The 61,784-nt window shown below is 40.7% G+C and overlaps 5 protein-coding genes across 9 annotated transcripts; 1 reads left to right on the forward strand and 4 right to left on the reverse strand.

Annotated features, from left to right (window-relative positions):
- Window positions 1–1,833: 1,833 nt before the first annotated feature.
- On the reverse strand, window positions 1,834–24,389 carry LOC125901732 (schwannomin-interacting protein 1-like). Of its 4 annotated transcripts, XM_049597609.1 has the most exons (8): window positions 17,511–17,908; window positions 16,594–17,017; window positions 12,724–12,833; window positions 5,204–5,321; window positions 4,849–5,055; window positions 4,238–4,361; window positions 3,253–3,346; window positions 1,834–3,102 (listed from the first exon to the last, which is right to left on the reverse strand). In XM_049597609.1, the coding sequence occupies exons 2-8, from the start codon at window positions 16,825–16,827 to the stop codon at window positions 3,051–3,053; spliced, it is 939 nt and encodes a 312-aa protein (XP_049453566.1). In that variant the 5' UTR covers window positions 16,828–17,017; window positions 17,511–17,908; the 3' UTR covers window positions 1,834–3,050. The 4 variants fall into 4 exon arrangements, with proteins under 4 accessions (XP_049453566.1, XP_049453567.1, XP_049453565.1 ...); XM_049597610.1 differs by lacking the exons at window positions 16,594–17,017; window positions 17,511–17,908 and adding an exon at window positions 15,419–15,572 and having other exon boundaries at window positions 1,838–3,102; XM_049597607.1 differs by lacking the exons at window positions 1,834–3,102; window positions 3,253–3,346; window positions 4,238–4,361; ... (3 more) ...; window positions 16,594–17,017; window positions 17,511–17,908 and adding exons at window positions 19,493–19,516; window positions 19,587–20,649; window positions 21,334–21,452; window positions 21,533–21,679; window positions 21,797–24,384.
- Window positions 24,390–24,560: 171 nt separating this feature from the next.
- LOC125901735 (uncharacterized) lies at window positions 24,561–26,751 on the reverse strand. The gene is made up of 4 exons (XM_049597614.1): window positions 26,345–26,751; window positions 26,128–26,268; window positions 25,907–26,025; window positions 24,561–25,623 (listed from the first exon to the last, which is right to left on the reverse strand). The coding sequence occupies exons 1-4, from the start codon at window positions 26,700–26,702 to the stop codon at window positions 24,931–24,933; spliced, it is 1,311 nt and encodes a 436-aa protein (XP_049453571.1). The 5' UTR covers window positions 26,703–26,751; the 3' UTR covers window positions 24,561–24,930.
- A 55-nt stretch (window positions 26,752–26,806) lies between these two features.
- Window positions 26,807–33,603, forward strand: LOC125901733 (glutamate-rich protein 6). Its single transcript, XM_049597611.1, has 12 exons — window positions 26,807–26,821; window positions 28,637–28,671; window positions 28,811–28,872; window positions 28,984–29,109; window positions 29,203–29,289; window positions 29,376–29,581; window positions 29,682–29,743; window positions 29,917–30,095; window positions 31,635–31,717; window positions 31,837–31,995; window positions 32,154–32,379; window positions 32,477–33,603. The coding sequence occupies exons 2-12, from the start codon at window positions 28,653–28,655 to the stop codon at window positions 32,795–32,797; spliced, it is 1,530 nt and encodes a 509-aa protein (XP_049453568.1). The 5' UTR covers window positions 26,807–26,821; window positions 28,637–28,652; the 3' UTR covers window positions 32,798–33,603.
- Window positions 33,604–33,730: 127 nt separating this feature from the next.
- On the reverse strand, window positions 33,731–42,249 carry selenot1a (selenoprotein T, 1a). Its single transcript, XM_049597615.1, has 6 exons — window positions 42,060–42,249; window positions 39,725–39,835; window positions 37,627–37,753; window positions 34,671–34,758; window positions 34,364–34,530; window positions 33,731–34,262 (listed from the first exon to the last, which is right to left on the reverse strand). Exons 1-5 carry the CDS (start codon window positions 42,197–42,199, stop codon window positions 34,406–34,408), a joined length of 591 nt encoding a protein of 196 aa, XP_049453572.1. The 5' UTR covers window positions 42,200–42,249; the 3' UTR covers window positions 33,731–34,262; window positions 34,364–34,405.
- An 896-nt stretch (window positions 42,250–43,145) lies between these two features.
- On the reverse strand, window positions 43,146–53,550 carry kif2c (kinesin family member 2C). 2 transcript variants are annotated; one of them, XM_049597861.1, is made up of 23 exons: window positions 53,511–53,550; window positions 53,216–53,293; window positions 53,026–53,120; window positions 51,611–51,712; window positions 51,281–51,329; window positions 51,160–51,195; window positions 49,916–50,062; window positions 49,454–49,576; window positions 49,001–49,098; window positions 48,820–48,915; window positions 48,670–48,724; window positions 47,213–47,375; window positions 46,805–46,895; window positions 46,635–46,698; window positions 46,387–46,478; window positions 46,138–46,280; window positions 45,811–46,024; window positions 45,132–45,242; window positions 44,889–44,956; window positions 44,729–44,807; window positions 44,554–44,634; window positions 44,344–44,437; window positions 43,146–43,939 (listed from the first exon to the last, which is right to left on the reverse strand). In XM_049597861.1, exons 2-23 carry the CDS (start codon window positions 53,274–53,276, stop codon window positions 43,878–43,880), a joined length of 2,124 nt encoding a protein of 707 aa, XP_049453818.1. In that variant the 5' UTR covers window positions 53,277–53,293; window positions 53,511–53,550; the 3' UTR covers window positions 43,146–43,877. The 2 variants fall into 2 exon arrangements, with proteins under 2 accessions (XP_049453818.1, XP_049453819.1); XM_049597862.1 differs by having other exon boundaries at window positions 53,507–53,547.
- Between the last annotated feature and the right edge of the window lie 8,234 nt (window positions 53,551–61,784).

Consider the following 61,784-nt stretch of genomic DNA (forward strand, 5'->3'; position numbering starts at 1 on the left):
CACACTCTTTAAATGTTAAATGTCAGAGAGAGAAAAACCCATCACTCAATTACAACGTCTTGTACAATCTGATAGAAGTTAAAAATGCTTTTTTTTGTTAGATAATGTTGATCTTTTTTAAATTATAAAGTCATCATATATATAGAAAAATATTTAAAATAGTGTTTGATCAATAACTCAAACCAGAATTAATAATTATTTAGCTTCTAATGTAGAAATTGAAGCTGCGTTTTATTTTAACAAGTTTATCTTACATATGTGTTAAATATCTGTTTGGTACCTGTTGTTGCCACTTTTGGGAAATTTGTTAATGATTCTTTATCAGATTTAACTGCCATAACCTACAATCCAAATCCATTTCTCTGTCTCCTAAATGACAATTCATCCTCTAATTTTAATGGCCCAGTGTGTAGGATTTAGAAGGATATATTGGCAGACATAGAATATGATATGTTAAGTTTCTTTAGTGCATATATCTACATAGGGAGCAAGTCCTCGTCCACAGAATCCACCAAACTTCTTTATTCAGTGTTTTTATCGGTTTAAATCACCGGGTCTGTTTGTTTTGGAGAGGAAGAGACCTGTGGATAATTCAGCTCCAGTAAAAGCCTCCTGAACATCTGGATCTTAAGAGATAAGAGAAATTTGTGAGCACACATTAGCAGGTGCTGGGCTCGCAATTGCATTGGAGAAACATTTATTTGTAACTTGAAATTGCTGTATTCAGTGTTTTTAATAATTTAAATCACCTAATCTGTTTTTCCGGCTCCCAGTAAAAACCTCCTGAGCAATGAACACTGAAGGAATTCTAACCATGAGAAGTACAAACCTCTCTGCTCACTGCGAGATGTCACTAAATCCCCCTAAATCTTACACAGTTTTCCTTTAATCATTGTAGGCTATTGTTTGTGTCTTTACAGCCACCGAGTCAAACAAACAAACAAACAGAAAAAAACAACAAAAAAAAGACATTTCTTGCAAATGTGATACACCCCACTGTTGGTGGTGGTGGTGATGGTGTTTTAGCTGGTCACTGTATTTGTCAGTATATTTTGTATATGTTCTGCCTGAAAACACAATAAACATTTAATAACCAAAATTAAAAGACAAATAAATAAATAAATATATATATATAAATGCAAAAAATCTAATTTGTATTTATCAAATAATGTTCAAATAATTTAAAGATTATTTTTTTTAAAGATATTTTTTGGGGGCATTTTCAGCCTTTAATGGATAGGACAGACAAGTGTGAAGGGGGGAGAGAGAGAGGGAATGACATGCAGCAAAGGGCCACAGGCTGGAGTCGAACCGGGGCTGCTGCAGCAACAGCCTTGTACATGGGGCGCCTGCTCTACCTCTAAGCCACCGACGCCCCAAATAATTTAAAAATTCTTAACAGCCATTTCAGGTGGAAATTATTTATTGATTCTTGTAGTTCAAGTGTGTTGAAGTACTTGTAATTAAAAAAAAGAAAGAATAAAAATAATAATAATTATTATTATTATTATAAGAGTTGCTACTTTGGATCAACCGATGAGTTTAACTGAGTTTTATTTTTGTCTTCACAGTCAGACTTGTTCCCCTTTTGCTTCTGGAAATCCTCTGCAAAACTCAGTTGCGTAAGTGTCAACACTGGTGTGAATGAGCACGGGCTGCATACGTGGATGAGAGCAGGCTTACTTTCCCGATCTGCATTTGATGAATCAATCTCTTACAGTGAATTACATCACCCCTTTGCAGATTTATCGAGAACACCCCGATGCAAATGAACTCTCAAGAAAACCACTTAAATATAAACAGCGTTCACACACTTGAAACATTTATTACTGGAGTTTTTTTTTTTTTTTTTTTCCTACAATCATTATACAATACAATTATCAGTGAAGCATACAATACAAAAGGAAAATTTGACTTTGTGTTTTATAACATTCTTAAAAAGCTGAGAGTGAAAACATTTAAACACAGCCAGACAACAAGGCATGTTCTTCATCCTTTTAATAAAGTATCTTTTAACATTTACATACAGTATGTCCATAAACCCTCTGAGCAGATAAAATAGATATATGTTTAGGTTGTTTTCTTCATATATTTGTTTTATATGTTTTCCCTTTTTGCCATTGGTAAATTTAGCATAACAAAACTGACAGCATTTTTTAATTTGGGGGCTGTCATGCCTCCACTTTTGCTTTTTCTATCCCTATGTATTAACCAATATACGTTTTTTTAAACCCATATATTGTAATTTAATCTATTGAAGAGATAAAGGCATTTAACATTTACAAATCTGAATTATATAGTTCAAAATGTTGTACAGTACAGCTCTAAATGCATCTTTAAAGCAGGTGGAAACTGTAGCAGTGATCGAATTACAATGCAGCAGCAATAAAACACCACTGAGAAGCTAAGATGCAAAATCAGCACAGAGTGTTTTATCATTTTCTATTGCAACAGCTCAGATAGTAGATGTTTAATAGTGAATTCCAGTGATGACACAGTGCTCTTAGTGAAAGTAATGATCAACAGGTGAACGGACTATGTCTACAGATCAACCGATCAACCGTCTTGATTATTATAGAGACAAACAAAAGACAAAGTTAAGTCAGGTGTGGCCCCTGGAACTCGACATCCTGTCTGAGACGAGGGAGAAACAAGGCGTGCAGGTGCTCTCTCCGACCCAGCATTAACATACATGAGTGTACCGTGCAAAATCATGAAGAGGTAAATCAGGGGATGCAATTACATTGAGAGGATTCCCCTAATTCTATAAAATATGGCATGATTAATCACGCTGAGTAGAAGTGAAAAGCCTGCACAAACTCAACTGTGTCATACAGAAAGTAGTGATCGCCCATCTTCTTTCAGACATCCTCCTCCTTCGACATCATCCTGGGAAGGAATACATTATGTGGGATGTCTGTGTGTGTTAACATCATGGTGTATTTCTCCAGAAACAGTCAGCACAGATGGAGTTTCATTAGTAACACTGGTGACAGTCTATGGAGCGGGAGGTAAGATGGCGTGCAGACAGACACGTGTAGACAAGGTGTTTATTTAGAGATCGCTTTCTCTGCTTGGTGCCGCTGATGGGTGTGGGCGTGCCTGTCACAACAAAGACAGGAAGTACGTTAGAGCGAGGACAGGATATGCAGCCACATGTGCAAATACAGCTTAAACGTTATCATCTCATCAATCGATTTTTTGACAGACATTACAGATGGAAAGACAAAGAAAAAGAAAAGGCAGATTCACCTGGTGAGGTCCTCGATGTCCACCAGCATGGCGTCCTGCTCCACGTGCAACTCGTCCCTCATCAGTAGCAACTGCACCAGCTCCTCATTTAGACCTGTGTCAGATTATACAAGGAATTAACTCTAAATACATCTAATGCATTGTTGCAGGTTTCATGGTGATCTTTTGATTTTATTTTTTTTTTATTACGAATTTAAAAGCACAATGACTCAAGGGAGTATCGTGACAAAAGAATCCCAGAGGACAGCACTAATAAGCATTACTTAAAACACTTATTTCCAAAGTGGTTCTCGTTGGAAACAACAAACATAGACCACAAAGATGCAATGAAACTGCAAAGAGACACAAATCAACAACAAAGAGATACAAATCAACTACAGAAAGACTCAAAAAGACCACTCAGATATGCAAAGGAATTGCAAAGGGACACAAAATAACCACAAAAATGGGTAAAACAACCATAGAGACACAACATGAACAAAAGAGACACAGAATAACCACAAAAGGGGGCATAACAACCACAGAGAGACACAAAACAACTACAAAGAGACTCAAAACAGCCACAAAGAGACACAAAATGGTCACAAAAAGATGCAAAGAAACTGTAACAAGACATGAGGACTACAAAAATAGGGAAAACAACCATAAAGAGACCCAAAACAACTACAGAAAGACTGGAAACAACCACAACTAGACACAAAATTACCACAAAGAGATGCAAAATATCTACAAGGAGACGGAAATAGAACTGCAAAGGGACACAAAGTAACTCCAAAAACAGGCAAAACAACCACAGAGACACAAAGAGACAAACAACTTTGGGAAAAAAAATACTGAATTCAGACACAAACCACCAGTCTGTGTGTGCTGCTCTTATGTAGGAGAGGTGGTGCGGCCTTTTGCATATCTGTGCCCAGGGGTCCATGGTTTCATAACCTGCTCGTGTGTGTGCTTGTGTTTTTGTGTGTGTTTGTAACCCACTCACTCTGAATCTGTGAGTGTAAGTCATTTGTGATGACTTGCAGCTGTCCGAGACTCATGTCCCTCATGTCTCCTCGCCTCAGATTCCTCTTCATCAAGCCCTCGCTGATGTGGGGCAGGTGGGGAAGCTGCGTAACGTAAACACACACAGACAGGAAATGACTGTGTGTCTTGACATGTGAAATGGCACAGTTAAAAAAAAGTATTATTAAATATGAAATTCAACTGGATCAATGTATCTAACTGGATTTGCAAATGTCCGAATTCCGGCTCTTTTGTTTGACGGTATCAGGGGTTTTCTTTTGGTCTCACACACACACACACACACATTATAAACTCTGACTGACCTTCTGTTCGGTCAATGCAAGTCCCTTATGTCATTTTATTGTGTTTACTGTAACAGCAAGTTATAGTAAGTCAGTCTATGCTCACTATTTTTCCCTTCACATGTGGTAAGGATATGTCATTGTCATGATCATCTCCTAAAAAGCATAGAAGAAGAAGTAGCACAGAGCTCCACACACGCACACAGACACACACAGACACACACACACACACACACACACACACACACAAATCCCATGATCTGTGTTTCCTTCTCTCTCACTGACTAACCAGGTCAGCCACAGGTGAACGTCTGTGCAGTTGGATTTGCCTCTCCACCTCCACCTGCATACGAGCCATGGGTCGAGCCAGAGCCAGCGCCACCCGGGCCTCCTCCTGCAGCCTCCGCTGCACCCGCCAGAACCCCCCGCAGTCATCTAACGGGTCCGAGTCCTCCTCCGCCGTGTCCCGGTCCGATAACGATGAGCTCTGCTTGCTCTGGAGAGGAAGTTGCGTAAGTGATATCATGATGGAAGAGCTTATTGTTCTCACACGTGGTTATTCCAAAGAGTAATGAGAGTAGTGACGAGTGACGAGACAGCAGCACATACACAAAAAACACAAAGACTATCTGAGCTGTGCATACCACAGGGGACAACGGTGTGTCCAGACTGGTCTCTGTCCTGCTGTCCTCAGCATCGCTGTCTTTGTCACTGCTGCTGTCATTGACAAAACACACCTGCAGGTTCACCCCACTCTGCAGTCTGAAGAACACAGAGTAAAGAACATGAGAGAGGAAACGTTGATCTCAAAGACAAAATGAAACTCACAGAGAGAGGGAAATGACTGATTGTTGTACTGCACTGTACTGTACTGTTGTACTGATGTACTTGTTAGGAATCCAGGTCTGTAATTTTAACCTCGACAAGATGATCCTAAAGGACATTTTACAAAACTGAGCTTAGACAATAACAAAGAGAGAGAGGCTCAACATTCACACAGGAAGTGAACAGCTTCTGCTGCCTGGTGGTGTATCATACTGCCGCCATACCATACTTCTGCGTGCCTTTCTGACACCAAAATCACCGACATAGCAGCAGCGTTTGATGACTAAAAATAAAACAATGTAAAATCTATTCACCTTTCAGTTATACGGATACTGTATGGAAATGATTAAATATTATTGCACAGTAAGTAGTACAATATTGCACAGTAGGATGTTGCACAGGAATATCACACAGTATGAAGTGTGTTGTGCATTCTTGTGAGTGATGTCACAGTCTGTGACCTAATGTACTAAGAACAAAAGCAGTTGAGAGATTTAATGAAACAACTAAAGCCACAAACATTACATAAGGCTATCCACAGCGGCTGCATCTTAACCGCAGCCTTTCCAAGAGCTCAAATCTCCATTCACCCAGTTCCAGATCATGATACTCTGACTGAAAGAACCTAACAACCCAAAGTTACCTTCCCTACACTGGGATAAGAACAATAACTCATACAACATCACAAACTGGACAGGGTGGTGTTGGAATTTCCACCCCAAACTAAACTCCCAAGGGCGCACCTTCACCTCCACTCGTCACATGACTCCAGTACTACCAATCAGAGCTGCAGAGTTATATCAGGCATCACTTCTTCTTTCAGGAGCATTCGGGCCACAGACAGCTCTGCACTTCCTCAAACAGCAGTCAGAATCATAAGGGGGTGGCCCCATTGTTTGATATAAAAAACGCCCCCTTTGAAAGTCAAAGTGCCAGAGAGTTACTAGAGGTCAACGCTGTCATAAAACAAAGCAGAGTGGTGTTGTAGGTGTAATAGTGGCTTTGGTTAACCAGCTTGCTTCTGATGTAATGCAACTCTTTCCACTACGTGTGCGCGCAAACCTCAGTTACAAATATGAAATACCAACTTTGTGGGAAAAATACTTTTCTTTAGTTTGATTTCATGTGTCATATACTTGATGCACATCAAATTCAATCCATATTTGGAAGCAGTTTTGCAATAGCCTTTAGAATACAAAATAATCATTAAAAAAATCATATTAGTTGGCCTTCATTTTTATTGCACCTTTATATGTGCATGTCACAATGACGCATAGATGATTAGCAAACTAAAGGGCTGTTAAAACATAAACAGTAAAACAATGGAAAATTCATACCTTTAGAGCTATTTATCAGTCTAGATTGTTTTTGTGTGTGTTGCTGAGTGTAGAAGATATCAGCCGCTGAGCTGTCTGCCTTCTCTTCAACATAATAGAACTAAATGGCACTTGACTTGTGGTGCTCAAAGCGCCAAAAACTACTTTTGAAAAACTCAACAGCAATGTCTCTTTCCAGAAATCATGACCTGGTTATTCAAGATAATCCACAGACCTTGTTGTGAGCAGTTTCATGTAGGAACTACTTTCTTCCTACCAAACTACACCCACCAACTATATCACTGCGTAGTAGGAAGCGTGCATCTACAGCTAGCTCGCCTAGCACCACAGAGCTAGCTAACTTTAGAGCTCAGCTGAGGAGGACGCCATTACACCAATCATCAAAAAACCCGGTTTAAACCCTGACAACCCTGACTGCCCAGTGCTTAATTTGTAAAATTAGAAGTAGGGGAACACTTTGGGCCTCTGAGAGAGCAGTGTTCCCCCACTCCCAAAAGTGGGGGCTCGTTTCCCCTCTGGCACGCCACATACCTGTGTGCCGCCACGGCTCGGTTGTCCAGGTACTACTGGGCAGTCATGACGCCATCGAAAGAGGAAATTAGGCTACTGGACCTGGAGTTGGACTTCTCTGTCACTGGTAAGCCGTTATCTTGCGCCGCGGAGCCGCCGTAGGCTATTTGACCGCCGTATTCCTGTCTGTGACCCCTTTCGTTTCTGCTGCTGGTTGAAATCTGTAGGCTACTCACACAGCGTGCTGAAAGATTTATTTTGCTCGCACAAAACTATTTTTAGTCGCAAATGCGAGTAAAGTGCTCGCACATAGAGCTCTGTGGAAAACAAATCACTGCCGACAAGTAAAAAGAAATAAATAAATAATAACTTTCACTGCTCAAAGATACTCACGTCTGGAAAACAAACCACTACAGCAGCATATTGAGTGCCAGGTGGCCAGCACGCACTGTTATTGACCAGCGCGTGCCGTTATTGGACGGCGCATGGACACTCACCCTCTTCGATTGGACTTTGAACTTATCCCACAGCAGTGGTACCTGAGGCACCGTAGTACTATGGTACTCCACCCTGCAACACTAGTGACATCAGCCAATACTGTATGTAGTTTTTAGATGTGAAAAGGTCTAGACCCATGCAAATTAGTTCCGGAACGCACCAGGGCCTTTTCTGAAAAGATCCTGGTATGCGTTCCAGCACGTTCCGGCTCAAATTAAGCACTGCTTGCGCCCCATCTCTAATCTCCCCTTCCTGTCAAAAATCCTGGAACGTGCTGTCGCTTCACAACTCAGAACCCACCTCACCTCCAATAACCTGTTTGAATCTTTCCAATCTGGTTTCCGTTCAAAACATAGCACTGAAACAGCCCTCCTGAAAGTCACCAACAACCTCCTCCTCTCCTTAGACTCCAGACACCTCAACATTCTCATCCTCCTTGACCTTACAGCAGCCTTCGACACCATCAACCATCAATCACTCCATCCTGCTCTCCCGACTGGAATCATCTCTCCACATCACTGGCACAGCACTCTCCTGGATTCACTCCTACCTCACCAACTGACACCAGTTCATCAGTATAAATAACTGCACCTCCCCCACCGCTCCCCTGTCCCAAGGTGTCCCCCAGGGGTCGGTGCTCGGTCCCCTCCTCTTCATCTTCTACATGCTCCCCCTTGGCAAGATAATCCGTCGTCACGGCCTCCAGTTCCACTGCTACGCCGACGACATCCAACTGTACATCTCCACCAAAGCCATCACCAACACCGCCCATTCCACACTCACCAGCTGTCTCACTGAAATAAAACCATGGATGCAAACAAACTCTCTCCAACTGAACAGTGACAAATCGGACATGATCATCATTGACCCTATATCCTGCACCAAAGCCATCCACAATCGCTGCCTCACCTTTGATAACTGCACTCCGTCTCCCTCACCACACACCTGCAACCTAGGAATAATCTTCGACAGCCAGCTATGGTTTTAATGTTTAAGTTTGTGTTTTTTATACAGTTTTATTGCTGTTTTCGAGTTTTATTCTGACTTAGCTCTATTTTATGATTTTTTTTAAAAACTGTAAAGTGTCTTTGAGCATTTGTTGAAAGCGCTAACCATTAAAATGTATTATTATTATTAATGTTTACAGAAGCTGTCATGAACAATAACATCTACAACATCACACACTGGACAGGGTGGTGTTGGAATTTCCACCCCAAACTAAACTCCCGAGGGTGCACCATCACCTCCGCTCGTCACATGGCTCCAGTACCACCAATCATAACTGCAGAGTTATATCAGGCATCACTTCTTCTTTCAGGAGCATTTGGACCACAGACAGCTCTGCACTTCCTCAAACAGCAGCCAGTAGCCAGTAGCCAGCATCACCATTGTTTGATCAATGCTGTCATGAAAATAGAGCAGAGTGGAGTTGTAGCTGTAGGTGTAGGTGTAGTGGCTTTGGTTAACCAGCTTGCCTCTGATGTAATCCAACTCCTTCCACTACGTGTGAGCACAAAACTCAATTGCAAATATGAAATACCAACTTTGTGGGAAAAATGCTTTCCTTTAGTTTGATATCATGTGTCATATACCTATTACACATCAGATTCAGTCCATATTTGGCATCAGTTTTGAACTTTAGACTTCAGAATACTTGAAATCTTATTTGGTAACCTATATGTTTTATTGCACTTTTATATGTGCAAGTCACAATGTCGTACAGATGATCAGCAATCTAAAAGGCAGTTAAACTGTAAATAGTAGGAGGACTAATGCATGCAAATTTGCAAAACCATGTAAAAAAAATAAATAATCATGATAATAATAGTAATAATAATAATAAGAGATATAGTATCTAATTTTGGCGAAAGGCACTCAAAGGGACAGTTCACCCTTAAATCAAATATTCACATTTATTCTCTCACCTGTAGAGCTATCTATCAGTCTAGATTTTATTCGTGTGACTTGCTGAGTGTCAGCGATAACAGCTGCTTTTTCTTCTGTACGGTGATATGGTTGCTTGATGTAGTTCATTGGAGAGATAAGAGTTCCTACATGAAACTGCTCACAACAAGGTCTGTGGAATATCTTGAGTAACTGGGTCATGATTTCTGGAAGGAGACATTGCTGTGGAGTTTTTCAAATGTGTTTCTTGGTGCTTTCAGCACCACCAGACAAGTGCCATCTTGTTCTATTATACTGGAGAGAAAGCAGACATCTCCATGGCCGATATCTCCAACACTCGGCAGCTCACACCAAAACAATTCAATTTGATAAATAGCTCTACAGGTGGGAGGATGAATATGTATTTTCGATTTTGGGGTGAACTGTCCCTTTATAGGGGAGCACCACCTAAATTAAGAATTGCAACATGTTATTTTCATGGCCCAGCAAAGCTGAATCAGTACTTGTGAACGTGAGCTAATCTCTCTCAAAGCCAGAACCCAGAGGAGGAAGTCTTGTAATGTCATAGGGTATAAAGTCTGAAGCTGTTCTACATACAGTGAATGGGAGACTGATTTTGTGGACCCGCAGTTTAAAAAAAAAAAGAAACCCAAATGAGCTTTATTCTACTGTAATGTTCTCAGCTGTGAAACAGAATTGTACCCATACACTAGGACATTCCCCTAGGTGCTCTAAATGTCATCTATAACATTTTTCATTCTCTATGGAGCAGCTCCAGACTTTAGACTTGATGACATCTCATATTTGAGTTTTAGCACTCTGGTCTTTAGATTTGGGAGAGACCCGTCCATGTTTACTCATGTTTTTGGACTGCCTTAGACCATTTGAATAACATGCATGAATTTTTAAAAAGCAAAGTTCCCCTTTAATGTCCCACTGTGAGAATTTTTTCAGATCTGTCTGACTCATGAAGCTGGGGCACTGCGAAGTTTCTATATCAGCAACTTATCACGCATCAGAGGTTAACCACTGTGCCACCTCTGCTTCCATATTCATGTTTCTTTGTTCTGCTGCTGTAAATAGTTTAGTCCACTGTCAGTTCCCATGGACTGTAAACAACACTTTCCGGGAAACCTTCCATTTTCTCTCTGTATGTCTGTTATGTGAATCACTTGTTCCCTCCCTCCCTCTGTTGCTAAGTCTGACATAAACACACAGAATAAATCATCTTATTTAATCAGTTGCCTGTTATTGCACAATGATGCATTGTCTACTGCGTGACTCACAGTGTCTAAGTTGACTTCCGCAAAGGACATGCTGTAATTTACTGTCATTTGCACTTGACACCTATGAGCCAACAAGCCAATCCAATCAGTTTTATCGGTTTTGATTTCTGTGTTTGTGGCTGATAGTTCTGAGTTGATAGATGAAGTGAGCTGCTGAATAGCGTCCTCTTCTGGCTGTTAGGTACCTGCTCATGTTTGCCATGTACTGAAAACAGCACGAGATGTTACAGATGCTACAAAACATGTAACATGAAGACCGTTAAAAAGCTGTCTTGAAAAATGAATGTATCTCCAAATAACCCTGTAACACCAAAACCTCCACTGTTCCCATGATGATCATTTTATAGTTTTTAATGCACCATTTTTAATATGTGCATATCATCTGTCACTTTCAATATAAATCCTACATGTTATATGCAGGAATGTGTACATGCACATAATGTACATAATCATCCAGTCCATGTATATCCATTCAGTATATACAGGTGATTCTGTTTTTATGTGGTAAATATATGAAGGTTTTTAATATATTATCTTGTTTGTTAAAGAAGTTGGTTTCGTAAAGTCCTTCAATTCATCTGAAAATTCAAATTCACCAAATTTGGAGATACATGATATTCTTTGGACAGCGAAGTTTCCAGAAAGACTGTGTGGGTGCTACATGTATGCACAAATACAGACACAAAAGAGGGGTTGATTCATTGGTTTGCCATATAGTGGTCAGGTGTATAATTAAAACCTTGTATTGGCTAGTCATGTGGTCTATATGAGGAGGTTCCCTATTCAGGCAACACATAGAGTCTACAGAATCTACAATTAAGTTTGATATTTAGGGGGATTTAGGGGCGTCGGTGGCTTGGTGGTTAAAGCGGGCGCCCTGTGTGCAGGGCTGTTGCTGCGGTGGCCCGGGTTGGAATCCAGCCATAAAGGCAAAAATGCCTTTCACAGCAGTCGTACTCGGGTGCGCACCAAAACAACCGGACCAAAGCAAGACAACTCTAGGTCTGAAAGCACCCTTGCTCTCCAAAACAAACAAATAGTGGTGATTTAAACCCGTAAAAACACAGTAAAGTAGCTTCACGTTACAAATCAGTGTTTCTCAGATGCTGTTTGGCATATCGGAGACGAACTGTAGCCCAGCACTTGCTGATGTGTACTCAACTTTTTTCTCTGATAACTAAAGATCCAGATGTTTAGGAGGTTTTTTACCAGGAGCTGAAAACAAACTGGTGATTTAAACAGGCAAAAACACTAAATGAAGCAGCTCATCACAGGGGGGCTGCTAACTATGGTGGCCGATGAAAATGTGAATGGTCCTATCTAGAGCCAGTGGTAGGTTTGTCCAATATAAGCTACTGTAGAAACATGGCAGTGCAACATGGCAATCTCTGAGGGCCCGCTTTCTATGTAGAGACAAACAACTCATTTTAAGGTAACTAAAACACAGCAATTCTTATTTTACGGTGATTAAACACTAAAGAAAACATACATATTCTTTTATAATCAATTTCTGCCAGTATATCCCCCTAAATCTTACACACTGGGCCTTTAAAATATATTCATAATGTGAATCCAAATTTACTTAATCTAGGGCGTCTCACTGTTTCCCTGTCATCCACCAATAATAAACTCTGAGAGAACATCTAAAGACCTGAAGTGTCAGCTGTCAGACGCTAAAACACAAAAAATATTGGTGCCAGCCTTCAAAAGGCTTCATTGATCAAAGTGGAGTAGGCTCGTACACACACACACACACACACACACACACACACACACACACACACACTCTCGATCCAAACCCACCGGGAGGACGGGCCGTTCTTGCTGCAGCTGGTGTAGATGACTGGCTCGTCGTCATAGAAACTGCCAAGGGCAAGTTTCTGCCTGATGGACTCTCTCTCATTCCTCTGGGCCTGCCAGAGAAAAGAGAAAAACACATGAATATAAAGAATTTTAACAATAGCGCTGCTGCTGCTTCAGTTCCATCTCTGTGTGACTGACCAAGGGTGACATACTTGAGAGGAAATAATATCAAAATTGAGAGCGCAGGTTGCTATTTAAATCAAAGCTATAAATAAAGAGAAGCTAAGGAGGAGGGGCAAATATGGATTACGCAGGTAGATGGAAAGTATTTGCAGCCAATCCAATTCTCCTCATTTCACACATTAGGATAATCCAGCTGTGTAACAATGTTAACTACACTGTCAAAGCTTAAGCTAACACATTTATGAAATCCAGTTCTTTGGTCTTGTCTTCTGCTCCACCATAAGCTTAGATAACTGGTACAGACATCACTCCTTACGTAACACTCCTCCTCTCATTTCCTCTTCAGCCTCTAAATAATCAGTCAAACCAAAAATATCAGGGTAAAGTCATCAGTGTAGAATTTTACAACCCACGGCTGCAAATTATGATTATTGTCACTGTCGAATATCTGTGTGTTGACCAGTGTTTCCCAAAGCCCACAATGATGTTTTATTCAAAACCCAAAGATATTTGGTTCATTCTCAGAGGAGTAAAGAAACGAGAAAACAATCCCATTTAAGGAGCTGGAATCAGAGAACTTGACTTTTTGTCTTATGAAATTACTCACACCGATTATTTGATTTCAAATTAGTTGGCCATTGATATAATGGTTGGCAACTAGCCGCTCTAATGCGTTGTCTAGCCCTTTTATAGACTGACAATCTGGTGACAACCTGTCCATCCATGGCTACACAGGCCTCGGGGCCTCAAGTTTCAGGGGTCCCCTGGAATTGAGCTGCAAAATGGCAATCAAATTAACACATGCAAACCAGGAAGAGACTTGAAATGACCACAAAGACGCATAAAAGAGATTACAAAGAAATGCAAAGCAACTACAAAGAGATGCAAAATGACTATAAAAGGGGGCGAAACAACCACACACACACAAAAAAACTACAAAGAGACGTAGTAACCACAAAGACACAAACCCACAGAGGTGTGTAATGGCTACAAAGAGATGCAAAACAAGCAACAAACAACTACAAAGTCTGTGTGTCTTGCTCCTGTGTAGGAGGGGTGGTGGGGCCTTCTGCATGTGTGTACCCAGGGGCCCATTGTCTCATAATCCGCCAGTGCTCTAAACGAATGAATCTGGCAGCTTCTGTCATCACAAACAGTGCGCAGGTAACATCCTGATTGAACATGGAGGAAAAGTATACTGTGTGTTTTTTGCTTTGTCTTTCCAGATACACACACCAGACCTAAAAAAGCAAAAATATCCTCACTGTTTTTGGCTAAATACCTTTAAATGACGTGTCTCTTTTTTTAACCAGTTACAGCAATTGATTAATCTTTAAGGTCTTTAGTAATCAGTTGCAACCACCGGACTATAACTGATGTAAGAGGCATCAAAAACTGTCTTCATTTTCTTGCTTGTCCATTAACAGTCCGTCATCAAGACAGCAGCCAGTATCTACAGTAACATAGTTAAACATGCTGTGCCGTCCACCTTGTGCTGATGATTCAGAATGCTACGTCATTCTGCTCTCTGTGTGCCAGCGTCATATTGCACAGTCTCACATGACAGACATTTTCTCTCCTCTCGTTCTATTTGTGTCTTTTAGATCAGAAATGTTGTTTATATTTAGTTTCTCTGCATCTAGAGGTTTCACTGCCCTTATTTCATTTTGTCGTCTTTCCTTTTCTTCTTCTCTTTATTTCCTACCTTAAATCATTTATCAATTTTGCTTTATCTCCTCTGTGCCCTTTGATCTTATTTTCTTTTTTGTCACCTGCAAACATTTAAGGTCATTTGAGCTTTGTGGGTTTTGGATACACAAATCCAAAGTCTTGAAGTCTCACACTTTTTGTCTTGAAATACTGAATGCAATATTGCAGCATGACATGATTTCCTATTGCCCACAAGTGCCCACATGAATAACACCTCTAAAATTAGGGATGTTTCTCATATGTGTCAGCGTTCTCTCTCTAAATAACCTCAAAACCGGCCCAACACAAACACCCTTTTTGTGACGCATCATTACATGAGGCTGTGATGTAAGAGCATAAATCACTCTCGCAACCAACGCTCTGCCTCCTGCTCATCCACCTCAGACAGCTGGTTCAGATGTCCTCCTTACCAGCAGACTGTATACACACACACACACACACACACACACACACACACACACAAAGCCTATTTTACCCCCCTAGAAGAAAGTATGTGGTGTCGGAAAAGCACTTCATGGTCACTGTAAATAATTTATGGAACACAGAAAAGCCTGGCGTGTGATTGCACACATAGATGAAGATGAAATGAAGATGAAAATTATTTTACATTTTACTGAGGAGATGTAAAGACAGAGATGCACAGGTAGAGACCACATATGAACACACCCACACATCTGCTAACCATTATGACTGAATCATCTACAGCAGCTCGCCCGTGATGGCTACCTTTCACGTATACCTGTAATGCTACATAAGCTACACCCTCAGAAACAGTAACACATACAAACACAAATCCACACACCTGGTAAACGCGTTTCTCCTGGTGTACCATCCTTCAGCGCATCGTACTGAAACAGCCGCCCTGCCCTTCTCTACACTGCAGTGAAGCTAGACCCAGGAGACCCTCTCATATACTGCAGCTCCGTGCAGGAGAGCGAGGGAGGGAGGGAGCAGTGAGGGGAGGAGGGGAGGCAGCAGTGAGAGGAGGGGAGGGGGGAATGTGGGAGCAGGAGAGGAAAGAGTGGGAAGAGACGGAAGCGGAGGAGGAGAGAGACAGAGCTGCTCAGTGCTGCCACTGCTCTCCTGATCTGTTATCTGCTCCTCCATCTTCCTCGCTGGCTTGCTTGCCTTCTCTCCTCGTCATCTTTCTTTCAATCGAAGGAAGGGTATAAATAGCAGCTGCTAGAAATCAGTGTTCTGATAAGAGGAGGCAGGCCTTATAGATTTACAGAAATAAGGGCACACAGCAAGTTGAGCGATGTGGAGGGTTGAGAGGCCGGGCTAAACATAGCCTGATAAATGAGACTGCAGCCCTGGAAAACAAAACCATTAAAAAGGCTGATCAATAGTGGCCTCCTCTGATGAATGTCAGCACTTCTTAGCAGCGCTGACGTGGAGTCTGCATCTGCACGTCAGCCGGAAGCAGAGCAGTGAATTTCTAATTGCACATTTACTGTTTGTTTTGTCTCCTAAAGGAGTCTCCTCCAGCCCCATTCCACATCACAGAATCAAGTGTGATGAGCCGTAAGAGAGACGAGGAGGCACTAGGGTGTACATGCTTGCACGTGTGAAAAGAAACACAAATACACACACACACAAGCACGTAAACATACACAGAGTTAGTTCCCACAGTGCTGTGTCACAGTGCAGCAGTGGGCTGATTAAGCAGCGTAATATTTTGAGTCATCTTTCAGCCTTCATCAGGATCAGTGGCCAAATATCCCCAGCCTTTCTGTTCCACACATTTCTCTAAGGGTAGTGTTTACACCATTGTAATCATATACTGATTCAACACATGTTTGTGTTTAAAACAAGATATGCACAGCTTCAAATTGCTACTGCTGTGAAGCACATTTTCCTCTTTTTGTCTTGAGATGTTTTTCTGTTTTTCTGAGTAGAAACTTCGGCAGGACACATGGACTCAGACGTAGTAATTCAGTGCTTGTGTGGCCCAGATGGAAAGAGAGAGTCACTCACAGAGATGCTGGTCCGCCTGGTTCGCCCTCCACTGTAACAGTCCTCTGCCTGTGGTGCGAAGATATCCTGGAGCTCCTCGGCCCAACTGCGGCTGTTCACCATGCAGCCTCTCCCTCCTCTCTGGTGCTGTGTGTCACTGTCTCCACAGTCCTCCCACCAGTGGCCTGTGTCGGCCTTTCTCACGAACACCTCTCCCTCCTCTTCCTCATCCATGTCCACATCATAGTCCTCCATAAAGACAAAGTGTATGGAGAGGGTGGAGCAAATGTCAGGGCTTGGGGGAGGGACTGAGTGCCCTGGCTGGGAATATGGCCACAGATGGACTGAAGATATTTAGAGGTGGGACAGAGATCTCTGGCTGAAATCAAACACTTGAATGCTGGCTGTGTCGATCGCTTTCATCTCCGTGGTATCTTTATGTTTCCTGTGATCAAACAGATAAACAGATTAATGTAGTTGCAGCATTTCAAACATGAAATCATAGCGATATTCTTTGTCATTCATGCATCATTTTAGTAATTTTTAAATAAAAAAACATTTGCTGGTTTCATGCTCCTTCAATGGGAGAATTTGCTTTTCTTTGTCATACATGATAACAAACTGAATAGCTTTGGATTTTTGGATTATTGGTTAGATAAAACATCATCTGAACACGTCACCTTGGACTCTAGGATATTACACAGGGCATGTTTCACTATTTTGTGACATTTTATTCACAAAGCAATTAGCGATTTATCAAGAAAATGACAGGCAGATTAATTGATACTGAAAATAATGCTTAGCTGCAGCCCTAGTCTTTATGAAAATAATTCACAAAACAAATAAACATACTGAACCACAAGTGCATCCTGAATTCTACTCTCTGGTCAAATAAAGACATCAAATCATATATTGCACATGCTGTATATAGGACTCACCTTCATTGTAGAGTGCAAACACATTCTCAAGATGCCTGAAATAAAAAAAATCAAAAGCAGCAATCATACCAAAACCGAGATAAGCACAGTGTTGCATAAAAGGACAATCACTTCTCCCATACTGGACAGAGACTGTATGATGACCGCCAAAAGATGGACGTTAGGATTTCTGGCTCCTCTACAGAATTAATCCTAATCACAGTGCTCTATAATTTCAGCCGCGCTTTCAGAACAGATAAAATATAAACGATAAAGATGTGCATCCTTGCTCTCCAAGACCAGCATTCCACGTCTCTGTGTTGTCACGTGTGGCTTAGTTTCAGTGATGTGTAAAGATTTGTGTGTGTGTGCGTGTGTGTGTGTGTGTGTGTCGTCACAGGGTGCCCAGAGGAGAGAGCACCATGTGGAAATATATAGGAACGGACAGAATGGGATGTGTGTGCATGTGCTGTGTGACTGTATGTAGGCGTGAGGGGGTTTCACAGAAAATAATAAAGCAAATTTTGAATATTTAGAGACAATAAAGATTTGAAGCAGACAAATCTATTCTTTATATTTGTCTTTTTGAAATCCAGTCTCAAATTTATTCCAATGATTTTTTTTTTATCTGCAGCATTCATAAATCTGCTCCCATCTCCATGCTGTCAGTGTCAGGCACAACCAGTCTTCCTCTGGCAGATTCAGTGGAGCAGTACGATGAGGCTTCTTGGGTACATTAGTATGGGTGAGCGATCATTTCTCATATTAGTCAAGATCTAAAAAAGTCTGAATAAATTAAGAAGAGAATGAGGCAGCCAGCAGAATATCAGCATCAGCATGTAGAATTAGGATTGTGTATTTAACCACTGAAGCGAATGATCAGTCCTATTGGGCAGTTGGAGGGGTACTAATCCACTCCAGATGTGATTTCTTCAGTGTTTGGTTGCAAAGCAGATGCCACGAAAATGTTGACGTTTCTGCAAACCATGGATACATTTGTACGTTAACATGTCACGGATATGCTAAAAATGTACTTCTCTATATTTTGACACCTTGGTGGTTATGTGTGGTTAAGTTTAGGCACCAAAACCACTTCGTTATGGTTAGGAAAATAATGTTTTGGCTTAATATACCCACTTTTTGTGGCACTGTCCCAGTTAAAAATGCAGTAATGGCTCAGTACAAGGCAACCGCTTTTTGTGACACTATCCCCAGTGAAGGAAGGAGAAAAAAAAACCCCAAAACAAACATGTTTAGGGGTTAAAAAGCCACTGGAAACAGCGACAGGCCCTGCCAAAAAGAGATCTAGGTTAAGTGGCTGAAAAGCTGCAGGAAATAGTTAAGACTGGTTGGTCTCAAACAGTGGTCTGCAGCCTTGCAGGTGCCTAGCAGTGACACTGTCCATCAACCCCTCCTCAAAGTCAGCTCATATGTCCCTTTTAAAATGTTTAAGTACGACATTTAACATTAGTGGTTTGCAGAAGCATACAATGCCAATATTTTCTTTTATTGACTGGGCTGTTGTGTGCGCCCACCTTTTTTTGGGGGCAGCAGACCAGTTGTTACTGCCATGAAATCGCTAACATTTGCAGCATAGAGCTAGTAATGGCATTACCTGGATTTTAAAGTTTAAGGTCAGACTTTGCATAAATCCCAGTTGTGATGAGGCCCTCATTATGATTAGCAACTTGTCACCCATTGATAAATTGGGACTTTTCACCATGGAGCCCTTTGGCAAGGACAATTAAAAAGTTAATTTAGCCGTTCCCTGGGACTGCAATTTAATATAAGTCACTGCCAAATTCCTTTGCGGTCAGTCGTTGCACATTTGAAGAATCCAACTTAAGGTCATCTTTGATTCAAGTGCTAATGTGGGATTACTTTGACCTGCAATTATACCTGAGCCATGCCAAGAGGTTCAGGCACAAAAGTGAATTAACATCTGCATTATATAAGTGAATCACCAATGACAGAGTGCTGAGTAAAACAGTGTTTATTGAGTGCTCAGTATTACAGGACTCCAGCTCCTGAAACAAAGCAAAACAGTTACTTTTAAAATTCATACAAATATAATTTCAGACATGAAGTGATTCTTACCATTCATTCAGAGTGTTTAAGGCGTAGATTTCTTCAAATCAAATGGGAGATTGTCTATGCCTGTTGGGTGTGGAAACCAGGGCACGGGTTGCCAGAAGTTGAAGCCTGGATGTGGATGTGGATGTGCTCGAGCCTGGGGTCCAGATTTGTAGCCAGCTTGAGGCATGAACTTATGGTCACCTGGAAGTTTACCAGCCTTGGCAAATGAAACTTCTGGATCAAAGGGGAGCTGGAAGTAAGGAACAAAGTCAGTCACTAGGCCTGGATAGACGCCACTGCTGGGTTTTGTTGTCCTGGAACACTTTTTAGTTGTGGTAGTAGTGGAGGTAGTTGTTGGCTCCTCTGTAGGATTTGAGTCACCCGGCTTAGCAGTTGTGAGAGTTGGAGCCGGAGTGGTTGTCGTGGGAGTTTGTGTGTATGGAGGCTTTCCATAATAATGCTGGATGATTGGATAGTAGTAAATGTCAGTATTGTTAGGCATGTGTTGTCCTGCTGGAGGGAAGGGATAGGGATAAGGATAATATGGAGGGTAGTAAAGGATTTGTGGTTTTGGAGTAGTCTTGGTGGTTGTTGCAGACGCTGTTGTGCTTGGCGCTGACACTGTTGCGGTCGTCATCTCGGCTGTCGTGGGTTTGGACGTTGTAGTCATCACTGGGATATTTGGAAGAGGGTAGTAGGGGTAGTAAGGGTAGTAGGGGTAGTAAGGGTAATAGGGATAGTATGGATATACAGGAGGTTTCTCTGTGGATGGCTTGGTAGTTACAGTGGTCTTGTCAGGCTCAGCAGTGGTTGGTGCTGGTGTCTGTCTCATCATGTACATGTAATAGTAGTAATACCAGTAGGCATAATATGCGCTGCTCGGATCGTACATGGTGAGGGGCTGGGTTGCGTGACGCTTGTGACGATTCAGGCCACTGGGCATAGGAGGAAAGGGAAGTTTCCAGGGCTGCTGAGCAGGCTCAGGGGCAGTTGAAGGAGGTGTTGTAGCAGAACTTGTCAACATGGGGCAGGCAAATTTAACTGGTGTATCCAGCCAGGTCATTGGCAACACGTAATTCCCATCCTGAAACAATATACAAGCAGTTGAGTTGACAATACCCTTAAGAAAAAAGGGACCCATTACACCCCTATTGTTGTGTGCAAGTGACGAATGCAGACAGTTTATGAAATTGGTCCAATATTGAGGGGCTGCAGTATAATGTTAATGGGCACCATCAATTTGCAGCCCCTAGGAGTGCTTGTATTTTCTTTTTGCCACTGACAAGGTCAGATTATTTTTTCTAAGTATCTGACAATATTATGGAAGAGACACTTATAAGTTTGATCCTTTAACCACAAACTGCCCCGACTTTGGCATCATTAAACCAAGTTGGTTTAAATAAACTGAAGTTTTATCACTGTAGACAAACAATATAAAACTCAAACCATCTAGATTTGTCTTCCCACTGTTCCAATCATTAACTCTGGTCTGGTTGAAACAAACCCTCAATTCACCCAGTTAGATGTGACAATATGTCTGCTTTATACATGCTAAAATTGCTATTTAAACGGGAGCGTTGTGGGTTTGGTGATTGAGATTGTGGGGCTGTTTCTGGCTGACTCAATACTGGACCCATTTCCAAAATTGTCTGTTAGAGACTTAGACACAAGAACATGGGAAAAATAGGATCTTTTCATCTTCTAACGGCTCAAACATTTGCCACCATGTGGAGCTCTCTTAGCCAGTTAGTTATGAGTGAAGGCCTACCTCTTGTATCACATTGCAGCCATCATAGGGGACAACCAAAACGAGGCCCAGTGCATTTTGCCGCATTGAATAGCCACAGGTTTCAGGCACCTGGATCAAAGGCAGGGGATGTGCACTGCCTGAGGAGGATGATATTTTTGCCAAATTGTCATGCACTCACAGCTTTAACAAACTGACATACAAGCTTGTTGTTACACACCCATGTCTATCTGTAAGTCAGCAGCTCCAGGTCCCATGGCTTTCAACTTCATCTTGCTTTGCCCGCAGTGCAGGGAAGGATTCAAGCGCCTCCATGCTGCTTCTTTGGCCATACTGTCCTCAAGCTGTGACATCTGCTCCAACGTCCCTTTAGGCAAAGAAGTCCAGATACAAAGTTAGCACTGGCCATATTGCTTGGTTTTGAGTATCCTGCTGTGTTTGTATGCCATAAATTAAATTAGCTGATAACTGGACAAAATCTTACCTGCGCCATCTGATTGATCAGAGTCAACACGCAACAATCCGTCATTTCCTGTGGCAGCAGCAGATGCAGATCCTGACTGGGAGCTAACATCTTTCCCATTTACGATATCTCTTCCTGTCCTTACTTCCATCAATGTGGCCTCATTAGCTACCCTGTCCTGCTGCATGTTTTTGCCCAGCCCTCTCAAGCTAAAACAAGTTAAACTCTGGGCCAAAGTGCACAGGATTAATATGACTGCTGCAGCTTGACATGATCTGTGTCCTCTTTCATTGTCTCCTGCCATAGCGGAGATGCAAGCTCAGAGCAGACGGACAGCACTTTCAGATATGCAGCAGAACAACTGGGCTTTTAACAACCAGTCAGGTGCATCTTCAGCCTCAGCTTACACCTGTGTTAATTAAGCTTGCAACAGGTGGGGCTCGTTAAGAGGCTTTGATTGTTGTCTCAGGTTAAAAAAAAGTCCACTCTGCATATTTATCAAGGAGACGTGTCATTTATTTGTTGGGTTATTTTGCTGTGGTTATGTGAAAGTACATTTGTCAGTATTTTTTGTTTTTGATGTTTAATTCTGGAGTCCCTTGTCAAGTCTCTTTGGTGAAATGCTTGAGAGAGTTTGTTGGCTTTATGTTTATCTTTTTACTCTTGTATCTCATGTCTATTTTATGTCCAGTGTAAAATAGACATCGCTGTCACTTACAAAATGTCACTCAGGTTAACACAGACCGATGAAAGAGACTCAAAATGACCACAAAGAGACACAAAAAGACAGAAAAGGGCAGATTATTTTCTCAGTAAGATACAGCATTACCTCAAAGAGACCGAAACGACTACAAAAACACACAAAACAACTGCAAGGAAATACAAAATAACCACTAAGAGACATGAAACCACCACAAAGTATGTGTGTTTTGCTCCTATGTAGGGGAGGTGGTAGAGCCCTTTGCAAATCTGTGCCCAGGGCCCCATTGTCTCTCAATCAACCCATGCTCAATGGTTGAATATATTCAAGGTTTTCAAAATAAAAAAAATCCACAATCATTATATTTTGAGCTATCATATTTTACAAAGTTATTAAATAGCTGAAACTGTAATGATCCTAAGAGGAAGCGTGTCTATGTGAGCTGCAAATAAAGAGTTTGAAAATGAATACTAGACTTAAAAAACTACACAAATTGCAACTTATATTTATAAAATGTTACCTCTAAGTTTAATGGATGTAATAAAAGTAAGATTTTCTAGATCATAGATGTAGCCCATGGGTTGGGCTTTGGTTTTACCTTTATTATAGAGCTGACAGGAAAGAGAAAGTAGAAAGCGAAGGAAATCATAGGGGAACAAGATAGGGAATGACGCACAACAAAGGTCCCCAGTCTGACTTGGATCAGGGACATTGCTTTTCATGGTCAGAGCTGGTAACTCTTAGGCTATCAGGGAGCCACAAAGTCACCTAATTTTTAAGGTGGCTATCAGGCAGACGGTTCAGGCAAAAACACCATCTCTTTGCTGGCAGTTTGAGCATAAAGACAACATAGCAATAACTTACTTACTCCTCTTTATCCCATATGGAACAGAAGGCTTCAATGAGCTCTTTCCACTACATCCGATCTTTGGCAGCATGTTGCGCCTCCCCCCATGACAGGTTCATCTTTTTAACTCCAGTGACAGAGTTCTGCGCCAGGTGGTTTTGGGCCTTCCAGGTTTTCTTGTGCCTGGTGGTGTTCATCTTCAGGCGACTCGTGATCTGGCCCTGTTCTCTTAGCACATGGCTTAGCCATCTCAAACATCTGTGTGTGATTTCTTTGGTGATGTTCCAGCTACCTGTTTTCTTGTAAAGTTGAAGGTTGGAGATTTTGGCCAGAAAGACTTCTACTTTCATCATGTCTGTTTTTACCACTCGCTAACTCTCTGAACTGTACAGCAGAACAGACTTTATATTGTTGTATTGCATTGCCATTACATTATATAGCAATTATTAAATACAAAATACACAGCTAAACCAAGCAAATAGGGTGTTTTGTTATGACATTACATTTGTTTTTTACTGCTTATTTCATCATTTCCTTAAGGGTTCAGATCACCTGTTTGTTTTCTTTAAAATTTCTAACTTCAAGAGTGTTTCAGTGACTTCTGCATGTATGAAAGCATAACTTCAGCTTAATGCAGCTTGAACACTTATGAGCAAGTGTAATGTTTGATCATGCTTACTTCTGGATCTGATGACAGAACCAAAACAAAAATTCATAAAGGTAGCACCATTTAAATGTAAAATCTAATTAAAGACTCATTCACACATGACAGCACACACTGAATAAAAGGTCTTTTCAGTAAACCTTGTGCTCAAGCACAACTTGATTATGATCCAAATAATATTCAAAGAATCTTAAGAAATGGTTGAGCCATGGTGCCACCGTGTAGACAGTCTCCAACAGCCCAGTCTGACTCAACTACAATCTATTCAGGTGGTAAACATGGATAGACCACTGCCAGCAAACCTGATGAAATGTTCACTTAAAGTTGCACGTTACTTGTTTGACAGTTTGTATTTATTTTGCCATCTTGTACTGCAATAAAGAACCACAATGGAAATAAGCCTTAAGTGTGTTTTAAGCCAATTTAAAAAAAAAAAAGAAAGTCTATTACTATCAGCTTATGTACATTTTAAATAGTCAAATAATCCAGCTAACCATCCTTTTGATATGAAAAAAAAAAGTTGATCCTTTCTGCACCTGAGGACTTACCAGGGAATGACATTTGAGTCCAAGCTTACCGTAAGTGGTCCGTAATGAAAAGGTCACTCATTGAAAATTATAACAGGATTTTAGATGCAGAGAAAAACTCATTTTGAAGATGCTGGAAAAAGTATGCATTTTTGCACAAAGAGAAAATTTGTGCTTAGATTGTTGACAATTTTAACCAATGTCTCACATTTGTCAAATGCACCACTTTACTTTGCAAAGAGCCTCTAATCAAATGTACTAACTATTTATGGACCACTTACCTCATCCACTTCATAAGCTTAGAATAAAGGGTACCAAATTCCTCCCCCCACAGTTGAATTTCTCTAAGTTTACAGGTTAAACAATTGGACAGGGTCACTTATTGTTCAAACCATTTATTAGAACTGTTTCAGCAGATTAGCCTGAAATGGGGAAAGGAGCAGGAGGAAATGGTGGAATTGGATATGGATAATGGACATGCGGATGAATATGAGGGTGCGGTGTTGGGTCCTTCTTGGTTGTCGTTGTAGTCGTTTTAGGTGTCGTCGTCGTGGGCTTAGGGGTTGGAAAATTGGGATAGGGAGGTATAAAGGGAGGGTAAAAAGGATTAAATGGAGGATAGAAAGGCAGGTATGGTGGGAACGGCGGTATCTGGGGTTTAGTTGGCGCCTTTGTTGTAGTTGTAGTGGTCGTGGGTTTCGGGGTTGCTGGCAGAGGCCCTGGAAAGGGCCAAGGAAAAGGGTAGAAAGGAAAAGGATACATCGGTGGAGGAAACGTGACTGCTGCTGGCTTTGCAGTGGTGGTGGTGGGCGCTGCTGTTGTGACGGGAACAGGTTGGGGATAGGGGTAAAACGGAGGGTAGAACGGGTATTGTGGATATTGAGGAACTTGTGGTTTCTTTGTAGTTGTTGTCGTTGCCGTCGTAGGTTTTGGTACTACGGGGTATTTAGGATACATGTAGGGTGGAAAGTAATAGGGATGGGGAATTGGAGGCACCTGAGTGGCAGGGTGATGTGGGGCAGCAGTTGTGGCAGCAGGTGCTGCAGGTTTGGGACACATGAGTGAGACTGGAGTTCCCTGCCAACGCATTGGGAGCATATAATTTCCACCCTTAAGAGAAAACAAAAGTTAGACACAAACCAATTCAAGCTAACACTATTTTCATTATCAATTAGTCCAGATTTGTGTTATTTACTCTTAGTCTATACGGGTATAGTCTAAAAAGGACTAAAATAAAGAATTAAGATTAAACTAATGAAACAAATCACTTCCTAAATTTTATGCTTTGTCAAACTTAAGCTCTTGGTTAGTCCAGGTGTTTTGTCAGAATAAGCCATTGATTGTCAGCTCTTGCTCATCCTGAAGGTGCAACATCTTTCATTATACAGCTTACCTCTTGAACCATGTTGCAGCCATCATAGGGAACCAATAAAACAAGCCCAAGCGGGTTCCTCTGCATGTTGTAGCCACAGGTGGAGGGGACTTGGGACAGAGGTATCGGAGCTGCGTTTACTGTGGGGGAGAAGTTCTCAATGTCACTACACAATTTTTGGTGCAAATGCCTACATTGTACAGTTTGAGTAGACATTAGTTAGTGGGTGTAAATAAATTCACCTTGTTCCACTGCAAACTGTGTAGCTCCTGGGCCCACTGCTCTGAACTTCATCTGGTCTGCACCACACTGCAGGGAAGGTGCCATGCGCTTAAATGATGCTTCTTTGGGACTGGGGTCATATACTTGTCCTTTCGACCAGCCTGAAAGGGAACATTGGTTAGTAGTACTATAACAGCACTTTGAGATTCCCAGGACAAAAAGAAGCCAGATTTTTACCTGCAGAGTCCGCTTGATAAGCAGCTTCATCATCCACAGATGTGTTTGAGGATGACTTCTTGTTCCTATCTGCATGTGACCCAAGGCCTGACCCGAACAAGATTTTCCCCTCTTGGACAGCTGCTGTTTGGGCTGCGTCAGCTTCTCTTCGCCCCTCTCGTTGTTCTGTTTTCCTCAGTCGATAGCAGTCTATTGTTTGCACTAAATAACACGTTAGAATAACAGCTGCAGCCAAGTAAACAGCAGAACTTTTCCTCTCTCCTTTATGCATCATCTCAGTACACATGAGTCCTGAAAATGTTAAGAACTGAGAGATTCTGCTCTGCTGCAGCTTTTTGTGTTGCAGGCTCCACTGCATGCAGAACAGCAACAGCCAATCAGAAGCTGCGACAGGTGTGCCGATTGATTGTTCTCTGATTAGCTGGCATTGGTTCCATCTGTGATGCCAAAAGGTCACCAGACAGCAAGGCTGGAGGGGTGAGCTGGTTACTACAAGAGTTCAATGTCAGTGTTTTTGCTTCTTCACTTCAAAACCAGACATCTGGTCTGGTCAACCATGTATTAAGTTAATTCATAAATAATAAAAATAAAAGTACAATATCAAAAGGTGCTCACTCTGACTCACATAACTAACACAGGAAAAAAATTCACAACCATTCTGCCATCTTGTGGAGAAATTGTGTTTGGCATGTGACACAGGGAGTAAAAAAAGCACATTAAACTTCAACTTCAAAACTCAGAAAATTTCAAAATGCACCTTTTAAACTTGCCATAGATGCTGTTCACATACTTAGTAGGGCTTCAATGTTCATTCTTGACCTATGGTGAGGATAATGTGATATGAAGTCCAACTTTTGAACAAACAAATACTCAGGGGAGAAAATTGGAAATTTGAACATGTACAGGGTAAACTCCATCCACAGAGGGAGCTCTAGAAAACAAAATCTAAAAGCTATTAAAACTACTAATTGGACACTGAGGTGAGACTGTTTTGTCATTTATTCTCTCCAAATCCACTAAAACACTGGCTCCCAAACTGGGGGTCCTGATCCCCACTAGGGGTTGCCAAAGTTTCAGGGGGTTATCACGAGGCCTTCTAGATTTTAAAGGGTGTAACACAACTTAAAAACAACCTAACAAAACACTTTCCACACTTTGCCTTAATCTCCTCTTCATTCAAATCTTCATTCCTTTAAAGAAAACTTAATGAAATTGATATTTCTTAAGTTAAAACAGTCAAAGAGCAACCTGTTAACAGGGTCTTAAATATTTTTGGTCACATTACTGTGAAAATTTCTCCAGCCTGATGACTGATGACAATCATTGGACAGACTGAAGAATTGCAATAATAAATAGAATCTCTGACAGTGATGAGATTTTCTTTTCTTTTTACATTAAACACATTAAACTTTTCCTTACTGTTCATTTTGAACTGACATTAGTAGTGGTATTAAACAGGTCTTAAAAAGTGTTAAATTTAACTTGGTTATATCTATAGACACCCTGATTAGTATTCATGATCATAAAAAACAAGCAAACATAATACGGACAGAAAATTGTATTAAAGTTCCTTAAAACAAGTAAACTCATCTCTGATGTAATATTCAGGAAATAATCATGTCAAAATTCATCCAAATTGTTTTATGCACACATTTTGTGTAGTTTATCAGTTGCTCTGTACTGTTATTGTTATGCTTTGAATATAATGTGAAATATCCATGAAATACGTCACTTAGTCAGGGGTCAGGGGTCAATGATAGAAGGGAGGTCCCTTAAAGAAAAATCTGATTTTGATATTTTGCAAAATTTAGAAATGAAAGTCAAACCTTCACATTCAACTTACCAAACTCACACATAAAGACTCTAATTTATATTCAAAAGTAAACCTAGATTCAGGCTAATAAGATCTGAACATGTATTTTTTTAAACTGAAGCCTTGACATAAAGTTTACATCTCTTCTGCCAAGAAAGTAGACAGAGTAAACAGGTAGCACTGTGACGGTGTTATAGTGTATAATTGTTAAATATTTGTGGGCATAAGAAACCAGTCAGGCAGTGGCCAAAATTAGGCATTACATTAACACATTGCTATTTCATCTCCATGGTTACTGACAACACCAGCAAGTATGACACATTGAGGTGAGTGCACCACACGTGTGTACTGATTTTATTGCTTTTTTGTGGTTGTGCAGCTTGATGTATTTTTAATTGCGTCCTAATCAGTCCACTGTACATATTCATCTTCATGGCTCTTCAATCTTCATGGCTCTTCAATGGCTTTACTCCAGTCAGAAGGACAGACAACAAGATGAGGTCCAGCTCCTCCTGTGAGTCTGCTTCAGGCACAATTAAAAATAAACTATTAGAAACGACAACCTAGGAAAAGATCCTATCTTATTCAGGCCTGTGTTGACGTCTCTTAATGGGACATAATCCAATGATGCCACAGATTTGTTTTACCATTAGATGCTGCTGCTGCTACATCAGAGCATCATCTCCTTGAGCCACTATCTGCCGTGGATGACCACGTAAGAAGTCTATTTTCCTTTATTTCAACTGCTTTAAATCAATAAATACCTCATTTATTTAAGTCTCTGATGAATTACTTGTTTACTTTATTTTTCTCTGGGTTTGGTAAGATGATAGCAGAGGGCTGTCCGCAGTCTGTCAGTGACCCGCCCACCTATTGTATCAGAGCAGCAGGAGTTCTGAGGTACAATCGGGAGTCTGACAACCACAGGATGAACTTAACCACTCTACCAGAGGTAAAAAGATCACATTACTACCCACTGTTCTAAATTCCCTTCTGCAGCAGTCTGTGTTGCTTATTAGTCCAATTTAACACTTTGTTGTCCCAGCTTGTGACTGAGAGTGAAGTGAAATGTGAGTACTGTGGAGAAAAGGCCCGACCTTCACTGGATCTAACGTGGGCACAGGGGCCTGAGGTGAGGAAGGAAGTGAATACATTCTCCAAATGTGTGTATATGATGCACTGCTGACCTCCTTGCATCCTCTTTTGTGTCCATCCTAGTCAGGTCCACTCTTCTGTTGTGCCCAGCGGCAGTGGCTGTATGAGATGCTGATGAAGGAGAGATGTTTGGCTGAGGGGAGGTGTGACCCGAGGACCATGACATCGCCCATAGACAAGCCAGCCACAGAGACAGAGGAGCTTGTCCTCCAAGGCAAGGAGATGGAGGACCACAACAAGTTCATCATGGACTTAGCACAAGGACTCGGGTACAAATGTGCATCACAATATGTCTCTGTTTTTTTAATATAAAATGATATAAAAGTAAAACTTTAAATCAAGAGCGATGTAATCTGCATCCTTCATCAGAGAACAATCAGAACAGAGAGTCTATGAGGATTACTCACTCCAGCTACCTGTGGCAGAAACAAGTGAGTACTGTACTCATTCATAGCTTTAAATGTGTTCATCCAGTCAAACATGAGCTGACAAATAGTGTGTATAAAGTTATCTATGTTTTTTGTTAAGATTATTGGAAAGAAACAAAACAATTGTGCCTTCAAATAGCTTTGTGAGACTGACTTTGTTCTCTTCTTGTGTTTAGTTGCACCAACATCAAAGGTCCTCAGCTTCCGGCTCTCCTGTGCTCTAGGAAAAGGATGCTGGACAGTGTATCCCTGTGGCGCAACTGAGAAGCAATTGAAAACAAAAGAGGAAGAGGAGCAGCCGTTGATCCCTTTTTGTGACCACAAGTCACTTAAATTCGGCATATGTCATCATCAGGTACTCACAAATTACTATCATGTTTGTTTTATCAAAGTCAATACTAAGCGCATCTTATTGATGTTATCCAAACTGATGACCCTGTACACAGATGGTATTTTGCTTCTGTAACACAGAAGTCAGACTAGTGGAAAGAAAACATCCAAAAAACAAATTTATGTGTTTGTTTTAGTTCACATTTCTGCTCTGGAAATATGTGCAAAAGGTTATCAGAAATAGAAATACGTAATTGAGCTCTCGGGGGAAATGATACGTAGTAAGTAACAGTCACTCTGATATAAAAATTATAAGAAAGCAGAAGTAAGAATATGAAAATAGGAAGTGCATAAAAATACAGTATTTGCATAATGCTGCAGTGTTTAACACTGGTATATAATGTATTTAAGAATATAAAATATGTGCATTGTGCCACAACGTATAAAGCTAATTGTTAAGTTTTTAGAAATATAGATAGAAAGATAGGGATAAGACATATGTACAATATGTGCATCATATGTTAATTATACATGCAAGAGTAGTGTAAGGACGAATAAGTTAGGTTAGTAATTAGACAATACCTCATTTGCATTTTAAACAAAAAAACCCATAAATATTTGTCTAATTTAAATAATCAGCTGGGGAAATTTCATGGTGATATTTATTGGTTAAAAGTTTAACATATTCACCTGCTGTGTTCTGAAGGCTTTTACAGAGTGTTTTTTTTTTCATACATCATTCATAGCCTGATTTGTATAACATTTTATTCCTAAAAACATGAAACAAGAATTTTGAACCTGCAATGTTCAGATTTATGTCTTGAAAATTTATGCAAATTAGTGCATACTTAGCAAGGTAATGCATCATTTGCATATTTAAACATACAATTTTACAATATAGATAGATCGATACATTATTTACATCCTAAAAAAAAAGTCACGTAGAAAAGTTCAGTGGCACTGAAGTATCCAAACTGCTTACTTGCAGCTTTTAAGAAAACAGTCAATTTCTCCATTATATCTTTAAGAATTTCTTTCTTTCTTTCTTTCTTTCTTTTGTTGTAGTCTTCTTTTTTCCATCCAAAATTATTTCAAACAAGTCATGCTGCATGTAGTTGGCCTAGGCACATAATCATCATGTCTTTAAACAGAAGCCAAAGAAGTCTATAAATGCTTTATATTAATCTGTGCACATAAATATATACACTGCCCCCTTGTGGTCACACTGTGTTTGATCAATGCAATAAACCATGGAACAGCTAAGCTATTTGCTATTGTAAATAGGCTATTTTTTAATTATAACGAACATTTGTTGCTATTAAAGGGTTACACCAACATTGTCCTAAAATAGCAACACATCTAATAGTACTGTACTTCCATGAAGAAGGGGGGCATGAGGCAGTTTTAAAAAGACCGGTCAAAAGCAGCAGAGGCAGAGATATCCTCCTGATTTATAGTCCATAGTTCAGGCTCCTTGTGCCTACTAACTGCCCACATTTTCCACACAGTTATTTTATAATGGAGGCTTTCTGTTATGAACATCTTTTGTCTTCTATGTTCACAGGCTGGGGCAGAATTTCTGCAGAAGTATTATCCCAATGGGATGAAATTTCTCACTGTGTTCCCTGATGGCTCTGCTCAGGTCTTGTATCCGCTCGCAGTTCAATGCTTGTAGATTTATATCATGTTTTCAGAGAGAATTTAATATGTGCAAAGCAACATGCACTGTGCAGTGGGTGTTCCCCTCCTTATCGTCATGGTAACAGCTATCCCTCAGGCCTCCTGGCTCTCGTTGTCGTGGTCACTGAAGAAAATGGAAGGGTCTGCATCGTGTATGAAGACAGTGATGCCTCCTGTCAACCGATTAGAGCGCTGTTCCAGTCCGATGGCAGGGCGACATGTTATCACAGCAATGGAAATATATGGTACAAAGCAAAGTGTTTGGACTATATTTAAAGTATAGATTGCTTTAGGTGAATTTAAATGACAAAGGATGCATCTACAGTTTGAAAATAATGTCTTATCTGTAGCCATGCTTGCAGTTACCTATAATATGTGATGCATGTTTGTGTTTATGTTGCAGGCTGACCTTCAACAGTTCAGGCGGTCAGTGTTTGGATGAGACGGGTGCCAGGGTTCGTCGGTGGAGCTGGGGCAGCCTGAGCCTCACTCCCACTCCCTTACAACCTATATTCCTGTCCCTCAACAAAAGCGTTGGGGTCCGAGTCCTCGGGAAGGAACAAGTGTTTGTCTCCTTCCTGGCGAAAGGTCAACAGGTTAAGTTCAGTGTGGGCACCTGCTGCGCTCAGGTGAAGCATTGTTTGAAGCTTATCTGTTCATCTTGCAGTTTCCAGTATTTCCAGCTCTGCTTCGGTAACTTTTTCAGTAAATTTTTCTCCCCTCCAGGGTGAATGTAAAACAAACACGGCTGCTTCAGGACCTCCTGTACTCAAGGAGGAGCTGTTTGTGTTTGCAGCCAGGATCAGGATCAACCTGGCCATTAAGCATCTCCACCAGTGCCTGATGACGCCCTCCCATCCCCGGCTGCTGAAGACTACACAAGCCCCTCACCTCCATGGTGTCGCCCAGAGTCTTCTGGAAGTCAGTGCTAATGTGATGATGAGTGAGAGTGAAAGAGCCTTCATCTATAGGTGCCTTCAGGACTGTCTTAAATGCACTGGCAATAACTACACTGACACAGTGACAGCAGTGGCTAATAAATGTTAAACTTGTTTAACTGTGATTTGGGTGTTTTATTCTTTCGTTCCACAGTAACTAAAGGGAATGTCAGGGACAAAAATAATATGGCATTTACATATCTGGGGGTCATAGAAAAGATTAAACCCCAAAACCACCTCTAAATAACTCAATGAATGTCTCCATAGCGAATCTGGGTCACTGGTTTTCCTTCACGTCCTTTAATCCCCCAATTTTTTTTCAGTTGCTACTAACAAACACCCATTTCTCTCAAAGTTAAGGACCCAACACAGCAGAGTCTGAGACACAGATCAAGGTCAATTACTGAATTTTCATGAGAACTATCAGGCTCTATAGAAGCTCACAGACAAGCTAAGACAGAGACAGGCTTGAGCTTGTTAGCACTTGTCAAATGTGTTGTGATACAGAGATGGCACACTGTGTAATCTCTTGACTTTTCTAACAGCACACCTAAGAAATGGTATTCTTGCATAAAATATATAACTCAAACACTTGCAATGTCCATTTTAACAAACCTTTAAGGCCTTGATTTTGGTCACTCAAGATCACAAACGGTAAAGGACTTCAAGGACTTACAGGAACCCTGTCATAATGAAGCGATTTTTCATTGTCAGGGACATTGGCACTGTGACATCACCACATTGTACTCACACTTGATCTGTTTTGTCTTCTAATGAACTCTGCGGATCATCAAGTCTTCCTAATTGGATTAGGCTGAGCAGATGGCTCATGGATGTGCGCTCATGACTTGAATCAAGCAAGAAGTCTGCTTTACGAAGGAAAAAAAAAAAAAAAGGAGCTCCATTTCCTGCTTTCTTATCAGGTTCCCTTTATGTTTTAAACCTTGATGGCAATCCACCATCTCCACTCACAATGTCATTTCTGTCAACACCTGACTCCCCATGAATCAGTGAACCACAACACCACACCAGAGCCTCGCAGTTAAATAGTTACAATATGTTTTATTAATCTTCTGAGCTTCCTTCAAGTTATGTAAATATAAAAATTATTCAGAAATCATACCAAGACACAATTCCCCAATGTTATTTTCACAACAGTGATGACAGGTTTTTAAGTGTTGCATTTTCTACATGCCTAAGCTACTTTTAGAACAATAAACTTAAAATTCTACAGGTGGCTCAGTGGTACAAATGACACGATTTTTTTCTTTTAATTCACATAGATCAATTATATGCAACAAGTTAAAGACTCTATGAATCGATGTTAGATCTCTCCTTACAGGACCACTGATATCATCTGGATGAAATCTGCAGTAGTTATGAATAGTACAAGAAAATGACAGAATGGCCGGCACTGTTGCAATGGATCCCACTCTGGCGTCAGGGGCGGGACGTCTCTAAGGGGCATGGTGAAGACTGATGGGAGCATCTAGTCTGTGCTAGCAGTCTTCCTGCCTTCAGCGCAGACCTTCATAAACATCACTTCACAGCCCAGTGAGAAACCCACCTCAAACCTACACAGGAAGAGGAGAAAGAAGATCAAATTAAAACAGTATCTCCACTGGCCAAAAGACAGAAGAGAAACAAACAGTGCAGTGAACACTACTGTGCTTACATGGAGGGGCTTTTAACTCCAGCCAGGATGTGATGAGTAGGGTTAGGAGTGGTGGTGTGGCCCTGTGTTCATGTGAACATTCATCTTCATCTCATTGTCCAGGATTTGCACGAGCTGCTGCATGGAGGGCAGGTGACCTGACTCTAGTTTGGACCACACTGGCACATCTATGAAGAGACAATTACGTAACTGTAATACACTGTGTTTTGTTCCATCACCACACAACTGCATTAATATCATTATGTCACAAAGACTCAAATCAATCTGAAGCCAGTCAACAAGCCCACGCTGTGAATCACAGACTCACCATTTAATGTGATTTCAAAAGCTCCTGTGGACATTAACTGGTTTTCAATCATATTGCTGAGGAAGAACACCATCATGCAGGCATATATCTGGAAGAAGCAGGAGAGAAACTTGGGTTAAAACGTTCCGCACAAATCCTTTTCCCACATTTACTAGCAGTTACGTTTGCAGTTTAAATTTGGCATCATGCTCATGTGATGGATCACAAGAGCAGTGCACTGAAAAGACACTGTTTAAGGATTGCAAAAACAGAAACATCAAGACCACAGGATGAATGCGGTGCTACAGTATACTATCAGATTAACACTTTGGAGTGATGAGAAGCAACTCCAGATGAGGTTCACACATAGCTGACAAACCATGTGCATTTTTGGTCAATACAAATCTGATAGTTCAGCTGAAGATTTACTTGCAACGTTACAGTAGTGATGGGTGAGTCAGGTTTCTTTCTTTTTAACCCGCACCAACCTGGCCCACCTGACCCACAGACATATGCATTAATCACTGACCTAAGCTTGACCCACAAACCCGCAGACCAGAGCTGAAAGTTAAGTTTCTGGTTAAGATCATTGCTAATAACAACCTATTTGCTGTTGACTATTGTGTGTCAATTCCAGTAAATATGACACTATAAAAACATGTTTTTTGTTTAAAAAAAGGATAAACACTGGGAGACAGCAAGTGCTCACCTATCTTTTAAGTGGTTATGTCACAAGTATGATCTCAAACACGCGGCTGATATCCTACCTGGTTTATTTACATGATGCAACATAAGTGCGTGTTTAACAGATTCATTGTGGACAGAAAGATGCTTGCTGACAGGGTGTTAGGCCTACATATTCTCAGAAGGAAATACTTTTACCAGGCATATGACTGTAGAAATTAAAATATGTCAGACTTTAACAAATTGTCCTGGTTAAAAAATGGATGACGGAAACCCTGAGCTTGTTGTATGTGTCTTTAAGAGAGACATAAAGAGGGAAGAGAGGGTGAAAGGTTGACTATTCCTCAATGATTCTGTAAGTTATTAATAATTATTCAGAGGACTGGTTTGTTATTGAATGACCCACCCGCCTGACGCTTGCAAAATTTTCTAACAAGCTTACCTTAAGCCTAGTTCACATTACATGATTTTCACCTTGATTTTGACATCGCAGAGGATCTTGAGAGCCACCTTGGGTCGAAGGCGAGTTGTCTGCCACGACGAGTCCTCATGTGTGAACAAGCCTACGAGCAAGTTGCCCCCTTGTCTGTGACTATGACTGGATATCCGGCATGGTAGAAAACTGGAGAAGTGTGACACAACTGACAAAGAGCATCAGCCAATGAGAGGCGGGATACATCCCACGTCAGCACGCAGGAGGACGTAAGAAATGTGAGGAGGACAAGCCGCAGGGTTGCCAGGTCCGCTTATTAGCCACGACTTTGGGCTTGTTTTTTTGTTGCTTACAAATATTGGTAGTCACGGGTTGCGTTTTTTTGGGCTTGTTTCTAAAGTGGAGTTGCTTATTTGGGCTTGCTCTCTAAACATTGCCTTTCTCTAATATATATCCGTCGCTTCTTTTGGGCTTGTTTCCATAGCCCCGGTTGCTTGTTTCTCTCCCAAGATCTGGCAACACTGACAAGCCGTCCGGCAAGCAACAACAACAATGGCGGCGTCCAGAGGATCATGGGGAGCGTGTTGTGTTTGGACCCAGGCCCTGGAGGCAGATCTGATTCAACACTGGGAGGAATATCCATGCCTTTACGATGTGTCGCCTCCAAGTTAAAAAACAAATTTGGTGATGTCACGGCAATATCTGGGGCTCTGGCGGCGGCGGCTCGGTGGAGAAATCTTGTGGTGTGCACACACAGGTTGTAACGCAGTTGGCGAGACTCCCTGTGACAGAAACACACGTCGCCAGGTATGAACACTCAAAAGATTACGATAGTCTCCATGACGCATTTTGCGGGGTGAATATCTTGTAATGTGAACTAAGCTTAAGCCATCTGACCTGCAGGTTGTGGGTTGACTAGTCTCGCTCACCAGACCTTTCTCAAGAAAAGAAAGGTCTGGCTGGGTCGACTCTCACTTTAAGATTGGCGGGACTTCAGCGGGTGGCTCGTTCCGCCCAATGAGAGGCTGATCTATGCAGCGAATTTCCGCCCACTCAGACTATGGGTTGACCCACAGACATCTCAGCTTGCACAGGTTACTGATTATTGCAGCCCAACTGATATATCAAGGGATGAATATTGCCTGCCCCACTTAGTTTCTCAGGTCATTTGATTTATTGATAACTGCCAGGCTGTTTAACAAAATATTACAGAAATCATCTTGAAAATTTACCTACAGCAGTTTTAAATACACCCAGACCCTCAGGCTAGCTCTGTTATCAGTCAAATTATAGCTGCGATAAAAAGCTAATTTATTAGCAAAGTAAATCCACACCAAATGCTTGCTGGGTCTTTTTATCTATTCTGTGCGCAATTGCAGGGTTTTCTGTTTGTAATCCATTTGGCTACTGAGACCACATCACATTTTATCAGCCTCAGCTTTCTGTTGAACACAGGATTGTTTTATTTGCTAATATCTGATGTTAGCAGTCACTGGCCATTCTTCCTCTGAGCCTCTGGCATGCCTGTAACACTGGGGATAACAAATCCAAGCAAAACAAAACAACACAACCCGAAGACCCTGAATGAACAGCTAATGAAATCCCATGGGTTGGGGTTGAACTTGGCAGTGTGCATGTACACAACCGTATTTGAGACACAGCCAGAACTAAAGCCCTCTTTTCCTCCTTTCTAGATTCAATCCATGCCTCTCTGCGATATCAGCAGTGATTACCTTCAAAACAAATGCTTGGCTGCATCGTAGAGACAATCCTGACTCTATCCCGCTGCCACACATGAAGACCACAGTGCACACTCTCCCGTAGGATCTGAGCAATAATGACTTCCATAGTAAACCTTACCTTGTTTCCCTGGCCCCACTCCCAGATGCCTGGGGCTTGCATACCGAAGAGGGCGAATGGGTCCCTGCCGATAATAATCAGCCCAATCACCAGCAGTTTGAACACAGACAGGAAGGAAGCAACATGTCTGAGGAAATAAAACAAGACACTGGCTTACAATACAATTCTTAGACACAGAGGCTTTTTGTAAATATCAAATCAGTCCAAAGCCTTCAGGTTGTATTACAATTATCCTGAAAGATGTGAGCCTGTAGTTTGGCTTTATGTAGGCTGGTCATGTTCAATAAACATAATTCTCAGGTGTCAAAGTAAACATATTCATTTGGGATTAAAACTGTGTTGACAGTTAAGGGCGTGGCCTCAGTTTATACAAATTAAGCTTCATAGTGTAGAATAAACAAGGATTTGGAGGCAAGCCTGTACCACTGACTTCCTCCCATACCCATTTCAACAGTGATCATGATTCTGCAGGGAAAATGTACGCCTTAAAAATTAAGTGATACCTCTTTAACACTATCACACTTACCAATCTGTAACACAGAGCCTGCATCCTGTTTACTCCGCTTTTTACTACCTTTAAACCTTAATGTCTAACTGGTTGAACTACAACCTGTCAGTGGGCCAGAGATAGACACAACAAAATCTCACTGTCTGGGGAATCTGAAGCCCAAGGTGTGATACTGTGGCCTTTCTTTAATGGGGATAGTCTCTGGAGTGTTTATTAAGAGCTCAACTGATGAGGACCTGAGGGTCTCAGTCACACCACACCTTAACTACAACACCTGGGACAAGTGCACAAACGAGTCTCACATCAAGACTCGGGTGCTGATTCCAAATACAGCAGTTGATGCTTTACAATCCCATCGACTATATTATATGAATTAAAATGTGAGAGTCAAAATTCTAGTCTGTATTTCTGACAGAAATAGTTCCTCATTGTCTGTATCCCTCCTCTTCCTGTGTAGTGTTTTGTATGGGATTTCTGAAATAAATCAAAGCAGATTTATAAAGTAATAGAACTCCAGTCGACCCCATCTTCCCCCAAACTTCAAGCTTTGCTGCTCAGTAGTGGTTATACTGTACCTTCTTGGGATTAGAATAGATACCTGTTAAAAATACATCCAGTGTACATTATTTTAAGGTAATAAATGAACAGGTAAATAACTTAATGTATATATCATCTTTCAAACAACCCTTAAAAATAAAAGAAAGCAAAAGAACCATTAAATACAAAGTCAGAGCCAATAAATAACATTAATAAACACAACAGACAAAAGTGACACATAGTAGAATAAAAACCATAGGAACAGGTAATATAATTTTTAAAAAAGCCAGATGATAAAAGTGAGACTTAGGAGACGATTTTAAAGAGGGCAGTGACTTTTCTAGTCAAAGTTTCTCAAGTAAGCTATTCCAAAGGGTCGGAGCTCTAACAGCAAACACCCTGTCACCATTATGTCTTCAGCCTTGACCACGTAACAGCCAACACAGCCTTATCGCCACGACCTCAGGCTAGTGAGTAATCATTAAGAGGCTCAGACAGGTAGCTTGGTGCCATACCATTAAGGGCCTTAAAAATAAAGACTGACATTTTAAAATCAGTTCTGACACAGACAGGCAGCCAGTAAAAGAAAGCTGAAACAGGGGGGATTATCATTGTTGGACACCCTGAAGTTCCCAGAGTGTTACCCCCTTATTGAATAACTTCACATCTTGTTCTCTACACCTACATGTGCTGGTTCATACTGTAGTGACACACAGGAAAAAAATACACTGTAAATTGGGAATAATTGCACAGTATGTTGTGGGATGTAGTCTTAGTATTCTTGCAGTAGCTCAAATGATATAAAGTCCAAAAAACAAATTATTGAACTAAATGATATGATGCACCTTTGACCTACATTTAGCCATTTTTAGGGCCAGCAGTTTCGTCTATGTCCACAAAACTACCAAAGATAAATCCACAGCCACATAAGCCTGACTGCTTGAGAATTCCACTTCCTCAGTCGAATCACAGCTAATCCCAGGCAGCTTTCAGGCTGCTTTAATAAAACTGGATATAATCCACTTGTAACAAGGCAGACAATCTCTCTCTTACCGATAGAGGGGCACAGGAAGATAATTCTCCCCTTCAATGCGGATGTCTGGGTACCGCTGGTACAAGGCCTGCGTGTACTCCTCAAACACCCGCTTGTACCCTCAGGAAATGCTGCAAGGAGACAAACGCACTGTTAGAGGAGACATTCACAGTGTGCAGCTGCGACATCAAACGGGGACAAAAGGCAGCCATAACAATATAGAGATCTTGAGGGTAGATTGTGAATTTAGCCTTGAGATCTGGCACATTTGAATCCCACTTTCATCTGTAGGTCATTGTTCTTCTTAGTGGAAAGTTTTCGTGGTAGTGTGAAATTCCAGTTAGCAGCACGTCAGTCTACTTTAAAGGGGACCATTTTCAAAATATATACATGTTATTCCTATGTCCAGTCCAAAAATATTATGAAACAAAAGCAACCACCCCCCAAAAAACCTCAAATTTGTGATGTCATGGGATATTAAGTCTGTAGAGAATGAATTGGAAAAGATGATGACACAGAGCACCCAGGGGAATGTTCTGATTATTTGGGTACGTTTTCTGTTTCACAACTGAGAACACTACAATAGAATAAGCACATTTGGTAAAAGAAAACAAACATTCTGTGAGTCCACAAAATCAGGCTCCCATTCATTGTCTGTAGAGCAGCTCCAGACTTTTTACACTATAACAGTGGTTCTCAAACTTTTAGTGCACAAGGCAGACCAAAGGGCAAGCCAAAATCTCAAAGCACACCTGTATTTATATTAGGGCTGCAACGATTAGTCGACTAATCAAAGACTAATCGACTATTAAAATAATCGGTGACTATTTTAGTACTTGACTAATGGGTTTGAGTCATTTTTCATAGAGAAATGCTATAAAAGTACCCCAAAATACTCATAATTTTAACATTTTGGGGTTTGGGAGAGACAGACCGACATATTCCAACATTTTAACACATTTTCCGATAAAATGATTTGTCGACTAATCGAAGAAATAAATGTACAGATTAGTCGACCATGAAAATAATCGTTAGTTGCAGCCCTAATTTATGTCTGTGCACAGTTGCTTGTATAATGTGTGTTATCACTCTTATCATGATATAGGATGAAAAAAGACAGCTTTCATGATACTGTCTATTGACTTGCTGGTGCTTTGTTGTAATTTGCTCCGTACAGTAAAGCGATCCATTGTCCTGCTCACAGTTTTTTCCTTTTAAATGTTATCATCCCTCACACTGGCTGCCAATAAAGGCTTTTGATGTGTCACACACTTGTTATTCTCACGTGCAAATGGGACAAATAGGTTCCTTGTGAAGGTTTTTGAAATTAAATGACAGTTTTTCACTAAAGTTTGCCTCTTTATGAGGAAATGGGTGTGCACAATACACTAATACAGTCAATTAAAATTTCAATCATAACTTTCTGTATAGGTCCATTTAAATACTGCAACAACAATGTGTGGTAATCACAAAATCCCACGGCTCACCTACATTACCATGTTGGCACACCATTTGAGAGCCACTGCCTTATAACATCACAAGTTTGAGACTTACTTCGCTGGTTTCTGGCTTTCACAGAGAGTAACGGATGTTCACAAATACTGACTGAGCTTTCCTAGGCCATGAAAATAACACAAGAGTTATTAATCTATGTGGTGTTCCCCTTTACACAACACTGCATGCTCCTGTTTGCTGCATGTTTGGTTAAGATAAAAGCAGCAATTTACAATGCAAATGTATATTTTGTCTTGTTTACTTAAGTCACACTTCTCTGCATATTAGCATCTTGAAATCACGTGACACTCTTATTGGCATACGTCAACACATAGATAGAAGAACACATATTGTTAATGTTGATGTAAATTAGCTAACGTTAGCTAACTTTTCGGCACGGTTTGGAAAATTCAAGGGCAAATTGTTTAAATAAGATGAAGTATTTCCAGAGGGACGGAGTATTTTTTAACGTGACTTTAAATATTAATATTGCTAGTACAATGTAGAGACCAGGGTTATGCAAGGTTAACTCGTGGACACCAGATACAATCACTGGATTTAACGTTAACTCGCATGTTTGACAGCGGAAGCGGGGCCATGTTTTCGTCGAAATATTCACGAGAAGTCGCCAAAAAAAAGCAGAAACTTCCACATTTATTCTACTCATGTGATTAGACAATGGTTGAGTAGTTCAGCTACTTAATAACTAACGTGACTTTACCGCTCACTCTCCTGTATTATAACATAAACGATCCTCCGGTTAGTTAGCTAGCTTCTGTCATTTTTTCGGCCTACGATGTTGTTAGCCGGGGAGTTTAGCTAGCTCGCAATGACTCGCCAGATTTTCGCTGTTTTGCTTACCATATTTGAAACTTGAGGAGTGGTCCCGTCGCAAACTGCATCTTCATCTTCTTCACGCCGCTGCTGTCACCAGACGTGGCGCAGCACAGCGAGAAAACCCCCAAGACGAGGAGCGAAAAACGCAACCACTTCATCGCCATCCGTTCCGGGGTTTGTTTCCTCACTCTGTCGGATGGAGCGGCAGGTTAATCTGTACATGTCGTTACTGGTTGGTCCCTCCTTTTCCTCTTGCTCCAATCTCGGATTTTAAACACAGCTGGTTCCTACCTTTAGCGCCCCCTACTGGTGTGGCTGTTCAACTAAACTACAAGACTGTATGTGCCAGGGGTGTCAAACTCATTTGAGTTCAGGGGCCCAATTTGATTGATTTATTTATTTTTTTTTTCATGGCACAAGTTTCATATTTCAAGGTAGTAATATGGGACATTTGCTTTGGAATATTTCTAAATACTGATACAGTAAAAATACTTGAGTTTTGTGTCTGTATGTTGTCAGACATGTCCTCAACATCAGGAATAATCTTATTAATTTTTATTTCCAGCAACCCAAAAATTAAAGATTAAAGACATTTTCCTCACAAGTTAGTAGTATTTTTTTTTTTAATGTATAAGGGACACCGGTAATTCATTTTACACTTTTACTGAATATAATCCAATTTATTGTATTTCCATAATGTTGTAGTGTAATTAGGTTCATTTTGTCTACTCAAAATAGATTAAGTGTAGAAAGTTTCTTTTTACCAGACAATGAGTTTTTAAGGAGATGTAGTTTACCTTGAGATGTCTTGACACGACTGTCACTTCAGTCTTCTTCAGAAACGTCATCTGACGTGCGTCGTGACGTGTTTATCAGCTGGTAGTATCTCAGAGGCGTGACCAGCCTGGCAATCCGTCACGACGCACGTCAGATGACGTTTCTGAAGAAGACTGAAGTGACAGTCGAAACATGTCAAGGTAAACTACATCTCCTTAAAAACTCAGTCTGGTAAAAAGAAACTTTCTACACTTAATCCATAATGTTGTGGTTTTTTTATAACACCTTATTTTGAAAACCAAATGTAGTAACACATCCTAAGTCTTTCACTAGCTCCCCACGTCAGCTCGATCTGGGCCGTTTGAAGGCATTATTCAATGTAACACATATTAATGTAAAAACATTACAAAACAATATAGACGGTCGGTGAAATTTGCAGACAAGGATGTCGTAAGTACAATCACCTCTCTCCTCTTACTTTTTTTGTTGTTGTGGAAAAGGGGCCAATCCATGAACTGCCAACTCAATTTCAGTCCAAATACTCCAGCCGAACTGTTCAATTACAGCTTTGTGTCCAAAAATTAACTACTGTATTTTATTTAAATTAATATGCTATACACATGCCACATTTTCACTGGGGTTTATGGGTGGTGCATGTTTTCTAGTCTGCCTTGTTTAATATCTGATAAAAGAAATTCTTTTGACTGGAGCCATTTGTGCTCTCTTGATCTCGTACTTAGGTAAATGCAATTTCACAGTGTAGAAATATTCTGCTACAAGTAAAAGTCATTACAAAGCATAAAATGTTCATTCTCAAGTAAAGTACGGTTACTTCAAACGGTAATAAAGTCGTAAAATTAAATAATTTTAACTGAATTTCTGCTGCTGCATCCACATTAGCATCAAACTAATAATATACAAGAAATTCCCAAAGAGTTAAATATGTTAAATGAAGTAGTGTCCCAAAACTTTTTATTTATTTAGTACAGTCATTAACACATTAAAATCAAGCTGTTAAAACAGACGTTTTCAATAAATGGAATTTGTGAGTAGGTCAGTGGGTTCTTAGAAGCTTTGCCTTGCCCTTCTCTCCTGGTCCACAGCAGTCTGCAAAGCCAGGACGGTGTCTGTGGATGACAGATCGAACAGAATGAATGGTAAAGCACATGTATCCACACAGATTAAAGTCCTTTATATAATGCAGATTTGTCCTGGCACCTGTCGTGACATTTGATCTGGTCAGCAAAAGGTTTCTCTTGTGTCCTCTGCTTGTATTTTCTTTATTTCTTCATATTTTCTGTGTTATGGATGTTTATGTGAGTGTATCCCCACAGTGCTCAGGTGAGGTTTGGGCTTTATAATAAGGAAACGACCAAACAAAGTTCAAGCGTCAGAGAGAGAATAATGGTACAGTTTGCTGCGTCGTGTTCAGCAGCAGTCCAAGAGGGCTAAATCTGATTTAGTTTGGAGTACAATGCTAAACTAACGGACAGAAAGAAAGAAAGCAGATCAAGCTGCTGTTTGTACAAACCCAGTAATTTCTTTGCGTGATCCATCAGGTCTGGAAGTCCTGTCTCGATATTGTACGAGGTCTGCCCCATTGCATTGAAGAGTTCATTACCCCTCTGAGACACAAACATGATAAAAGTGTGATGACTTACAAAGCCAGTAAAAAAAAAAAGAAATGCATTATTACTTGTCTTGTGTGCCGTACAGCAGAGCAGTTTTGAGCATACTCTACCTGGAACTCCGTGTAAACCTTCTCCTCCAGCTCTGCCACTTGGGTTATGGCATCATATACACTGGTGTCCTCAACAGATTCCTACAACACACAAGAACAGCAAAAACTTTAGCAAATTAAACATACAATGTAATCCATATCAATTATGATTTGGACTGATCTTGTGCAAGCTGACCTCCTCTGTGGAGCTATTCACAGGCTCTTCTGCCTTAGCCGCTCCACTGGACTTGGCATTGCCTTTCAGTTCCTTCACTCTGTGAAAGATTGGCAAACGTTTCAGGAGTTATACACTCCCAATCATGACATCATCTTTATCATATAAGCTAAATATGTACCTGTCAGCATAACGTAGTGTGTTCATCGTGTATTCACATGAAGTCATGCCTGGTGACACCATCGCAATCTATGGAATAACAAAGGGAAAGCACGTGTGCATACATTCTGTATTTCAACACGCACATGCATATTGATATTCACAACAGGGTTTGTTCTTGTATGCCGTGCATCTACATCATCCATTACACTGCAGTCAGACCATGATACACCAAAAGCCAAACAGAGAGTAAATTTTAACATACCATGCAGGTCCTGGACTTTTCTCCGATGAAGGAATCCCTGAGGACTTTGGTCAAAGTGCTCATCCGGAAAGGAATGTGATCGCTGTTCATTCCCAGTGAACGAATACACTCCTACAGGACACAAGAGCATGTGAGGTGTGATTTTCTATTAAATGTCTTGACTTAAGCAATTGAAGCATTTCAATCTTCATTACAGTCGCAACTTGAGTGCCAGGATTGTTTTATAAGCACCCTAGCTGAGATGAAAGAGAGAAAACTGTCTCTTCTCACTCTTCAGCCACAGTTACTTGAATGAATGAAGCCAAAAAAGTTCAACTTTGCAGGTATAAAATGACCCAGATCTTCTGCATCATGTTGCCCAGAGCGAACACTCTGGAAACTTTGCCAGCTGAGTGGCTAACTTCCAAATTAGCCCTCTGCTAACTTGATGGGGACAAACTAATTTCATTGTGGAGCTCTTCTAGACTTTGGAAAAGTTATCTGATCGAATGGATCAAATCCCGGTAGTGAAATGTGTCATCTTGCGGAGGTTGTGACACTCAAAAAAATCTATCTACCGATTTACAGACATCTCTTTCCCAATGAAAGTCTACGGAAAAAAGTCTTTTTGGGCCCAAAGGCATCATGTGACGGACTTCCTGGGGGCCTGGTGCACACCTCCACAGCAGCGATAGTATACCTTGAGAGCCAGCAGGCTGCGGTTGATCTCGGCAGTCTCCACTAAAGTGCTGCGGTCGTTGCTGCTGACATCTGTGCCACGCTCGTTGCCAGCCAAATCGACGAGGGAAAACTTGCCATGCAGCGTGTTGGCACGGTTATTGCGCCGCAGGACAATCTGCAGGATGGCATGAGAGCGGGATGAGTTGGCGTTGGCGGAGGTCTGGCCTGATGTTCTGGAGAGAGAGTCGGACAGAGGGAAAGGGAAGGTAGCCGAGTTAATGTTATATGTTTTCTGAGCTGAAGAATAAAACAGATCGTAACATACATATTCTCAACACATAACTACCTGCACGCACTGCCCGCCTGGATCATCTTGATGACCTCTTCTGCTGTGGCCACATAGACCTCCTCCAGGCCCACCACCTGGACCTGCTGCCGGTCATCCTCCAGCACACGGAGCTTTGCCTTCTTATTCAGCAGGTCATACACCTGAATCAAAAAGTATATTTTAACTTTTAGAATGACTTTAATATGCTGTTTTTTTATGTCAGACAATCTCAGTAAATATGTCCTTGAAAGTGGAAGGTTTTCTTACTTTTCCATTGTATATCTCGAAGAAGCTCACATAGGCACAAAGATCCAGGTTAGAATACCTCCTGTGGTTCAGATAGGCGAAAACATCCTGGGCTAGAAGGGAAAGATAGTACTCCTGAATCAACTGGTTCAAATACAAATTATGAAGATAAAAAAACTGAACAGTCCTATTTATCATCTTAATGTGATAATCATATTAAATATTTCTTCTATGTTAAGTGCATGGTGGGTGAATGGCTGTGGTCCTACCTGCCAAGGCGTAGATTCCTTTGGCACTGTTCTGCTGCCTCCCTGTGAAATCTCCCCCCATCGTCTGGGGAGAAAATGTGCCAAACAAACAAAAAAGAAATATATCAAACTTTCAAAATGAAAATGCTGCTTCAAGATAAGTCAATGCCACACAGCATGCAGAGGCTTACATGAGTCTTCCCACTTCCAGTCTGGCCATAGGCGAAACATGTTGCCATGCCGCCTTCAAAAATAGACTGCACCAAAGGTTTGGCTGTGAATCTGAAGAAAACAAATAACACCTGTCATAATTTGAACCCTTTGCAAATCCAAGAAAGAGAGAATAATGAATTGTGCACCTTAAGTTTCCAACATTCTTACTCCTGATTAATATTTCAGACACATTACTGAACAAATACTAAGATATTAAAGACAGCTATCTACACTTTCCTACATGTTGAATTTTTTTTTGCTCCTGTGAACTGACAGATGGGAAATCCCTTAAAATCATATAGCCCCTTGGAAGAAATTCAGAAAACAAACAACCTGCTATGAGATCAACCTTACTGCTAAATAAAAAGGACAAATCAGGTCATTACTTGTAGACCAGGTCGTTGGTGGCGGTCTCATCAAAGGAGTAGTCAAAGTGGAAGACTTGGTTGTCCAAGTACTTGGTGAGGTCCACCTTCTGTTTTGGCTCATGGACCAGCAGCGCACCGTTTCCAGGTACAGACACAACATCTATCTCCCTTTTATTAATCTCTGAAATACATAAGAATGTCAAACTCAACATTAAAAAAAAAACTGTCAAATGATAACTAATATTTTTGTGCACGCCATTAAAGAGTAAGTTTGTATCTGCACCGTGGACCTTATTTTCTCATGTTTTTGTGTCTACATGACTAAAGAGAATTTTTGAAAGTGGTCCAGCATTGAGCCAGAGTGCTGCAGCTGCAAAACAGGCTGCAATGTAACCACTCGGAGCATGTTCACGCCGTCTATTCATGTCCACTGAAAGCACTTGTTTTTGCCACTGACTGGCTCAGATTATTTTAAGTTTCTGATAACTTGTAGAACGCAGATAGACCTTTTTGTTCCACCAGACTCCATTTAAATAGACAGTAATTTTAGCGTGTATAGAGCCAGCATATTTTCACGTCTAACCTGGTGAGTTAAAGGTTTATTTCAACCAAACCAGAGTTGGCGACTGTTGGAACAGTGGATAGACGGTCAAGACATTTTCTTTTGTTTCTTAGGGCTGCCACTAACGATTACTTTCATTGTCGACTAATCTGTCGATTATTTCTTCGATTAGTTGACTAATCATTTCATCGAAAAATGTGTTAAAATGTTGAAAAATGTCGGTCTGTCTCGCCCAAACCCCAAAATTATGTCATCTAATTTCTTGTTTCATACTCACGCCAAAGTTCACCGTCATGGGAGAGTGTGTAAAGCTCCTAATATCTGAACGTAAGAAGCTGCAGTAAGAGTATTTTGGGGTACTTTTATAGTACTTTCCTATGAAAAATGACTCAAACCGATTAGTCGACTACTAAAATAGTCACCGATTATTTTAATAGTCGATTAGTCATCGATTAGTCGACTAATCATGGCAGCCCTACTGTCAACTATGAATAAAGTGTTTTTAAAATGATAAAATCATTGTTTATTCAAAAGGAGTCTGGTGGGTTTGGCGATAGCAATTTCTGGGCTGTTTCTGGTTAAACAAAAAGGATCTTACTCTGTAACAAAATGGTCGACCTCTGTAGAGATATCTTCCGTACGTTGTCAGACACTTAGGTTAATAATCAAGCATTTTTGGTGGATGTAAACGGGTGGTGTAAACATGCCCCAAGTGGTTAGACTGCAGCCTGTAGCTGGCAGCGGTATCGCTCAATATTGGACGAGTTTCAAAACTGTTTTCCCTATTAGTCACTTACACACAAAAACATGGAAAAATAGGGACCAAGCTGAAAATATCAAGCATACACTGTAATTACTCCTTTGAATTCAAATGATACTGTATACAGGATGTTAGACATCACTCCAAATATACCTTGTTTGTTAAGGGGCCGCTTGCGAACGCACACACAAATCCTGTGAGGTTCAATCTGTAAAAACAGAATACATGCTGTAAGTACGGGCTATAATGGCACACCAATTTACAGCTTCACACATGGCACATTCATCTCGAGTCCAAACTTGCATGGTCAGTAGTTGCTAAGGGGGTTATTTCCAGGGTCTCTCTGAAGTCTTGGATCATCTCGTAGAACTTTTGGTTTGGTCGAGGAGCCTCCCCAAACTGAAAGGACGCAAGAGAATGTAAATAAAATGTATTTTCCAATTTTTAAACAGATAAAAGGGCAGAATGAGTACAAATATCTCACCTTTCCCCTCTTGGTCTGAATGTCAGAGGGCTTTACAACGCAAGACAGCCTTTTGTTGCCTTTGTTTATCTCTTGGGGAGCCACTGATTTTCTTCTGCCTACAGTGCACAGAGATGATGAAGATGATGGTGTCAGATGAAAATAAACACCCAATGAACTCACATCTCATTGTCATCCCTGCAATATCTAACAAATCTAATCACAGAACAGGTATGTGCCTCATAACATGCACCACCTGTTCATTCTTCTTATAGAACATAGAGGTGATACTATCTATGTGTGCCTAATCTCCACATCTCTTTATTTAAAACAAAAAACAATCCTTTGCAGGAGAAGGGAGGCTGCACTTGTGACATTAATGTGTAGAGCTTTCTCTCTTTCTGAATTGTATATATCTATAGGTCGAAGTAATGCAGTGGATACACATGATATCATTTCAAATTTGTCACTAACCTTTCACTGCAGGTGGAGGTGGCATTCTCTCAGGTTCATCATTTTCCTTTTTCGCCTCACGCACATAAGGCAGTGACTGAGCTGGTTTGGCCTCATTCTTTCTGTGCTGCTGATTAGGAATCGCTAGATAAGGCAAAAGGGTGCACTTGGGTTTATAAAGATGACATAGGTCTTGAAATAACTGGACAAAGAAAGCAGTAAAAGATTATGTTGTACATGGAAAACACCTGAAAAACAACTCTTGTGCATGCAACAACATGTTCCATATCTTGTGATACTACGACCAATGTGTAACAGTGTGGATGTGCAAAATATACTGTATGGTAAGGTCTCATAATTACCACTCACTGGCAACAACACCCAAATGTTAAATGAAAGAAATATGTAGCATGTATCACTTTGGGTTTTTTTTTTTTTGGACAACTTCTTTTTCAATTATGTTTTCAGAAGATCACTACGAACCAGAGTTTGTCAGGACTGATGAAGAGGGGACATCAGGGTGGACCGTCTCTAGGTTCACCTGCGCAGACTCAGAGGTGGGGACTGGTGCTGGAACAGGGGCCGGGGCCTGGAACATACACGTCTGCCTGGTCTGAGACCGATTGGCAACTGAAAGTAAGACAAATCAAAGTCAGACACCTGCAGTGAGGGTCAGTGTCTTAAGCAGCCTTGGAGTAAGTATTGTTAAATACTGCTTGCATGGTTTCTGAGGTTAAATGTAATCCAAACCAATGCAATGGAAATGTATGTGTCTGTAGTCTACCAAATCAAAAGTGGCCACAGCAACAGATTTGCCATTAGATGATACCAGGGTGTCTACAGGTATCAGATATCTACATTTAAAGTTTTCAAGACCCTTTCAAGGTCTTTTATTAAACCAAATTTAAAACTGATTTTGGACAAAGCTTTTCTTTTTCAAGCACTGCAAGTAAGTATAAAAGTACGAACATATATGTGGTCCTCTGCAGACGTAGGTTTTATGAAGGAATATGGTTCTTAGAGGGAGTTGCCAACAGCTACGTACAAGTATAAAGTAAAAGACAATATCAGGTTCAGGAGTAGGTTTAAAAATTTTTTTTATAACATCAGAGATGTGTACTTTCACAAACGTTTTATAAAATAAAAAACTAAGACATTATATTTAAGGCCTAAGATTTATAAAATTGAATTCAAGACTTTGTGAGGACCTGCAGACACCCTGGAGACAAGATCCTCCTGACAACCACAGTGACAGCAGTGAAAAATGAGAAATTAACGCAGGTGCAGAAAAGCATCAACTAAAATGTGGCAGCCAGGTGATTAAATATTCACATCAGTGCACTGTATCATCACAGTCAACTAGACACGAATTGGATAAACATGTTGTTACAAATGTAGTTTTGTTATCAGTGATGATACCGAACACTCCTTCTTCTCCTCTTTGCTCCTTCCCAGAATTTGGAGCAGATTAATGAACAACAAACGATAGTACTGTCAGACCAGAATTGCCCAGTACCCAAAGTTGTCCATTTGCATACCTGTGCCACTAATCATTAAACCAAAGCAGAGGATTCTTTATGAATAATCAGAAGACGAAATCTGTGCAGAGTTCAGCTCTCCAAGGACGGTGGATTTTTTGCTCTTACACCCTGATCCCATTAACAAAGGAGTGATTAGAAAATGCGACTCATTTGCTTTAGTGTGAGGAGCATGCATGTCATGCCGACCTGACTCTTCAGCTTTGTTGACTGCTGGAGCAGAGGCTTTTGGGAGGAAACAAGTTGTTAGGAGCCAAAGTACAAGACATGGCAATCTAAAACAAACAAATAGTGCAATATATTTACATACAAGAGGCAGGGGCAGGAATCCTGGATGAACGAAGACGGCCCTCATACTTCTACAGAGAAGGCAAAAGGAGAGAGGGGAAAAATTGCTCACTGCATCATTTATTTTGATGCTTTACAATGATGACCCCTTTTAACTTTGACATTTTTTGAGAGCAACATAGGAGAGACAAAACAAGGAAGCAACTGAGATGGGATTATTTGATCACAACTGTGAAGTTAAACTTTTGAACGTGGAAATGTTCCATTTCTTAGAAATACGGTCCAGTCTGTTGACACTGACAACAAGCAGCTCTAGTTCTTTGTTTTTGTGGAAACAAGAGGTGACACTTACCTTGTCTGGAGCAGGAGAGGGTGGGTCTACAGTGTGGTTAGTGACAGCCTTTATATGGTCCAAAAGTTCAGGATTGAGTATACATAACTCATTCACTTCAACCTAAAATTACAAACAAGCACACCTTAAATCACGTTAGATGTCAACACAGGATACAAGACAAACATAAGTGACAGCTGTTTCATATGAACAGGTCCAACACTGGTTGAATCTATATCAGTATCCACATATACGTTTGTCTCCTGTATGAAATAACTGTAACCTCATTGATATGCATTATTATAAACTACTGTATGATGACTGACTTTAGTGTTCTTAACAGAGTCGCTGCTGTGGCTGCTTTGATACTTATGCACTAACAATGTTTCTCGAAGCACTATCTCTGAAACCAGACTGAATGCACATTCTCTGCTTTACACTCAGTTGGTAATCTTAAAACACACTTTATTTGCAAAACTGTAAACCATCAGGCAGCATGGTGGTGCCGTGGTTAGCATTGTTGCCTAACAGCAAGAGGGTTCCTCGGGAACCTCGGGGTGGGAGCCTCTGTGCAGAGTTTGCATGCTCCCCCCGTGTCAGCGTGGGTTTTCTCCGGGTACTCCGGCTTCCTCTCACAATCCAAAGACATGCACGTCAGGTTAATTGGTGACTGTGAGTGTGAATGGCTGTCTGTCTCTATGTGTCAGCCCCGCAATACTCTGCTGTCCTGTCCAGGGTGTACCCCGCCTCTCGCCCAGTGTCAGCTGGGATAGGCCCCCACCAACCCCCCATGACCCCCAACAGGATAGGCGGCCATGGAAAAATTAATGTAAACATTGCTACACTATTTTGACAATTTCCTCTCTATACTGACACATGTAAAAACATTTTAAGATAATGAGTTCACTTACAAATCAATCACAGATTAACATTTGGTTTTGACAACAACGGACACCAATATTGGACGGATAAATAAGTTGAGTCTCGTGGGTAATCACACAAATGGGGTGCCTCATCCATTATTTACTCACTTGTGAGTATGTGTTTTTATTACGTACATGTGTAACAAAACTTTAGCAAACAGTTTAGCAAGAACTGTTTGGTTTTGCAAGAGATGCATAATGTTTTGGTAGTCTGGAGTAAGGATTTGTAGTGAGTGTGGAGAGCTTTGACAAAAATAGCCTATAGTATAAAATATAGTGTCTGTAGTGTCACGGTTTGCTCTTAAAATTCGTGTAACTGTTAATAACTATTAGATATCATTTATCCTGGCCACTCAAAGTCATGTTAAAACAAAGAATGATGTTATTATGCCATGTCTATTATAATGGCGTTAACGTCATGGCTCATAGACAGACCTTCTCTCAGCGTCCCTGACAGGTCCACATTATCACTAATGCAACAAATGTCTTGTCTGTCTTTATGGACTTACTGACCTCCTTTCCTCGGCAGATCTTTCTTTCATTCCACTCAACCATAACCGTGGACTTTACGGAATCCACGGACTTCACCACTGCCAGATGAACTCGACCTGATTTACACAAACAAGTCAATATCAAGCTTTGTTAGCAATATACAGCGTAATTATCTGAAGGGTAAACGATACAACAGAAAACATCAGCTCACCATCACTGCGACTGATTTTTACAGACAGTCCAACAAGAAGTCTGGACATGCTGGCCTCCATTTTGCTCCTTTTCTGTGCTGTAACGGAGAAATTACAATTCAGGGAACGTTAGCGTTTAAGAAACGAGCTAGCTTAACTAGCGCTATACGGCAGATATGTTGTGTTCGCTACGGAACTATATTCTCTTTTCGTCGATAAATTAACTAATACATAATCGAACTGTAATAGCATTATTCTTATTTTAGTAGTTTGTTAATCTTTTCTCACTAACTAGCGTCAAGCAAACTTACCTACCTGCCAAATCAAACGCCGCCAAAGTTTCAAATTGAAACGGATGTTATTTCCGGGTGTTAAAAGATCTGATTGGTCCTCGTCCGCGGACTTCTTCTTCTATGTCTTTTTTGTGTAGGTGAAAGCCAAATGGGCCTTATACTGCCACTACCTGGAACAGTGATGAATTACCTCTGCAATGAGAATCAGATTTTAAAATTGAAATTCACAAACTGTAGGTTTTGTGATTGCAACATTCATTGCAAATTAGGAGTCTCTAAAAATAGCATTATGTAAAGGCCCTTCAGAAATGATTTTGACCAAGCTTGTGACCCTATACTTTTGCACCACACGGTTACATTTTAGAGGGAAGAATTCTTTGTACTTTACTGCACCATTTAGATGTCTGTGTCACCACTTTGCAGAAAGACGTTTTATAAGCATCATAGCTGATTCACTGTTAAGAATTTATAGGCAATTAGTCACCACATGGAGTGATTAGATTTCCCAAAACACTTAAACTCTTCGCACAGCTAGTATATTTGATTACATCCAAACAGTGTTGGGGACTAACTAGGTACACATAATTAAATGTAACTGTAATTAGTTGCACTTAATGAGGGAAAAAACATGTAATTAAATTACACTTACCAATCACAAAGTTTATGAGTAAATAGGGATAATACACATATATGCTAATTTCTACTGTGACAGTTTCTGCTTCCTTGGGATCAAGAAGTAGCTCTTCATATTACTGTCAATTCTTGCTATGTATCAGTTTACTATTGGATGTAAAAGCTCAGTGGGGAAATACAACTGGTTTCATGAAGTGGGATAGCCGTTGCTACAATAAATTCTTTTTGGTAAGATGATGTTTATATGTAGAATTCTGCTGCTTATAAAAAGAGCAGCCGCTCACATCCAAACAGTGAAGAAGGTGCTGGACTAAAAGAATTAAACTAAACAAACAAAGAACAATCTGCACACTTCAGCTCCCTTTTTAGGTCCATTTATTCCATCATCATGGGATGCTGCTGCTTTGTATCTTTTCTTTTTCCTGACATCTTTTTAGTTTTATTGTCCCATTTAAAACATTTGCATGAAAAGTAATCAAATGTAATAAATTATATTACTTTGATGAAATAAGTAAAATAGTTATATTGCTTATTATACTTTTAACATGATAACTAATCATCTGTAACCAAGGATAGCTTGGACATGATATAACTATATGTTTTTCTGTAAATAAAGCTTAAACTTATTTCTCATCTCATTTTCTGAAAATAATACCTCTGTCTGTTTACTGAATATGATTTCTTAATTATATGCAGCTAAAACAATATAATTATATAGGCCTATGTAAGAACAACATTACAGAATAATTAGATGGATTAGTGGTAATTTCCCCAAGGACAGTTGCCTGTAGTGCTTTTTACATATCTCGATCGTTGTGGTGTGAGTTGCCAAGTGTTTGAGATGTCTGCCTTCTCTTGAATATAATGGAACTAGATGGCACTCGGCTTGTGGTGCTCAAAGCGCCAAAAACATACATTTGAAAAACTAAACAGTAACGTCTCTTTTCAGAAATCATGACCTGGTTACTCAAGATAATCCACAGACCTTGTTGTGAGCAGTTTCACTGAGGAACTATTTTCTCTCAACCAAACTACACCCGCCAACCAAATCACTTCAGAGAGGGAAAAGTGCATCTACTGCCAGCTCACCTGGCACCACTGAGCTAGGTAGCATCACAGCTTAGCCAAAGAGGACGCCATCAATGTTTACATCTCGCTAGAACAGTCTGATAATTTCAGAAAATGACATCACTTTACTGTAATTCAGTCTTTAAAACCAGGAAAACACAATATTTAACATATTATGATATCCAAAATCTAAGACAACATCTTGCCTTTTATCACAATATCAATAAAATATCCGTATATTGCCAAACCCTGCTATATATTATGCGTGACAGTAATCAATGAGCAGGACTGCTTTATTCCAGTAAGTTTTAACTGGTGCTTTTTCCTGATCAGTCCACTGTTGTACCCAAATTCTGCTAAACACTGATCTATTTAGCCTACTGCATTTCATCCATGTGACCACAGGAATCCTGTGTTTGTCCACATGCTGCCTCTCTTCCCACACCCATTGCAAACCAGGCACAACAGTTCAGTCCCCCATGACATCAACAATCAGGGACAGCTGGAGAATGACCCATAATGCAGTTTAGACCTGCCTTCAGCGTGGGAGGCATCCCATTTTTCCTCTTTTCTTCTTGCCCCCCAGCCTCCGTGCCCACACCCTCTCAGCCTCCAAACCTCCTAACTATACACAAGCCGGACTTATGTATACACATTCCCCGCAAGCGAACGCTGACACATGACAAATCAAAGGTCTAATAAACAGCTTGTGCTGAACAATTTTCCCCCCACCACCAAAGGATGAAAAATAAACAAATCCCTGTCGGTTTGGCCCGGCCAGGCCATTTGGTCTGTCTGTCGATGACTGGGTGGCCCAGAGCTGCTCGGTGTGAGGCCTGGGATGGAGCCACAACTGTTTCCTGTGAGCAGCCCAACCCCCAGAACCTCTCCACAACTGGCTTAGTGGGTGGTATTCCCCTCCTCCTTCTTTTCCTCACATGCCCCAAACTCCTACACCCTCCTCTCCTCTCTCACTCAAACCCTCCTCTCTCCCCTTCAGTACTCGCTACTCCAAGCGCTCCTCCCCTCTTTTCCTCCCCTCCAGTCAGTCAGTCCATCCATTCTCACAGCTCCAGTCCTCGGCTAAACACTTCCTCAGTGGCCTTGAGTTGATGGAGTAGGCCAAACAAGTTTTTTAACTTCTGTGTCTGCGTGTTTTTGTACTCATGTATCAGCTCTATAATGACAATAATTGTGATGACATTGTTTGACAATGATGAGCTCAGTTATCATCGACCTTAAGTTATTAAACATTGTTATGAAGGAGTGATTTTTGCCAGAGTGCATCCACAGACATTTGATCTTTACAAATAACACATGAAAATTGATTTTCTGTGTTATAAAGTCATTTAAATCAACACCCAAGCTTTTAATACAGACTCTTTCTCTTTTATTTCTCTCTTTGAAATAATATCCCACTAAATCGAGGAGTAAAATTCACTGTTTTAAATTACACTCTACAATGATGGAGATTAAACAGCAGAGGATGTGCTCATCCTTAAATTTTAAATGACACTTTGAACCTCGATGGTATTTGGATTTATGTATTTACTCATGATGTCTTTATTGGGTTCAAGTTAGTCATTAAAGTGTTTCCATGTGTTTGTCTGTCTCTGGTAAGTCTATATCAGATCTGAGTGTTCTGGTGGTCTTTATCATATCGCAGCTTCTTACCCGAAGGCCAGGTCATAAGGAGCACGCAGTGTGAGGAGGCAGATATCATGGTAATGATGAATGTTTCAGTTATGCCTCTCAGCTGTATGAGAAAATGCACGTGTGTGAGTTTGCGCTCCAGCTGTGTTAAGACGTCATGGCATTCAACAGCAGCTGTAGCTTTTTGTTTGGATAGGTTCTGTGTGCGTTAATTGGGTATTTTATAGGAGTCTGAGATATTTATTCAGCCAGTCATAAATTAGGATTAACCATTTAATGTGATCTACACTAGAATGAAAATGTATTGCTGGGCCTTTCCCTCGGACTGTTACACAATGCTTTGCTCAGGCTGAAAAGGATTCAACATATTACTGGGAGGAAGTTCTCCTAAATGCTAACTTCACCCCCCAAATGATTTTGTGTATAAAATAATTACTTAGCCCATGTTGTTACATTGAATTTGAGAAGATACCTTTGTTTTTATTACATGCCTCTGGTGAAGGAAAAATCCAAAAAATGGAGAATGGACTCCTATGACTTCAATTCATCAAGAAGTTCCTCTATTTTTGGATTATTCGTTCACTGTGGAGGCATGTGAGGAAAACAAAGTTGTCTTCACAAATTCAATGTAACACGGGGTGAGTAACTAAAATGCAAATGGTTATTTGAGGGGGTTAAGTATTCCTTTAAATGGCTGACTCTTAAGTCACTACACCACCGTGCTGTGTGAAAATTTCTCTCATGGAAAAGCAGCCGCACAATTTTGAGGTGCATGTTCCTCAGTCTGGAGGGTCGGTAGTTGTGGTGGTTGATTTGAGGAAGGAGGGGTCTTGTATCTGTTGGCCCTGAGTCTGTTTAACTGCTCCCCTTTTTCCATCTGTCCAAAAGCATATTTTTTCAGTGTATAGAAAATTGGCAGAGGCCATGGCTCTGTTCCCCTATACAGACTAAATAAACACACATGCATACAGTACGTGAGCTGAGCACACTTACAAACCACCCAGGAAGGTTGACAGATGCCGAGAGGAGCAGTGAGAGGAACAAAGAAGAAGAAAAAAAGAAAAGATTGAAGAGGGGTATTGAACCACTGGTTCTTCTACTCTCCTGTCACTTTGTGTTTGTTTCAGTCAGTTCACCCTAAAATCAAAAATACATATTTTTCTCTTAACTGAAGTACTCGTTTACAGTTTAAATTGTTTTGGTGTGAGCTGCAAGGATCGAGATATCAGCTGTAGAGGTGTCTGCAATATAGTTGGAAAACCCAACAGCAATGTCTGTTTCTATAACTCATGAGTCGGTTACTCAAGATAATCCACAGACGTTGTTGTGAGCAGGAAGCATGCATCTATTCATTAACAAGAGGCTCCTGCTTGTGACAGCACGAGATGTAAAGATAAATGGCGTCTTCCTTGGCTGAGCTGTATCCTTATCTATCTCAGTGGTGCTAGGTGAGCTAGCAGTAGATGCTTCCCTCTGTGCAGTGATACAGCTGGCGGGGTGTAGAAAGTACGTAACCAGGAATCTTGAGTAACCAGGTCATGATTTATGGAAAGAGACATTGCAGTTCAGTTTTTAAAAAGTACTACACAACCCTGTCTCACGCCAAAGTTGTTGAAATCCGGCGCTTGGGCAGTGACTTGCGGCGTCAGACACAGGCGAAAAAGCCATCCTTTAACGTTGGCATGAGACGCAGGTGGTCGCCATTGTAGTTAAATGGTACTTGGAAGCATCAGATGGGACAAGAATGAAAGTTACGGTGCCAAAAGCACTTTTTACGAAAGAAGACGATTAATGTAACAGGCATAACTTGACACAGCGTCCCAGAATGTCAACAACCTACACACCCAGGGTACCTTGCACGCCGTATCTAGACGTGGAAAGTCCATGACCAAACGTCGATATGTGATGAGGTTGGAGTGAGAGTGTGTTGCACCACAAACCGAGTGCCATCCAGTTCCATTATATTGGAGAGAAGACAGACATCTCTACCGTAGATATCTCCAACACTCAGCAACTCACACCAAAACAGTTTAGATTGATAAATAGAACGACAGGTGAGAGGGAATATATGTATTTTTGATTTCAGGGTGAACTGTCCCTTTAAGCTTGAAAAATTTGTATATTTCTACTGATTTGATTATTCAGTTTTTATGTTTGGTCTACCAGGAAAACATCTCTGTGACATTAGGATATCTATGTTGCATTATACAGCATGGCCAGCAGAGAGCAATGTAGCTACAAACAGAAAGAGCAACCAACAGGCAGTTACAGCAAACACAGGTCTGGGAAATAAGAGCACCAAGTGGGCTAATATTAGAGTATAACTCTTCTAAATGTACTTTTCTATAGTGTCAAACAGTTGATGGGCTGGAGTGATTTATTGTGTCATAACTGAACTTAGTGTGCGTCCAACCACTATATCTACAGCAGGGATTTTAAACTTCTGCAGCCAAGCAGCCAAACTGAGCAAATACTGAGTGAGTCTGGAACATTCACTCATTAAAGCATATTAGTATTCTTGGCATGTGGGGATCCACTGAAACATGCCAGTGACCCATTTTGGTTCCCGGCCCATCATTTAAGAAAAGCTACCATATAGACTAAGCTTACTCTTCAAACACATCATTTCTGGGAGTGAAATAGTTCAGTGAGCTCTGCCACACAGACCTGGCCCCAGTTTGCCCAGCTGGCAAAGTTTTATTTGTTTTTTTCAACTATAATTTTGTTTATTTATTTGGTCTCTGCAGTGAAGAGTGGTCTGAGTAGTGCACACAGCTGCAGTAACACTTCGGGAATGGCTTGTCCACAGGTTGGTTCCTTCTACAGAAACATAACATTACTGGTGGCAGTCAAGTGAAACAGTCATAAGTTAATTTATAAGATTAATGGAGTAAATTCAGTGGATGCAGAGCGCAGTCTTTTTGTTAATGATTTGCTTTACATTTCACTTGTCTGCTGATATTAAAGAGAAAAGGTTAATAGTTTTATAAAATATACCAGTTAATCAAAGCCTGTGAAATAATGGCTCAATGGAAGTTACGCCTGCACAAGTTTAATCGATCTTACTTGGATCTTTATCAGGTCAACAAAGTTTGAAAAGTTGAAACCACACCTTTTTTAATACATAGTGCACACTTATAGGCTGACAAGCTCTATGATCGCAGGTGTGGTTAGCCATCTAAACCACTCAGGGTGGTAAAACAACTGACAATGAACTGAATAAATTAAATAGAAAACAATTACATAAGAAAAAAAACAGTAATGAAAATATTAACATATATCTTAAAGGTCCAGTGTGTAGAATTTAGGGGGATATATAATATAGGTATATTTTCTTAGAATCAATAGAATCAATGTGTTTTCGTTTCCTTAAAATGAGCTGTTTATATCCACACAGGGAGTGGGTCCATGTTTATAGAGATCACCATGTTCACCACCATGTTTCTACAGTAGCCCAGAAAGGGCAAACCAAACACTAGCTCCAGAAAGGGCCATTCGCATGTTTGCATTTTCGCATTTTTGTGTCGGGCAATGTAATTAGAATCCCCACCGTGACAAGCAGCATCAGAGATGTAATGTTAAACTGCTTTATTCAGTGTTTTTATATCGTTTGTTTTGAAGAGGAAAGGAGCTCTGCGGATAATTCAGCTTCAGGTAAAAATCTCCGAACTGTCTGGATTAAAGAAACGGTGAGCGCACATTAGCATACGGTGGGCAAACTGTCTGTGTCCGACATGCCAAGCAGCATCAGAGAAACATCTGTAATGTGAAACTGCTTTATTCAGTGTTTTTACCGGTTGTAATCACCTTGTCTGTTTGTTCCGGAGAGGAAGAGACGTCTGCGGATAATTCAGCTTCCGATAAAAACCTCCTGAGCAGTGAACACTGAAGGAATCCTAACCAGGAGTTTCAGCTGGTTGCAATCTGCAATCCTTACTGCTTGATGCTACTAAATCCCCCTTTAATTGCATTAAATGGACCTTTAATTACTAGAACATTAGATCAAAATTCAGCATCCAATCCTCCTCTCTGGCCTCCATGCTCAATTCATACAAGCAGCATAAAATGCATTCTTGGTTGATCAGCTGACCACCTTCAGTTTTAATAAATATACCATCTCGTGGTGCATTTCATGTTCTTGTATGATAGACCGTAAGCACTTTGGTGTAACTCTGCCCCCCTTTGGTCAGAGCATGCTGCAGATGTTGAAGGACAGAATGATTCAGTAATGTGTGTGTCCAATTCTGGAATTTCAGTCTTCATGTACGATACACAAATATGTATCTTTAAACATTTTCAAAACTTGCTTGAGCAACATGTGCACCAGTAACAAGAACTTTTATGACCAATTACAAAATTGGGGACACCAATATTGACATTTAAAGTGATATAATCTGACGTGTTGAGTAACTAAATAGACATGTAGAACACTTTTAGGGCACATTCAGAACATTTAAAGACATTAAGGTCTTGTGGGCTATGGTATTGAATGCCATTAGTGTTTTTGCTTTATACCCACCGTCTCACACACACATGTTCAGTCACAGAGTGCAGCTCTTGGTTTCTCTGTTTCTCCATTTGGTCAGTAACTAGTCCACAGGGCCACTCTGTCACTCACAATTTCCCTGTTGGTCTTCATCAGTTTTCCATTTCATACCATATGAGCGCAGAGAAGCCTACTTAACGGCACAAAAAAATAAGAAAGAAAAATAAAAGTTTTCAGCTTAAATCTTTCCATCGAAACTTTTGTGACAAAATAAAATGCATCTGAAAAAGAGTTTTTATCCATGACTGTGAAATAAGCCCATAAACTATTCTTGAATTCAATCAGTTTCTTTATTTGAGCCATAAAGGTTGAGATAGTGCAGGCCTGCGTACGACCTCTTTAAGGGAACACCAATCGAAACCACAAACCATGAATGGCGCAGAAATGTGTCAGTGT

This window comes from Epinephelus fuscoguttatus, linkage group LG15 (genome assembly GCF_011397635.1).
Source record: "Epinephelus fuscoguttatus linkage group LG15, E.fuscoguttatus.final_Chr_v1".
Taxonomy (NCBI): domain Eukaryota; kingdom Metazoa; phylum Chordata; class Actinopteri; order Perciformes; family Serranidae; genus Epinephelus; species Epinephelus fuscoguttatus.

Coding starts and splice junctions, on each gene's coding strand:
- LOC125901732 (XM_049597607.1), bottom strand. CDS start 22,079: ATGGCAGGAGACAATGAAAGAGGACACAGATCATGTCAAGCTGCAGCA. Junction 21,680..21,796: donor TGATCAATCAGATGGCGCAG/GTAAGATTTTGT, acceptor CTTTGCCTAAAG/GGACGTTGGAGCAGATGTCA. Junction 20,650..21,333: donor GCTGCAATGTGATACAAGAG/GTAGGCCTTCAC, acceptor ATATTGTTTCAG/GATGGGAATTACGTGTTGCC.
- LOC125901735 (XM_049597614.1), bottom strand. CDS start 26,702: ATGCAGTGGAGCCTGCAACACAAAAAGCTGCAGCAGAGCAGAATCTCT. Junction 26,269..26,344: donor TTATCAAGCGGACTCTGCAG/GTAAAAATCTGG, acceptor GTTCCCTTTCAG/GCTGGTCGAAAGGACAAGTA. Junction 26,026..26,127: donor ACAGTTTGCAGTGGAACAAG/GTGAATTTATTT, acceptor TCTCCCCCACAG/TAAACGCAGCTCCGATACCT.
- LOC125901733 (XM_049597611.1), top strand. Junction 29,744..29,916: donor GCTACCTGTGGCAGAAACAA/GTGAGTACTGTA, acceptor TCTTGTGTTTAG/TTGCACCAACATCAAAGGTC. Junction 31,718..31,836: donor GATGGCTCTGCTCAGGTCTT/GTATCCGCTCGC, acceptor TCATGGTAACAG/CTATCCCTCAGGCCTCCTGG.
- kif2c (XM_049597861.1), bottom strand. CDS start 53,276: ATGGAGGCCAGCATGTCCAGACTTCTTGTTGGACTGTCTGTAAAAATC. Junction 47,376..48,669: donor GCGGCCCCTTAACAAACAAG/GTATATTTGGAG, acceptor TATGTATTTCAG/AGATTAATAAAAGGGAGATA. Junction 46,281..46,386: donor TCGAGATATACAATGGAAAA/GTAAGAAAACCT, acceptor TTTTTGATTCAG/GTGTATGACCTGCTGAATAA.